Source organism: Amaranthus tricolor, chromosome 1, assembly GCF_026212465.1.
Source record: "Amaranthus tricolor cultivar Red isolate AtriRed21 chromosome 1, ASM2621246v1, whole genome shotgun sequence".
Taxonomy (NCBI): Eukaryota; Viridiplantae; Streptophyta; class Magnoliopsida; order Caryophyllales; family Amaranthaceae; genus Amaranthus; species Amaranthus tricolor.
Window position 1 is genome coordinate 35,064,175 of NC_080047.1, and position 70,661 is coordinate 35,134,835.

At 32.4% G+C, this 70,661-nt stretch overlaps 5 protein-coding genes across 5 annotated transcripts; 2 read left to right on the plus strand and 3 right to left on the minus strand.

The window, feature by feature from the left end:
- The first annotated feature begins 18,858 nt into the window (after positions 1–18,858).
- LOC130820274 (protein PROTON GRADIENT REGULATION 5, chloroplastic) lies at positions 18,859–19,716 on the plus strand. The gene is made up of 2 exons (XM_057685596.1): positions 18,859–19,373; positions 19,489–19,716. Exons 1-2 carry the CDS (start codon positions 19,101–19,103, stop codon positions 19,591–19,593), a joined length of 378 nt encoding a protein of 125 aa, XP_057541579.1. The 5' UTR covers positions 18,859–19,100; the 3' UTR covers positions 19,594–19,716.
- Positions 19,717–21,313: 1,597 nt separating this feature from the next.
- Positions 21,314–32,273, minus strand: LOC130821533 (eukaryotic translation initiation factor). The gene is made up of 5 exons (XM_057687328.1): positions 31,966–32,273; positions 30,992–31,160; positions 30,743–30,868; positions 21,818–21,883; positions 21,314–21,735 (listed from the first exon to the last, which is right to left on the minus strand). The coding sequence occupies exons 1-5, from the start codon at positions 32,157–32,159 to the stop codon at positions 21,688–21,690; spliced, it is 603 nt and encodes a 200-aa protein (XP_057543311.1). The 5' UTR covers positions 32,160–32,273; the 3' UTR covers positions 21,314–21,687.
- A 10,026-nt stretch (positions 32,274–42,299) lies between these two features.
- On the plus strand, positions 42,300–44,926 carry LOC130826030 (60S ribosomal protein L23). Its single transcript, XM_057691507.1, has 4 exons — positions 42,300–42,439; positions 43,314–43,598; positions 44,164–44,205; positions 44,709–44,926. Exons 1-4 carry the CDS (start codon positions 42,427–42,429, stop codon positions 44,789–44,791), a joined length of 423 nt encoding a protein of 140 aa, XP_057547490.1. The 5' UTR covers positions 42,300–42,426; the 3' UTR covers positions 44,792–44,926.
- Positions 44,927–45,301: 375 nt separating this feature from the next.
- Positions 45,302–47,878, minus strand: LOC130826021 (peroxygenase-like). The gene is made up of 6 exons (XM_057691495.1): positions 47,699–47,878; positions 47,428–47,577; positions 46,519–46,604; positions 46,324–46,418; positions 46,079–46,204; positions 45,302–45,952 (listed from the first exon to the last, which is right to left on the minus strand). Exons 1-6 carry the CDS (start codon positions 47,838–47,840, stop codon positions 45,799–45,801), a joined length of 753 nt encoding a protein of 250 aa, XP_057547478.1. The 5' UTR covers positions 47,841–47,878; the 3' UTR covers positions 45,302–45,798.
- Positions 47,879–54,062: 6,184 nt separating this feature from the next.
- Positions 54,063–60,376, minus strand: LOC130821185 (uncharacterized). Its single transcript, XM_057686870.1, has 3 exons — positions 59,895–60,376; positions 55,995–57,871; positions 54,063–55,157 (listed from the first exon to the last, which is right to left on the minus strand). The coding sequence occupies exons 2-3, from the start codon at positions 57,732–57,734 to the stop codon at positions 54,990–54,992; spliced, it is 1,908 nt and encodes a 635-aa protein (XP_057542853.1). The 5' UTR covers positions 57,735–57,871; positions 59,895–60,376; the 3' UTR covers positions 54,063–54,989.
- Between the last annotated feature and the right edge of the window lie 10,285 nt (positions 60,377–70,661).

Genomic DNA, 70,661 nt, shown 5'->3' on the forward strand with positions numbered 1-70,661 from the left:
TTTAATAACTATTAATAAAAAATTAAAAGCATAAAAAATTAAATTATGTTATATTCATTTTAATTACACTTACAATATTAATTTAATAAACATTTAAGTTAATTTAATAAACACTTAGAAACATATAAATTACAAACAACCAAAATAATTCACAATTACAAAAAAATAAACAATTATTATATTCATAAATATTTAAACAACTAAAATTTAATAAATTAATTAAACAAAATAAATTCATTAGAAATTCAAAAAAAAAATTTTAAAAAATAAAAAAAAATAAATAAATAAATTTTCATTCGAAATTCAAAAAAAAAAATAATAAAACTTTTAAACCAGTCGCACAAAAAGTGCGACTGTACCTAGGTACAATAGCACTTTATGTGAGACTGAAATTAAATTTTTTTTTCTTTTTCTCAAATTTAAATTAAAAACTACTTCTTACAATAACATTATCATAATATAATGTATTATAACATTTATTAAATAACAATAACTTAACAAAAAAATTAATTAAACAAAACAAATTCATTCAAAATTTTTTTTAAAAAAAAATTTGTTCATACCAGTCGCACAAAAAGTGCGACTGTACCTACGTTGAGTCGCACAAAAACTGCGACTCTACCGACCTAGATACAGTCGCACTAAAAGTGCGACTGATTATAATTTATTTTTTTTTATTTCGAATGAATTTGTTTAGAAATTACGTCGAGTTTTCGTTAACGACTTCGATTCCATAGCTTTAACTCCGATTAATTTTATGTGAAGATTTTGAGTTTTTTTAAAGTGATAAGAGTGTTATTGAGTGAATTTGAAGTGTTTTATAGAGGTATTAAGTGTAGTGGTAATTTCGTAATTTTTTAAAGTCCAGGGGCAAATTCGTAATTTCATTAGGGGGTGGCGATAAAATGAAAAAGGTGGCAATAAAATGAAAAAGGTGGCGATAAATAAGAATTGGGCAAGCAAAATTACGTTAACATTGTGATTTTTTATCAAATCAAATTAATTGAAAATTTACATAGAATAATTTAATTTTTTACTGATTTTTCTATAATAATTTTATTTTTTGATTAAATACAAATAATCCAACTATGAAGGGTGCTCCCTGAGAATGTATTAAGGTAACTTATTACCTACACAACAAGTTATTTTGTATAAAAAAATAAAAAAGTAAATACAAAATTAAATCATAAAAAAATTATATAGTTACAAAAATTAAAAATTTTAACTTTAAATTTTTAAAATTTTTAATTTTATTTTTCCTTTTTTTTTTGTGGCAATTAACCAGCAAAAATCGATTACCATTTGAGCAACAATATTCTTGAAAATTTGACGCTAAAATTAAAATTGTTCATGGTTAATCAAAAGTTAAGATTATTGTAGGAAAACCAATAAAAAAATTGAATTATTCTAGGTAAATTTTCCTAAATTAAATAGCCTGCGTTGATAAATATCGAAACCACGTACTATATATGCATATTTTAGGTATATGTGTTGTCTGCTGTGAATATTAAAAAAACACTAATTATAAATAATATAAATGCCTATTTTAATATCTTAAATTTCCTACTTCAATTGTCAGCGAAAGCAATAAGTGTAAAAGGGATTTTAACTTTTATCTATGTATGGTGGATATTTTTTAATTGCGATGTAGGATTTTATAATCACTAGTGGAAAAAACGTCAAATGTTGTATAATATATGCTGCGGTTTTTTGAAAACGCAGCATGAAAGTAATAGAAAAAATAGGGAAAAAAAAGGTTATAGCGGTTCTTAAAAAACCGCAGCATATAATAGGTTATATGTTGCGGCTCTTTAAAACCATAGCATACTGTTTTTTTTCCTCAAAATTCCGCCTATTTTTCTTCTTCATTATATTCCTCGCTGTATCTTTTCCACAAAACATACATATGTTTATTCTATTTCCTCCTCATTGTTCTATTATGCGCGATCTTCCTGTTGTACATTGTGACTTTAAATTAATAATTAAACTTATAAAATAAAGTTACATAAACTTAGTGGGTTACAAAAACATATAACAAGTTCAAACCTTTGCTTAACATACACCAAATGTATACTTCATCATCGGGAATCACCATATATCGAACATAGTAACAAGATTTTGTATGTGACTTGATATAAATTCTAGGCGAGATGCTCTATCCTAAAACATCAATTCCTCACTACTACGGTGCTTGAGAATATAAATCGGAAATATGTTCTGAGATACAAAGAATTTCACTAAATTCCTAGCACAAGGAAATTAGAATGACATGAGAAAACTTAAGTGGAAGAACAAAATAGGAATCTACAATCGAGGATTGTAAGTTCTCTATGTAAAGTGTTAGAGAGGATAAGAAATTCAGAAATCACATGTATATTTCATGTATATCTTATGTAAGAAATTACTTACACATGCCTTCTATATTTATAGAAAAGCATACAACCATTCATGAAGTAATATTTCACTTTATAAACGCAACATCGATTCACGAATCAATGTCAATGTTAAATCAATTCATCCCAATTATTCAGTTAATATAACCATATTAACCGTAGGTAGTTATTGCATAACTAACAAAACCAAATAAAACAAACATTGCACAAACCAGCGCAAAAGTCGCGGACCGCGACCTAAGCAACTTCTAAAATAGAAACTTTGTCTTGAAATCTCGTGATCTGCTAGTCTTTGTGCGATCCGCAAAAATACTTTTGCACAAAACAAAAATTTTTCAATATTAGGATATTTAACTTAATTAATAAATTTATTTATTTATTTGATTTAACTAATTATCATTTCCGATGACCATTATACGCTCTAAATGACAACAATCCTTCCCCATTTAGAGTGTATAATCCCTTTCCTCTTTCGCGATCCATAATCTCCTACCTATTTCACGCATCAATGCCAATGTCCGTCCGGATTGAATTGACACCTAGTACCACGCATCTTTACAATTGATTATATCACCTAATGTCCGTCCGGATTGACTTAAGCAGATATATCCAACCAATTGAAGGAGTAGTACGCATGAAATAATTCGTTAAACTCACATTTGTGACACCTTAAAGGCCATGTGTCCATATCTATTCATAAGTCCATGGTTACCAGAGCCAGTGGTCCCTATTTTCGACGCTTTGTGTCCTCAAAATCGTTTAGAAATTGCTTGAAGTTAGAAGTCATTCGTGAGAGTTTGGGTAGATATGGGATAGGTGCATATATTACATATTCATGCATAATGATTACCATTGCACGTGCATAGATCAATATATAGTTTGTTTAGCTTGTTATGAGGCTCATTCTCATGTGTGTTATTATTATAAATAAAAAATTATGATGGTGGTTTGAATGATGACATGATTTAACAAATCAGTAGAATTGAATTATGTATTCTCATTCTCTAAACTATTCTAAGCGCAAGGATTTCATAGTCGATAGCTCTTCATGTAAAGTGTACTCAATAGTATCTCATATTTTCAATGCAATGTATATTATCACAATAAACAATAATGTCTTAAAGCAAATTACATATAAGGGTTAGTTTCTGCGTGCAGGTACCTGTAAGCGTTACTGCACGATCAAAAGTCATAAAATCACCCAACTAAGGCTCTACTTTCCTCTTACGAAATGGGCACCTATATAAGTTATGAGTAGAACTAATAAGTTCCCTTAACTACTTTGTCATACCAGCTAAAAGCCAAAGTAACCACAATCATCCATTCACGACAAGATTTCAATTAAAACTAACACGTACGCATCTCATTCAACACCAAGCATAATCGTCAATTCGACAATGACACAAGTTTTTCCATCGACAAAGAATAAAAGGATTATGTCAAGTGTTTCATTACACCAACTAACTTTGAGTTATAACGATTCACATTATCTTGAAATAAAACGACGATTCAGACTTTAAGTCTCACAATGTTAGTGTAGTGCTAATATGACGACAAGAACGAATCTTAAGGTTATCGCATAGCAATATCATTTATTATATTCTCCAAGGTTGAGCTAAAATCAAGACATCATACAAGTAACTTCAATAATTCTTAACAGTTGACGCTATGTTCATGGCTCATTACAATTATGTGTTTATGATTTCAATAACAACCCAATGAGGTATTAGTAACTCTAACAATTAAGTCACTAACAATTAGCAACTACTACTCCCAATTAACAACCAAAACCATTTTTATAGTCAACTATAATCAAAATCATTACTAATTACCACAACGATAATCAACCAAGTCTTAAAATAATTTATAAGGCTATTCGATTAATCACCACACCACCAAAGTAGCATACACCACACACACTACTAGAAATCTCATTTCTAAATCAAACTCTAATTATTTCATGTTCAAAGATAACACTATTTCTATTACCTATGATAGGATTGAACCAAACTAATATACAATCAACACAAATCCCATAATTTCTAATCACACTTCAAACCTTAAATCATGAATATGTTCAATTCATCAATCAAACTCTTAACCACAAAAGAAATTCAATGAAAAATAATACAAAATTCAACACTTTTCATCCACATTTCAAAAACCCAATTCATAAGTACATTCAAATCATCAATCAAATTCTTACCCACAACAAGATTCAATGACAATCATACAAATTAACACCCAACTCATAAACTTAGTAAAATTCTAATTAGATACTAGGAAAATTACTTAGAGTGAAATTGAGAGGCTTACAATGGGGTAATTAGAAAAGGAGTGAAGACTAGACGGTTGTGAGGGACACCCAACTCATAAAGCGGCTGCCTTCACGGCAGAAGGGGAGGAAAACGCAGCCTTGCTGCTGCTTACGAGGAGAGGCGAACGAGGCTTGCTGCTGCTTGTAAGGAGGACGAGGGCGGCTGCTGTTGGCTGGGGAAAGAGAGGAAGCAGCGCAGAGGAGAAGGGAGAAGGAAGCGCACGGGAAAGAGAGAGAAAGAAGGAGAAGGGGAAGGAAGGAAAGTGACGGCTCCCCAATGAGCATTTAGGGTTTCACGGTTTTATACTCATTATTATTATTATTTTCTTGCGAGACCCAACTAAGAAACTCACCTTCGTGGGCTCACACATTTTAATAAATAATCATTTTGATTCGAACCTCTTTATTTAAGAAATCGTAACTATATTTTTAATATATATATATATAAGTTAACATTTACATTCATGTACGCAAGAAATTTATTAAACTAATTCAGAAATAATTTAATATAATTGTAAAATCTTTAAAAGTTATTAAAATATTAAATAATTTCATTATTAAAATCTCGGGGTGTTACAAGATGTTTCTTTTAGCGTCGAATTGGGTTTCACTCATGGTGTTGAAGAATGGGCTTGTACCAATTTCATTAAACCATGAAATTCCTAGACTTAGTAAGAATACTTTGTCTAACTTTGAACTTTTTCATATAGTCAAGAATTGTGATCCCTCCTTTGATAAACTCTAATTTTCGGCTTTGCCTCAATTAGATGTCATAGCATTATCAAAGTTACACTCGACTATCAGTGCTTTATACAAGCCACTTGCCAATCACACTAGATTGTTTTGTGCAAAACTTTTGGCTTAAACAACACAAAGATGAGTATCTTTTAAACTATATCGTTTACATATTTGTCTAAATCACGACAAATAACATTAATATCATAGTGGAATAAGTTAAAACTTTGTTTGTTCTTGGGTGATAAAAACTTGGTGTACCTCCCCTACAAACATATATAGATCAACATAGAGAATGGCCAATTCACTAAAGATCAAACTCATACTTGAGTACCTCTTCAAACTTGAAGAATTTTTCCACTATAAGATTAACTAAATTCATGGTACAATAACATTTTGGACTATTCAAATAATTTTCCTATTAAAAAACTTTAAGTTGTAAGTAAAACTTTACTTAACAACTATAAAACAATTTGAATCTTGTATAAGTCAAAATTACATTTAATTATATATAATCATTCCAAATATTTAGGAAATAATTTCAACTGGAAGACATGAGGGTAATTTTGGACTCTACCTTAAGTATAATAAAATATTTATTTCTTAATCCTTAAGCTTTTATGTTAAAATTCATTTAACATTTACCTCCCCCATTTCCTTCATAGAAGGAATATGACATATTACTTTGTCAACTTTACTTATACAATTCCAAAATAAATATATCATAATTTATGAAAATACATGATACAACATACCATAAGAAAATACAAATAATTATTTAATCATTGTATTTTTGGTAAACTTATTGAAATAAATCCAATAATCAACTATCATATTAAGTATAATACCACTTAATAAATCTTGAACATTATTACATGTTCACCTATCTCCATATATGATATGAAAATCTATTTATAACATTGATATACTTACTTAGAGATTAAGTTACTAAAATTCAAACATTATTCCCATGATGAACACATCAATACTTACTTTCTTTTAGAAAGTTTAAACTTATATGATACGTAAGTATCAAAAGAAATAATCATGGGTAAACCTCTATATTAGTAATATGAATACAAAACTAAAAACCTTTACTTTGAAAGCTTTAACAAATCCAAACTTCGTTAAAAACTTTTTCCTCAATAAAACAAACTAATACTTTTCTCTTTTAGAGATACATACTTTATCAAAAGATTAGCAAATCAAAATTTAAAAAAAAATCAAAGTGTCATAATTATATGTACAAACTTCTAGGTATTTAAACCTATCTATCATTGAAAGTAAATTTTCCAACTAAATATTGCATCACTTGGTATTATAATCAAATATTATTGATATATAATATCTCTTATTCTAATAATTAGAACTCATAGTAGATGTTATAAATAACATAATCTCTATAGATATATCCTTATTTTGAACTTTGAGATAATTCAAAACAAATTTCCTTATTTGTACCAAAATAATTAGGACTTTTCTATAAAATCAAACACTTTAAATCAAGTAAAACATTTAATATCAACTTTAATTTAAATAGTTAAGTTCTTCCTTATAATTGTCACACCAAATCTATTTGGCGTTTATCCGACAATAGAAAAAAAAACATAACATACCCATTAACCGGAATAAAATTTATTTAGTACTTTCCTCCAAAATAAATATTAGTATAAAACTTTACATATACTCATGCAAATAATGCATATCTTGAAATTCATAAGAATAACCTATTATGGAATTTTAATTACCATAATAAAACTTAAAGTCGTGACGTATACTCTAGATTAAGAGTAAAATATGAATTTCAATTAATACATTAATTAATGTAGTAATAAGTGAATTCATATCTTGCTTTACTAGGCAAATCAACATTTATATCATATAAGATTAAACCATCATATATATCAAAATAAACTAGACATACTTGTCTTTATCATTTATTTGATATATAAAATCACTTGTATAATCATTAAACTCATTTTACTTATTTAACATTATAGAACTTGACCTCCATAACAAAATCATGATTGAAATTGGTCAAAAGATAATCAATCATAACTAGCACATGATGATTAATTTGCATAACAAACTTCATCTTGTCATACCAAACATGCAAAGACCCAAATATACAACATAGTACCATAAATGAACTATTAATGCAATTATAATCAACTTGATAATAACACTTATAGTCTTTCTATAATAAAACAATGATTCAAAATAGTACAAGATAAACATGTTAAAAAACATAACAACAAAATTTTATCATCTTATCATGCATTAAATAATACTTGTAAACACAAAAGTTAGCAAACATTATCCATCTTTGATGATAATTTTAATCATCATAAAATTATGGTAATTTTACTTATACTTCCGACCAACAAAATTTCTTTGATAAATAAAATGGAGTATCACCAATAAGGCCAAATGATAAACATGACCAAATAACCATGACCAAATAACCATGATTACTTACTTTACCAATTTTCATGGATATAAAAACTTAAACATGTAACATATTATACTTCTCTATTATCATAAAATTAATAAACATATGAAATTCACATAGAGAATTTAATAAATTTTACTTTATGTAAATAGTAGTAAAGATCTTACTTGACTTGTAGATTTTATCAACACTTACATACTTGAGAAATATCATCTGTACCATGTAACTTTGTCCATTTTTCTTACATAACTTTATCAAAACAAGAAACAACGCAACCCTTCTTGAATCAACGCATCTTTTCATGAACCAACGTGTCCTTTTATCGAACCAACGTGTCCCTTTATCGAACCAACGTATTCTTTTATCGAACCAATGCATTCTTTTATCGAACCAATGCACCATTTTAAAAATCTCTACGATTATATCATCACCCAATCATGGTGAAATTTTCATATAAGAAAACTTTAAAACTTTCCCAACAAAATTGTCAATTTTGACAAAGTTTGTGGTTAAAACTTTTAAGACTTGCCATACTTTAGAAAGATGATGTTTTAGATTGTTGTACATTGTGACTTTAAATTAATAATTAAACTTATAAAATAAAATTACATAAACTTAGTAGGTTACAAAAACATATAACAAGTTCACACCTTTGCTTAACATACACCAAATGTATACTTCATCATCGTGAATCACCGTATATCGAACATAGAAACAAGATAATTTTGTATGTGACTTGATATAAATTCTAGGCGAGATGCTCTATCCTAAAACATCATTTCCTCTCTACTGCGTGCTTGAGAATAGAAATGTGTTCTGATATACAAATAATTTCACTAAATTTCTAGCACAAGGAAATTAGAACGACATGAGAAAACAAAAGTGGAAGAAGAAAATGGAAATTTACAATCGAGTATTGCAAGTTTTCTATGTAAAGTGCTAGAGAGGATATAAGAAATTCAGAAATCACATGTATATAATATATATATCTCATATAAGAAATAACTTACACATGCCTTCTATATTTATAGATTAGCATACAGTCATTCATAAAGTAATATGTCACTTCATGAACCACAACATCGATTCACGAATCAACGTCGATATTAAATCAATCTATCCCAACTATTCAGTTAATATAACCATATTAACAGTAGGTAGTTATCGCATAACTAACAAAACCGAATAAACGAACATTGCAAAACCAGCTCGAAAATCGCAGGCCACGACCTGAGCAATTTCCAAAACAGAAACTTTGTCTTGAAATCTCGCAATCCGCAAAAATATTTTTGCGCAAAACAACAATTTTGCAATATTGGGATATTTAACTTAATTAATAAATTTATTTATTTATTTAATTTAATTAATAAACATTTTCGATGACCATTATATGCTCTAAATGACAACACTTCCTTGGCTACTACTGCTTCACTGTTCTTCAATGTGGTTCTTCCTTCCTTTCCCACAAAACATATGTTTTGTTTTCTTTTTAGTTTTTATCTTCTTCACCGTTCTTCATTGCTTGCTTCAGTCTGCATTGTAACGAAAATTTTGCATGTAGTGTTACTGTTATTGTATTCTTTACAATTCATTGTATTCTTTACAGTTCAGCCTTTGAATGTAGTGTTACTGTTATTGTATTGATTTTTGTTTAATTTTGCATAAATGTAGATGTTTAACAACACAACTTGGATGAACAAAGCCATCTTAACGACATGTATTCGAAATTTTCAAAAAAATAGGGGTTAGTTTCAGGGATTCTCAAGGGTTATGTAGATTTAAACACAGCTATATTCCTGATGTTTGCAATGCACTCAAAATGGACTTTTAAGTGTAGTTGAGATACTTTAATTCAACTTATAATTAACACTCCATTTGGGATATAAAGGTAGTGTGTTATTGTATTCTTTGAGATTCTAGTTGATGGTAATGATTTTTGTTTAATTGTGCATAAATGTAGATGTGTCCAATGAATTTTGGTACTGGTTGTTGTTTAATAATCTAGGAAGTTAGTATTTCACATCTTTGGACTGATACATGTCCATAAATGGTAATTTCAATTGTACATTGGTGATGATTATTATGCGTTGGATTATTTTAATAAAATGAAATAAAGCAATAAAAAACATGGGCTATATGCTGCGGTTCTAGGGAAACCGTAGCATATAGTCTACTCTCTTTTATAAAAAAAATGGGGACTATATGCTTCGATTTTCCTAGAATCGCAGCATATAGTGGTGTTATATGCTGTAATTTTGAACAGCAACACCTGTTAATGGGCTATCTGTTGCTAGCACAAGTGATTGGGGTCAAAACCGCAACATAATATATGTTTTTTCCACTAGTGAATATTAGAAGTTGGACTTTTATTTTTTATATTGGGTGTTTTTCCAATTCTTAATATCTATTATGTACATCAAGTTTTTTTGCATAAATAGTAGGTGTTTACAAATCAAAAAGGTGTTAAAATATATTTAGTAGGGCACATACACAACAGAGAAGTTAAACGTAGCTGAATGTTTAATTGAATATACACAAAAGATTTTGATCACATTGAAAATCAAATGTTTCTCAAAAAATTTCAATAATTGTTTACCATCACCAACTAAATTTCCGAATCAAAAACATAAGTAATGTTTTATACAAATACTTCACAAGAAACTCTTTTTTTTTTTTTTTTTCTTTTGTTATGGCTTTTTGGATGTACTCTTCTTGCTAGTTGCTTGGCTTTTTCCTTCGTTGCTCAATGCCATCTTTATGTTCTTCAAATGTCCTTGCAAATTTAATCAAATCATCCATGTCTTGAACTAAGAAGAATCCTAGTGCAAAGAGTAGCTTTATAAAGTCTTCTATCACTCAGTTGTATCATTGCATATTTAATACTCCCTCTATTTCAATGATTTTGTCACATTTTATTTAGGCACGTTTGTCAAGACATATATTAATGTCTTAATATCTCTAATAGTGCATAACTAAAAATTATATAAAGTTGATATTAATAATCTTTGCGTTGAAACGTATTAAACAAAATTCCACTTGACTATGTTTAATTTATAGATTAAGAATAAAATACAAACTAAAAGTAAACGTATCAAAAAATCAAATGGGACAAAGTCACTAAAAATGAGATAATAAATTTTTATTGATTAAATATATTTACATAAAAAATTACGATTGCGACAAGGATAGTGGCTAAAAATTACGTTTCGTGTGTATTTACATAGTCCACTTAAAATTAAGTGACCTTAACGAGCCAGCCACATACAAGAAACATGCAACAATTGAGGTTCACAAGCATTTCTTAAGCAACAATCTTTGACTTAAGGCCGTACAACATCTTCCAACCTCAAACGCTTGCTTTATTTCGTTTTTTCTTCAAATAAATAAATAAACTATGTTCTTTTTATAATAATAGAATGGGTTTGACTTGTATTTCATAATGATGGGTATTTATACAAAGTACATAATAAACATGATAAAGGATACAAACGTCATTTACCAACTAAAAAATGAAATTTTTTTTACAAATATTTATTTACTCTATTACACCCCCACAGTCGAAAGGGGAAATTGACAAATGTTGAGACTGGCTCGGAAATCATCAAATAGTATTTTAGGAAGTCCCTTGGTGAAGATATCGGTAATCTGAAATCGGGAAGGAACATGGAGAACACGAACTTCACCCTTTTGCACCTTTTCTCAAACAATAAACCAAAGTGGCTTTCATGATAGCGCAATGAAGTTCAAGAAGGAGATTACGAAGCCAACATGTCTCAGATACAACATTAGCAACACCACGATACTCAGCCTTAACACTGAATTTAGATAAGGTAGGTTATCGTTTGGATGATCAAGAAATAAGATTATCACCGAGAAAAACACAGTAACCCGAGGTAGAGTGTCAAGTGTCAGGACATCCACCCCAATTAGCATCAGTATATGAGAGAATAGAGGAAATAGAAGAGCGGTACAGATGAAGACCAAAGTGTAAAGTACCTTTGAGATACCGTAAGATGCGATGAAGAGCAGACATATGTTCGATCCTACGATCATGCATGAATAGACAAATTTGTTGAACTGCATAGGAGATGTCAGGACGAGTAAAAGTGAGATATTGAAGAGCCCCAGCTATGCATCGACATAAAGTGGGATTATCATAAGGATCACCAGATGTGGTGCTGAGCTTTCTAGTAGTAGCAATAAGAGTAGGTGCAAGCTTGCAATCAGTCATACTTGCACGATCAAGAATGTCAGAAGCATATTTAGTCTGCGATAGAAAAAGATCGTAGTTGTTGGGTGTAACAACAATACCCAAAAAAAAAACTGAGAGAGCCAAGGTCTTTCATTGAAAATTTAGAACTCAACTTATCCATAATCGAGAGACGAAGAGCATTAGAAGAGGCGGTGAGAACAATGTCATCCACATACTACAATAAGTAAGCAATATCAGAGCCATGACTGTAAATGAAGAGAGAACTATCTAAAATGCTATTTTTGAACCCAATGGTTGTCACATAGTCGAAAAGTCGCTGATACCAGACCCGAGGAGCCTGCTTAAACCCACAAAGAGATTTACGAAGATGACAAATGTAATCAGGATGTGTAGTACTACGAAAACCCAATGGTTGATGCATGTAGACTATTTCATTTAAGTGACCATGTAAAAAAGCATTTTTGTCGTCAAGCTGATGTATAGACCAAGATTTAGCAAGAGCAATACTTAAAACAACTCGAATTGAGGCAGGTTTAACAACCGGGCTAAAAGTCTCATTACAGTCAATACCATCCCGTTTGGGATTTGTCATCCCCAACTAAACGAGCCTTATACCTCTCAAAATAACCATCAGAGTGAGTTTTATGCCGAAAAATTCATACAGAGCGAATAATATTGGCATTAGCGAAACGAGGAACAAGATCCCAAGTTTGATTTTCAATCAAAGCATCAAAATTTTCCTGCATGGCATGTTTCCAGTTCGGGTCACGAAGGGCACTAATGGGGTCCTTAGGAACGGGGGAAGGAGATGAGTGGATGATAGGAAAAGCCTGAGAGGAATATTTGGGATTGGGCTTGTAAATACCCCGTTGACTACAAGTAGTCATGCCGTGAGGAGGAGAGGTGGGACGGAGAGGAGGAGGACGATATGGCACTAGGCTACGATGTAAAATGATGGGAGAGACATGTCCATTGAGAGAGTGAGGCTTGGTAAGAGACGAATGTTGTGGAGAAGAGGAAGAGAGATGTGGGGCAGGAGATGCAACGTGAAGTTGGCCCTAAGGTGTAAGAACACTCAGTGAGGAAGAAGGAGAGACCAAAGGAGCGCGAATGAGGTCCTGGGCCTGGGAAGAGGAGTTGTGAGTACCAGGCTGGGAAATTAAGTGATGAAGAATAGAGGGAAGTAAATTAACTCTAAAAACTCATACGAGTCATGGGAAGGAGTGTATGATTTGGAGAATGGAAATGTGGATTCATCAAAATAACATGACCAGATATGATGATTTTATGAGATAAGAGGTCATAACACTTATACCCACGATGAGATGAAGGATACCCCAAGAAAACACAAGGTGTGAAACGAGATTGAAGTTTATTGATTTTATAAGAAGAGATCAATGGAAAACATAAACATCCAAAAACACGAAGGAGTGAGTAGAGAGGAGCTTTTTGAAAAAGAATGTGAGTGGGAGTTAAATTGTCAAGAAGTTTAGATGGCAAAATATTGATGAGATATGTGGCAGTACATAAAGCATGTGGCCAGAAAGAGGGAGGAAGAGAGGCATGGAAAACCATAGTTCTTATGATATTATTAATTGTGCAGATTTTACGTTCGGGTTTCCCATTTTTTGATGAAGTGTTAGGGCAAGAAAACTGAAAAACAATGCCATGAAACAAAATTGATAGAGTGGCTTATTATCATATTCACCCCCATGATCAAACTGAATAGATTTTATATCTGTTTGAAATTGAGTGCGAACATAAGCATGGAAATTTACAAGTATATTAGTAACTTCCGATTTTTGAGTAAGAGGAAATGTTTACAAATAATTAGTATAGTGATCCAAATACAAAACATAATATTTAAAGCTAAATGAACTAGTAATATAAGAAGTCCAAATATCAGTATGAATAATATCAAAAGGTTGATGACAATGAGATAGAGATGATATAAATGGAAATTTAATGTGTTTGCCTAAAGGACATGAATGACACACAAAAAGAGGAGCTTTATTACAATCAATCGAGTTACAAGATTTCAAAGTCTGTAAAGTACTATTTTCCGGATGACCTAAACAGGAATGCCACATACTAGTAGATAAAGCAAATAGGACCAATTGATTTGAAGAAGAAATAGCTCCAGTGATAGAATGGAAAGGATAGAGATCGCCCGTGCTATTACATCTTAGAATGGTGCTCCCCATGCCTAAATCCTTCAAAAAAAAACCCAAAAGGGTCAAATTCAATAGAAACAAAATTTTCATGAGTGAATTTGCGAACAGAAATGAGATTTTTAACAAGTTTTGGGGCATGTAGGACATTTCTAAGATGAAGAGGAGAATGAGTGTTGGGAATTCGGAACTTCCCATGACCATGAACAGGAATTAAATTACCGTTGCCTACAAGAATATCATTATGAGATAAATGCTTTGAAGGAAACTAATTTGAGAGTATATCTGTCGAATTAGTCATATGAGATGAAGCTCCCGTGTCCATGTAAAATTGCTCATCCGAGGGGGCTAAGGAAAGTGCATTCATTGCTTGATCAATGTCAGTTGGAACATAACCATAAGAAGCAGCAGGGGCACCCATATAAAAGTTTTGGGCTTGAATTGGACGTAGGCCAAGCAAGCCGGCCTGAGAAGAGGGAGGAGGCCGAGCAGTCCAGGGAGTGATAGATGTACTTGGACGAGGGCAAGGAGGCATAACCCATTGAGGAGTCCAGAAACCCCAAGGAGGATAAGCCAAGTTCTGTGGCTGAGAAGAGGATCGAGAATAATTGGGCCCAAAAGCATGAGTATGCCCAAAATGATTCGTAGCAGGAGATGAGTTGCCAAAGGAATTAGTCTGCCTATTCCTGTTGCCACCACGACGGCCATTTCGATGGCCACGGTTTCCGGAGTTGGATGAGGCACAGTGGGCTGGAGGTGATGTCGTGGTAGAAAAATTTTCTGAGGACAATAAGGTTGTATCAGAGATCGGGACTTCCTTGCTACGAGTATGCTCTTGTAATTCGATCATGGAGCGAATAGTATCAAAATAAGGGAGTGGGTTCATATGCTGAACCGTAGACCAAAATGAACGGTAATCTTCGATAAGCCCATGTAAAACTTGAAGAGAAAGACGGCTATTGGAAACCGGTGACCCAAGATTACGAAGACCATTAGTAAGGGTCTTGATTTTAGAACAATATGTTTTGACCGATGAGAAACGAGATAAATGAACAGAATTAAATTGAGATTCAAGGGTTAAAATACGAGTTGTTTTACACTACAACATAATTTGTCTTTAATGGGATATATTTAACGACATTTAATTTAAATGTCGATATTTCAAATTTCAAATAGTATATACGAAGGATCTAGTGACATTTATTAAACCTTTTAGCAGCATAATAAAAAACACACTAAAGCTTTTTGCGACATAGGATTTAGTGACATTTCTCACAAATGCCACTATAGACTAGAGTAACAATTGCATATGCCATTAAAGACCAAATAAAGTGTCGCTAAATCACTTTATAGTGGAACTTAAAATAAAAACCAATATTTATTACACTAAAAACATGAATCAGTGACATTCTTTTAATGCCACTAAATCCAATGTCGCAAAAAGTTAAATTTGTTGTAGTGTTATTGTTCTGAAATCGATTAACCAATCTATGGCTTTATCCGTAAGGTCAAGAATTGATTTAATGAGTTCAACAGAGATAGTACCATAGATCCATGTGCGCACAAGATCATCAAGACGGTGCCAAGTAGCGGCTTCGGTGGGAAGAATTTTGTCATCGGGAACAATATGTTCAAGAACGAGATCAGCGCGGCAATGGAGTTGAAAAAGAGAAGACCAAGTATTGTATAGATGACCATCTTCATCAAGAGTGATTGGAATGCAATTCTTGATATTGGTGACTAAAGTGGCGGGGTGAATGGGATCTTTAGTAGTCATGAGAGTGCACTGAAGACAGAGGAGAAGAAAGCAAAGAGGATGCCAGGAAAGAAAAAATTAACTTGAAAAATCTGATACCATATTATAATAGAATGGGTTGACTTGTATTTCATAATTAGACCTGGAAAAATTTGATCCGACCCGAAAATGAACCCGGGACCCGACCCGACAAAACCCGAACCCGACCGACCCGAAAGAGACTTAATCCGAAACATGACCGACCCGATAATTACCCAACCGGAAACCGACCCGTTTTGACCGATTTAATATCAATTTTTAGAGTAATTTCAATGTTAGAATTTATTTCAAATAAAATTTTAGTTTTCAAAGTATCTCAACATATTGAGTATATCACTTGAACCCTAAAACTCATCAATAGATCTCAAAAAACACGTATTTAACGTCTTTTTAGCCATCGTAATTATTTTTCTTTAAAAACAGGACGTTATAATCATCTTAATTGAATACATGTATCTTGTTAAATCAGTCAAATGAGTTTTTAATTCTTCTACATTTCAGTAAGCAAATCAATATAATTTATACGAACGTTTCGCACGTTTGAATGAGCTTTTCAAAAAACGAATGTCGCTACCCTAAATTATAAAACGCGTATCTTATAAGACGAAATAAGTACTTAGTTAGTTGTATATCTTTCCAACATGAAAATTATGAAGATAATTTTAACGTCATTTTTATCTAACGTTACAATTATACTAAACAAAATAACTTTTATAAAGCGCTTATCTTACAAGTCTTTCAAAATAAGTATTAATTCCCCTATTTTTCTTGCACTTAAATGAACTTGACATACCAACTATTTTTTGAAAATCGTACATGTAATTTCTCTAATGATTTTTTTTAGACATTTTAATGATTTTTTTTATGTTGAATTAGTCGATTGGATATTCTAATGTTTTATGGTAACCCGTTGGGTCAATCCGAACCTACCCGAAACCCAGAGTGATCCGACCTGAAACTGACCTGATCCGAAACTGACCCGACCCGAAAATGACCCGACCGAAATTGATCCGACCCAAAACCCGACCAACCGACCGTTTTCCCAGGTCTATTCATAATGATGGGTGTTTATACAAAGTACATGACAAACATGATAAAGGATAAAAACATCATTTACCAAATAAAGAATGAAATGTTTTTTTTTACAAATATTTATTTACTCTTTTACTTTTGACTGTTGCAATTAAATTCAAGGAACATTCTAAAAGAATACAAATTTGCAAACTATAAATTTCCATTCACAAATAAAATCTTGTCGAATTATCAAGTCTACATAGAATCGAAATATCATTTCCTTATATCTTTCATCAATGTTTTATGACTTTTAGATTTTTTTTTTTTTTGAGTTGATGACTTCTCAATTTTGGTATACTATTAATACATACTACAAAAATACGTAAAATATATTTCTTAGAATATGTAATTTTAAATTTTATAACAAAAACACCTTTATAAAAGGTAAAGGACACTCCTAATATTCCGCACAAGGCAAAGTCCGGGTGAGGTTTTTTTCCTAAAAGATGCGGAAAAACCATATTTGTTCCCTTCAATGAGGAGGTAAAGAGGATGCTCGCAGTCAAGAAACTCCCACCTAATACCTGCACCCAGTAAAGGTCGAACCCCAAATCTTATACTCAACAAAAACGCCTTTATCAATAAAGTACTTTTAAACTAAAATACAATATTTCATTCTTAGGTATGTATATATTACAACCTTAATAAGAATATGTTTGGGTAACAATTTAGAAATGAAAATGAGAGAAGAGAAATCAAGGAAAGATTAATGTGTTTTTACGTTTAAGTATTGTATGATGAAATTAGGAATTATCATGAGTCGGGTCTAAATTGAGTCTAATCAAACCCGAACTTAAATCTATTAATTAGAGTCTAAAATTTTAGATTTGGACCTCAGAATCGCCAAGTCTGACAAATCTAAATGTGTCTTACTTCATTATTCAAATCTAAACTTTTTAACATTAAAAAAACTTCGCTAGTATTAAAATAAGTCTTTAGATTGAGGAGGGATCTAGCAGGTCTAAGTATTAAGTGGGTCTAGAGAGAAAATATGATCATCCTATACTCAAACCCATTTTTGAGTCGAGATCAAACCCTAATTCGTTGGATCTCATAAATTTGATCCAAACCCTAAAAAAGGGCAAGTCTGAGAGCTGGAACCAATAGGTAACCATCTCTATATGTGATTTTACCTGCATTTTCCTTTCCTCCAATTCCTTCTTATTTCCTTTTGGTATACAAATGGAAATGAAATACTTTCATTCAAGTCGTATTTACTTCATCTATTCAACTTATTTTTATTAATCAAAAATTATTTTTCCTACAATTGAAACTAATTTATAATGATTGTAAATGAATTTTATTTATTTAAAATTATTTTTAGTTATTAGTTAAAGTTGATTTTTATGATTAAAGCTGATTTTATGTACGACACTAATTTTTATGATTAAAACTAATTTTTACAAAATGCAACTGATTATTTATTTTTTTAAGGTGAACTTACTACAAAGTCTTACTCAACTTTCTTTCCATCTATTTTCTCCCATTCAAATACTCCTTTTTTTATTGTTCTATTTGCTTCCACACACTACCAATTCAATAATTTAATCTTTAGTATTGTGATTATACATAACTAAAATATAATATTAATATTAATAAAATTGCATTAAGTCGATCAAATAAAATTTCACTTAACTACTATATTTTAACTTCTAAATTAAAATAAAATATAAATTAAAAATAATTAATAAACAATAAAAAATAAAAAATAAAAAAAAAAAAAAGCTGGTGTGGAGAAAAACCCAAACAAATTTGCAAAACTTAAAACCACCAAAATATATGTGGCTCCCAAACTACCTTGCAATCACTCCTAAGGCTGTCCTTCATACACCTATACATTACCCCTTCTTTAACTTCAAAATCATAGCCTTACAAACACCAATTTCTAAACAATCTACACACAACACACAAGGAGCTTCCTAAACCACTACACATTCTAGCATTAAAGCAATGGCTATGACAACTTCTTTGATTCCGGCAACCGGATTCAAGAACGCCGGTGTCGGATGCTCCTTCGCCTCTGGTGAGAACTATGGCATGTTAGTGAAATCGGTGTCAAGTCAGGTTCGGTTTCCAAGTCGTCCAACACGAGCTCAACCCATGATGAAGAATGTCAATGAAGGAAAAGGTCTCTTTGCTCCTCTTGTGGTTATAACTAGGAACATCATTGGGAAAAAGAGGTTCAATCAACTTAGAGGCAAAGCTATTGCCCTCCATTCCCAGGTAATTTCATAGGCTATCAATCAACCTTTTACTTAAGGGTTTGATTTTGCAACATTATTATGTAGCAAAATCAAAGGAATTGAATTGTGTGATGAAAGCTTAATGAATTGTGCAGGTGATTACGGAGTTTTGCAAGTCAATAGGAGCAGATTCCAAGCAAAGACAAGGGTTGATTCGATTGGCGAAAAAGAATGGAGAAAGATTGGGATTCCTGGCTTAATTGAAAAATGTGATTGGAAATTTGTTGATCAAAACAGTTAGATAAGTCATTAGAGCATGTTGAAACTTGGGTGTATAAGCTTATATACATTTAATGGTATATACATTCTATTTTTGTAGATTCCATTTTTGGTTTTGAATTGATTACGTGCATTTTTCCTGTCCTCTCCCTCGAGGATTTGGTTTTGATTTGATTATGCGTATTTCTCCTGCCCTCTCCTTCAAAAGTTACGGATATGATCTGTCCGCTACTTCTCCCTCCCCTATTCGACTTTTGGCAAGACACTGGGCTGATCGACCATAAACATGATCATATTTGGGTTTTGCTATGTTATTTGCTACTAAGTTCTAACAACACAAAAGAAGCATGATTTCTCCATCAATAATCTGTAAAAAGAAAATCCACCTGAGGCTACATCAATGGTTATTATAATTTCTGTAAAAAAATTGATAATTATAAATTTTTAAAAAAATCCTAATTTTAGAGAGTAATATTAATTAATACTAATACTTCTATTTATTCAATTAAAATATTAATACTTCTATATATTATTTTATGTGATGTAAATCACCGTTGAGTGAGTGTAATGTTAGGAACCATACATTGAAAGAGGGATATAAGCCTCATATCTATCATAAACAAAGCAACCTCAGAACCACAAACTGAGATTCGTCAAATAAAAAAATAAAAAAAAAATAAAAAAAAAAATCTAACGGGTAGACCATCTTAATGGCTCCACCACTATGGAGTGTAAACACATTTAACAACTACACAAGTATCGTTTCAAAGAAAATTTTAAAAAACAGCAAATAATGCAATTTTTATTTTCAGTAAGAACATACTACGCAATTCTACCATATTGTAAATGACAGGTTCTTTGTGCCATTCAAACTATCCTTTCGTCCTTTTATTCTTCAGCCAAATCGGTTTTAAAAAAATATAAAATTTGCAACAAGCTATACATAGAAGAAACAATGGGGTTCTAAAAACATTTGGGGTGTCTCATCGCTTAGAGCCCTCAAAAATTAGAAACCGAAAATTAGTTTTAAAATACAATTTTTTGTATAATTAAGTTTTGCTCTTCAAATTTAATTTTTCGTTTTTGATAAATATGTTGATATGTTGGATGATGAGAAAAATTTTGTGTTGCTGTTGTTTATCAACGTATATCCAATTATAAACTATTTCATTTTATATTTGGTGTTAAATGTTTTTACGGTTAATGTAATTTTCTTTGATCATTGGTAAAGGGCTAAAGACCCCACTTCATTTTATATATATATATATATATATATATATATATATATATATATATATATATATATATATATATATATATATGATATTTCTAGCAAAATTACACTAAAATTTCATTACCATGCAGCAAGATACGTCAAATAATTGGTCATAAGTCAGCTAACGGAAGATACGAATTAACACCATCAAACTCATACCGTAATCCCACCTAGGTTAAAATTGTACAGACCCAAAAATGACCCATTTTTGAACACTAAAAAGAAACCATATTAATATACCGATCCATACACACTATAACCGAAGACAATCTAACCCAAAACACCTTATCAGAAACATAACTTAGGACTCGAATGAACACCCCTAGCTAGAATCATCCAAGCACACATATGGTTTGCCAGTTGCTCCGAACATTTCCAAATCAAGATCAAGGATTCTCAAATGCTACACGAGAAGGGTCTTTGCTTTTTCTAGGGGGGGGGGGGGGTACTGTTTGGCCATCTTCACCACGAAACAAGGGAAACACAAGCCAGAGACAAAGATATTTCCAAAAATACATTTTACTGTTTCTGCATAGTATGCGATAACTAATCAAAAACTGAAACAAGTCCCAACTAACAAGAAAAATAAAGAGGACGCTCGGCCTAATGGAACACGATTTAAGAACTCATTAGAATGTGATATAAGAAAGAAATCAAACAGTAGCCCACACAAAAATTTGAAGCTGAGCAGCCAGCAGGGCATTTTGTTCTACGGGTTGTATATGAAAAGTGAACGCAAATTTAAAACTTTTAAGAGAACTGCTCAGGGAGAAGAGATCAACATGACACAGGGAAGGTCTTACACACTGTATCTTCCTCTCGAAGACTTGTCCTTTTTTGCATCATCCTGTTACATCATGAAATATTTAACACCAGATTGTTTTTCATTTCACACTTCAAACATCAATGAGAATGCAAATATTACTTACATGGAAACTGTAATTAATTTTGTCCGTAACGTCAATTATCTCTTTCCACTTCCTTCCAATGCTCATCTGTTCCATTGAAAATAAGATAAGAATTGATAACATAAGCACATTGCCACAAGTGAAACTGAAATTAGGTTCCATTGGAAAATGAAAACAAAAATGATTTTTATTGCAGTGAGATGAGACAGAATTAGATTCATAATGGCTTCAACATAATAGAGCTAGATCTAGTATACATTCATTGCACTTCTTCCAAAACACAGAACTTTTAAAGTCTTATTATTACCCACACAGAGTAGTGCAAGCACCGAGTGAGTGAGGGGGACCTAATCACTTAATCATAGTAATATAGAAATCATCCTGTTGTAAAAAACCCAGAATTGATAGACCACAATTAATCAATCTCAAGTTTCAAAATATGTATTTATAACGAAAAGTTTGATGATAGATGCCACAGATCACAGTCCAAGATTGAAAAGAGAGGTAATCTTTTGTTGTTAAATAATTGAAGAAGCTGGTGAAAACAGTTACAAGAATGATTTGGTATGGTTGAAATAAGAACAAAAATGGTTCTAAAATAAGTTGAAAACATCCTCTCACTTTAGTCCGATACTTTGATCCCTCATGTAAAAGATTGCAACTCCATGTAGGTTTACTAGGTTGAAAGTAACTTGAATGTCTTCAATTTACTTATTTCTCTCCTTTGAATGTGAAACAAATTTAAAATGTGGTAGAAACTATTCCAAAATTTAGAGATAACACTACATGTGAAAGATTTGTCTTCCAGAGGGTTAAATCAAAGTCCTCTATGAATCTTCTACCAACCAGAAGTATACTAAGCATCTAAGCCAGATCTTGCATCAACTAGCATGCTATCATAATGTAGAAGCTCACCTAAGTCACGCTTTCTCCACCCAAAAATGCATAAATCATTAGAATAAATAAAAAAAATCTCCATTCCATTACATTCAAATATCTAAAATTTAATACTTCATTATAAATAAAGTTTATGAACTATCAAACATTAGCAAAGTGCAAACAGCTACAGTGGGGATTAGATGCAAGTTGTCACATGCTGACTTGTTTTCCCCAAGTTGCCACACAAGGGCTTCTTGTTCACTATCCCATCATGATTTAAGTCACGCCTCTGAGACAGCCCTGCCTCCAAGAATCCAAAGTACACAAAAAAAAACACAAGACACAATGATTGAGGCACAGCTTCGAGTGCTGTGCAAACTCCCTCCAACTTCGAGTGCTGAGAAAACTCCTTGCCCACAACTTTTATTCCATCCAAGCTAAAACTCAAGTCTCATACAGAATGGCCTTATATAGTTATTCACTAATGCCACCTAAGCCCAACAACTAAAAATAAAATGACACGTAAGCATACAAAAATATAAACTCAAAACAGAAAACTAATTACAAATATTCCTAATAAACCCAACTAACACGCTAGCCCCTCTGTTTTCTTTCTTCTTTGATAGGTCTTAAGGACCCTCGGGACCGTGGGTGTTACAATACTCCCCGCCATATTAAGCACCTTGTCCTCAAGGTGAGCAAAAGGAAATGAGGCAAAGAATTTGCTAGCGTCTTCCCATGTAGCCTCTGTTTCATCCCTTCCATCCCATAAGACCAATATCTCTCTTGGCTTGGATGGTAAGTGGCGAATCTGTAAAATGTCGACAGGTTGCAACACCTCTTCCAAGTCAGCTGTCAACGGAGGAACGGCTACTGCAGCTTGTGTTACTCCCTCAGCTCGTTTGAGCTGGGAGACATGGAAAACCGGGTGCAAGGAACAATCTTTCGGTAGCTCTAATTGATATGCAGCCTTGCCCACCCTTTGGAGAATCTTGTATGGGCCATAAAACCGAGGCCCAAACTTTTCATTCATTCGGCTAGCCAAACTCTTTTGATGATAGGGTCGCATTTTCAAGTAGACAAAATCTCCTACCTCAAAAACAACTTCCCGCCTCTTTTTGTCGGCATAAAATTCCATCCTCTGTTGTGCCATTGCCACATTAAATTGGAGATCATCTAAAATCGGATCCCGCTCTTGCAATAATTGGTCCAAGGAATCCACCAGGGTTTGTTGATGACCCACACGTACCACATGAGGGGGAACTCGGCCATACAACGCTTAAAAAGGAGTATCTTGATGGAGATGTGGAGACGTATTATAACAAAACTCTGCCCAAAGTAGCCATCGCACCCAATGTTTCGGTTGTACATTCACAAAACAACGCAAATATGTTTCCACCATTTTGTTCACAATTTAGAACTGCCCATCGGCTTGTGGATGATAAGTTGTGCTGCGTAACAACTGCGTCTGCTGTAACCGGAACATCTCCCTCCAAAAAACACTCATAAAGACTTTGTCACGATCCGAAACAATAGAAGTAGGAAACCCATGCAAACGCACTACTTCTTTCACAAATTTTGCCGCTACCTGGAGAGCCGTAAAAGGATGCGTAAGAGCAATAAAGTGACCATACTTAGTCAACCGGTCAATCACTACTAATATGGTACCGACCCCGTTCGATTTGGGTAATCCCTCGATGAAATCCATGGTAACATGTTCCCAAACTTGGGAAGGAATAGGTGGATTTTGTAGGAGACCCGCCAAACTTTGATTTGAACTCTTAGCTTGTTGACAAACTTGGCATTCCTGAACATATCTTGTGACATGCTTTTGCATCCCTTCCCAATACCATTCTCCCGCCATTCGAAGATAAGTTTTTAATTCCCCCGAGTGACCTCCTAAAGGAGAGTCATGATATTCTCATAACAAGACTGGAATAAAAGGAGATGATTTTGCTAGGACATATCTTCCTTTGAAAAATAACACATTGTTCGTCATGGAGAACCCCGTAGGAACTTGCTCACCCTTCTCGACACCTGACCGAATACGAACCAAAGACATATCTTTTTTAACCTCTTCCTAAAGCATGTCCCAATCAATACCATGTGTACTCAACAATTTGCCCAACTCCATATAACCATAAGTGATCCCAAATAAAGCATCCGCCACCAAGTTATTTGATCCCAAATTGTACTCGATCAAAAAACCAAAACCCATCAATTTCATCAACCACTTTTGGTAGTCCCCCGTGTACCTCTCTTTGTTCCAACAAATGCTTCAAGCTATATTGATCCGTTTTTACCATGAATCGGCGTGTGTTTCCATTTCAAGACAGCAAACACTATTGCCATAAGCTCTTTTTCATAAATGGACTTATTTCGAGCCAGAATCCTCAAGGTCTTACTATAGTATGCAATGGGATGTCGCTCTTGCATCAAAACAGCCCCTAAACCATGTTGGGAAGCATCAATCTCGACTGAACGTCATCTCAAAATTCGGCATTGCAAGCACGGGAACCTTAGTCATCATTATCTTCAAATATTGAAAAGCTCATTCGATTTCATCATTCCAAGCAAAAGAATCCTTTCGATGTTGGTTGGTTAGGACTTTAGTCAATTGTGCATAACCCTTAACAAACCTTCGGTAGTACCTGTCAAACCAAGGAATCCCCGTAGCTCCTATAAATTCTTTGGACATGGCCATGAAAGCATAGCAGATATCTTCTCCTCATCGACCGAAACCCCAGCTGCCGAAATAACATGTCCCAAGTAGGCTACCTTATCAACCCCAAATTCACATTTGCCCCCGTTAACTACAAAAGAATGCTTGCAAAGACAAGGAAACACTTGAGCTACATGGTTCGGGTGCTCCTCACGATTCCTGCTATAAATGAGTATATCAACGAAGAAAACCAAAAAAAACTTTCTCAAATATGGACGAAATACCTCATGCATCAAAGATTGAAAAGTAGACGGAGCATTTGTCAAACCGAAAAGCATGAAAAGAAATTCATAACGGCCTTCATGTGTTCTAAAAGTCGTTTTATGCACATATTGGGTCCTCATTCGAATTTGATGATAACCTGACTTGAGTTCCAATTTTGTGAACACGATTGCCCCATGCAACTCATCAAGAAGCTCGTCAATCATGGGAATGGGATATTTATCAAGAACGGTAGCCTTGTTCAAAGCTCTATAATCAACACAGAATCTCCAAGAACCATCCTTCTTCTTCACTAAGATAACTGGACTAGAGAACGGACTAATTGAAGGTTGTATGATACCTGCTTTAAGCATGTCTTGAACTAGCCTTTCGATCTCTTTTTTTTTTGACCATGTGGGTAACGGTAAGGCCTAACATTAATGGGATCCATGCCTTACTTGAGAGTAATCGAATGATCGTGTTCCCTTTGAGGAGGTAATTGTGCCAAGGGTTGAAAAATATCTTCAGAACTTTCAAAGAGAGCCTTCAAATCAGCGGGCACCTCCACATTCTTTAAACTTCCCTCAACTCCATTCAACTCCACTAGTATGCCTCCCCTTCTTTCTTCAAAACCTTGAGCATGGCCTTTAATATAATTTTGACCTCTTTAGTGTAGGATCACCCAATAAACATTACAGCCTTGCCAAGCGAATTGCATTGTTTGAGTCTTCCAATTAGTCGTTACGGGACCCAAAGTTTCGAGCCATTGAACACCAAGAATCACATCAGAATTTCCCAATTCCAAAGCAAAATAATCTTACACAATGCTTAATTCTTGAAGTCGTGATTTCACTTGTCTACATACTCCTTGTCCTAATATTTCCTCACCATTCCCGACCATGACCCCAAATTTTTCACTTTCTTCACAATTGAAGCCCAATTTTTTAACTGCTTGAGTGGAAATAAAATTATTAGTAGCCCCGGGGTCAATCATGACAATCAATACTATTGAATTAATCGTGACCAACATTTTCAGTCTTTGGATTAGTAATCCCGACTACCGAATTTAAGGAAATACCCAGCGGTTCAATCTCCTCTTGCTCCTCCTCTAATTCTTCAACAAAAAAACCTGTTTCGGCCGTGGGTTCCTCCTCCAGTACTCCAATAAGCACCAACATCTCCTTGCGACTGCACACATGATTAACGAACCATTTCTCATCGCATTTAAAGCAAAGCCCCTTCCTCCTGCGCTTACTGTGTTCAGCGTCTTGACATGCGCCGCTCCTTCCCCACGTTACTGCCGGCAGAGCAGGCCTGAAAAGGCCAGTTTCCAGGTGGGTTCAGGTTGTAGAGGGGCGACATAGGGTTTAGGTTAGGGTGGGTCGACTGATTCTGTCGTGGAAGGTGGGGAGTGGAATTAATTTTGGAATTAGGGTTCGGTTAGGGTTTCGCCAATTTGGGGAATATCGAATAAATTGGGGCTGATTTGGGTGTTTTTGCAAAGGCTGATTACTGTAGAGAGTGAGGGGATAATTTCGCTGCTGCACTTGCCTTCTCCCCAACCAAGATTGACACTCCAACTTCCGATCAATACGTTCGGCCCAATCCATGGCTTGATCCAAGGTAGTAGGACCCATGAGTTTCAATTCTACCTTCACCTCTTCACACAATCCTCTCAAGAAAGCTCCGATTAACACTGGTTCGTCCACCAAATTCACATAATTGAGTCTTGTAAAAAATTCCCTTCGATAATCGGCTACACTACCCGTTTGCTCCACCGACATCCATTGTTCATACAAATCTCCATCTTCGAATGGACGAAATAGCTCCAAAATCAAGTTTTTTAATTCCTCCCAACGCCTCATCGGTAATCTTTGATTTGCGTGTTTATACCACATAATGGCTTCACCTTCCAAACACACCACCGAAACCTCCATATTCTGTTTTTCGCTAAGTTCATAATACGAAAAATATTTTTTCGCCTTTAGAATCCAATCATCCACATCTTGCCCATTGAAAGATGGCAACTCCAATCTCCTTGCCTTCCAATTTGATTCCTCATAACACCCTCCATCACATCGATCACGTCTCTCATTACCATGCCCACGCTTGTCATCACTTTGTATTCACCTATCATCACTCCCCTAATGACAAACCCATTCAAGGTTTGTCTCTTCTTGATCCGGAATTTGAATGGGTGGCTGCCTCCTTTGATTTTCCTCTGTTTTCAACCCCATTTGAAGGATTTTCGCCTGCCCATCCAACAAGGCTGCCAATACTTGGTCAGTCTTGTCTTATTTCTTGTTTATTTCTTCAATGGCGGATGATAACCTCTTCAATTCTTGCTCTGTCTTCTCCATCCTTTCTTGCTCATTCGTATTTCCCATTGCCATGACGAAAAGAACCGCTCTGATACCTATTGAGACAGCCCTGCCTCCAAGAATCGAAAGTACACAAAAAAAAAAACACAAGACACAATGATTGAGGCACAACTTTGAGTGTTGTGCAAACTCTCTCTCAACTTCGAGTGCTGAGAAAACTCCTTGCCCACAACTTTTATTCCATCCAAGCTAAAACTCAAGTCTCATACAAGATGCCCTTATATAGTTATTCACTAATGCCACCTAAGCCCAACAACTAAAAAAAAATGACACATAAGCATACAAAAATATAAGCTCAAAACAGAAAACTAATTACAAATATTCCTAATAAACCCAACTAACCCGCCAGCCCCTCTGTTTTCTTTCTTCTTTGATAAGTCTTAAGGACCCTCGGGACCGTGGGTGTTACAGCCTCCTAAAACTTGGTGGGCTGAATCATTAGTTAAGAATGTAGGCTTTCTGGGTTAAGTGTATTACAAAGGCTTAAGGCTAGCAACGAGAGCGGAGTGGTTGTGAAATGCTTGCTTACATTAGCTCTCAAGTCTCAAGTATGCTTTATAAGGCTTGTGCGAGGTGAATATAGAAATTACTCCTTAGAATATTTATAGATGTTTCTACTCTTGGAGTGTTTCAAAACTCTAAGAGATATGCGCCCTAGAGGAAATCAAGGTACAACCATTGTTCAAAGAGTGTTGTCAATGACTCTAGTTTAGGCCCTTTCTACTGTATTCTGAACTTAGATGGTTCCACAATCTTCTGTAGGTCCTTAAGGATGTGGCAAATAAACTTTGTTTGGTCCCCAAAAAGCCCCAATATTACATACTATGATGATTATTTTTATTAGGTTAATAGCCCTCTCTCATATAGACATCTTATAGGGGGTTTGCTGCTTAGCGTTGTTGCAATGCTAGGGCACCACTTTCGGAATCACTCTTTGATAGGTACACAACCATGCTCGAGTGGGTCAGGGATGAGTCATGACAAAGTGATCCATGGATGATGGAAACAAATAGTTCTTAGATCCAAGTAAATAACAAAATTTATTCTTGCCCAGAAATCATTCCATGCCATTTTTGACATTTAAACCAAAAATTCAAACGCTTCTCAAGAGGAAACAAAGTAAAAGGCTTAAAAGTAGAAAATTACTAAACTCCTAAAAACAGAAAATCAGATTTTTGCCACAAATGCACCAAGAATATGCATAGACACAAACAAAGACTATTTAGCCCCACAAATTTCATAAATACCTCAATAACTTAAGCCACCTAATTGCCTAAACCTATTTATTGATTCCTTAATTACCCTTAGTCCAACCTATCTTATCTCTTGAATATGCACCTGATCAAAGAGTAATATGACAATAATAAAAAATTTCAACTCTTATGTTGAGGAAGCTAGTGCAATATGCACCCCGTTCACTTTTCTTCTACTTTGAAGAGAAGGTTCATAAATTTAAATAAAGTCAAATAGTCAAGATAACTTTGGTAAACATCATAATCCACCCATATCAATCATTTCCTTGAAAATAATGTAGGACCTTAAATAGAGAGCATGCGAAATAAAATCCTATTTATCTGTACCATCACAAATGCCCCAATGTCAAAACAATGTTAGCAAGAACATCAATGGGAAGCAACCATGCTCAAAAACACACACCCATCCAAGTTCTAAGTCGCACTTTGCCGACAAAAGATATTAATCATAAACCCACCAATATTCTTTGGGATCTACCTCTTCAACAAGATCTTGCTAATTTGACTACGAGCCAAAAAATTGAGCAAACAACATTTTCTAAGCATATCGCAGTTTTAATTCCACCTATAGATCTGCACTCTTGGATTCTCCGCATATCTATGAATGTTGATAACATAATAGAAATCAAAACTTCTTGTGACTATCCAAGTAATGTTTAGCCTAAAATCTGATATTCAAGCATGAGGACCAATGTACATCACCATTTACTCTTTTCATTAAATCAAATATATATCCTCGAAAAACAATAATAAGAATTTTGATAGTCTTTAGTGGTAGCTAGGCAACTATAGCTTATTTTAAATTAATTTTTAGGATCCACCCATAATCAAAATTGAACATTTATTTTGGTTATGATATACATAACCTTTCTACTGACATCTACTTGAAACAAAGCAAATAACTTATCAAAACCCTATCCCATCTACAATATTCTTTTATAACTAATCCCTACCACACTTGCACCTTCACCAAGAGAAGCTCATAGCTACCTATTAATTCTTTTAAAGCACCACTTAATTCTCACCTTCACCCAAATTCTTCAAGCCGTCTCACGTAAATTCATGCTACAAGAAGGTTCAACCTTCAGCATCAAAGCATATGCCATTCAACTTAACGTGGACTAACAAAAGCAAGAAAATAGTAATATGCAAGTAGTTGAAAACAACTATATTGGTCCACTTGAGTTCATACTATGGGCTATGGCCTATTGGAAGTCTTGAAATTCGTTGTATACCAATTTCACAATTTTATATTACGTGGTCAACTTGACACTCCTTCAAATGCTTAATGCTAGAAAATTAGTATCACCAATATAAGAATATCATTCTGTAGAATGTAAAGTAACCAATTTGGCATCACCACATCCAAACAAAATTGCACAATAGCAAACATAAAATTGCAGACCAAATCAAGAGAAATGATTTCATATTTTACACTGATAGCTCAAGGTTGATTTCCTATGGCCTAAGCTCAAACCTACAAAATCAAAGTAATTATAAGGCATCAAACCTGAACAGCCTCGTTGGCAGCATTTCTCGTCCACAATGAAAGTTTGTCTCCCCTCTGGCGTGCGCTAGCAACCACACCACATATCTCATCACCTTCATCAAACTGCTCCCCAATTAGAGCCATCAACTGCTCAAAAGCAAAACATCAAAGTAATTAACTAAGCTATAAAGCTACATATTTGTTTTGAAACCTGAGAAGTTTCAAAAGATTAGAAACAAAATTCTTCTATTAAAATTCTTTAAACATTACAGTTTCAAGCCACATTGATTCGAGATTCGTCTTTCTGCTGGCAGCAACAGTCCATTTGCCTCCATGTGCACACTCAGGATCCTCCCATTTTGGTTCAACTCCAGCCTTGAATAAATGGAAATCAGCATTTCCAACCAACTTGCTGGGCTTGAATATCTGATCATATAGGCTGCATAAAAGGTTTATATTTTCAACTCAAACCAGTATTCCTCAACTACAAAAAACCATAGTGTGCAACTAAGTCTTAAATACCCATTTAAAGCAAAAAGACATCTATATCAAACAAATAGAATAATACTAGAACACCATTCAATCCTAATACTACATTCCCTCAACAAATTTATCATGCCCTTCAAATCCTCTTTGAAACTCATTGCAGAAAACAAAAGCAGCACACAGAGGATAAGACTTGCACATTCCACATTTCCCGAATCGTGTGGATTTCAAAAAATAGGAAATATTTAAATATATTCTAGTATCCAGATACAATCAGAATCCACAAAACCCAAAAAGCATAAATCCAACGCATACACACCAATTCACCAAATTAATAAGTTTAACAGTTCAAACAATATGATCCGGCACAATTATCTTTAATCACCATAATCAATCCCCCTAACAACCCACAAACCTAAGCCAGCATGTAGTAAGATTTACAGCATACAACTACCAATAACTAATATTAGGGCATACAAGAGCTAAAGTCCAGATACATATTCACAAAAACTAGCACCAATGTCAAAAACTATTGCTTTAATTGCAATACTACAAACAAATAAGCATACCCCTATCAAAAATAAGCACAAACCAAATCAAAAAAAAAAAAAAAACAAATCAATTAATTTCAACTCAAATTTAACTCTTAAAATCAAAAAAAAAAAAAATTAAAAAAAATAAAAAATAAAAAAAATAAAAAAAAAACCAAGCGAAATGAAAAGGTGGTAAAAATGTAAGGGGGAATCAATATAATTTACCACCAAAACTCTTCCACGGTATCAAAGGTGTAAGCTTTCTTAAGAGTAGAACCCCAACCAGCGCCTTGTTTAGGTTTGGTAGAATCATACCAAAACGCCCACTTTCTCTCCAATTTGTGGGTCGTTTGTGTAGTTTCTTGCGTCTGGCTAGCAAGCGGCGCAGCCAGAACTTCTTCTGCTACTTCGTTTGACATTATTCTGCGTTCTAAAGAAGAGATTCTGCTCTAGAGATATAGTTTTAATGGAAGTAATCTCTCGAAAAGCCAGAGAAAAAAGGGTCTTCAAAGATTTGGGGTTTTGGTCTATATAGGTGTCGAGTTGTCTCCTGTGTCCTTTATTCTAGCTGTTTGTTGTTCGAAGCCGGTTGGGTTCTTTCAAGTTTGGGCCTGTGATTGATAAAAGAAGTTTTGGTCCAAATCGAGAAAATTTGAAAAAAATAAGACAATTAAACAATTTATTTTTCAAAATAAGTTCTGTGAAAATTTATTTCCCAAAATAAGCGTCCGTACATCCAAACCTAGGTTTGACAAGAGTCGCTGTTAGTAACGAAAAAAAAAATTAAAAGCCCAAAGTCGCTGTTACTAACACTCTAACAGCGACTTTAAGGTTAACTGGTAACTCCTTCACCTCGTCAGCTGAAATAAGGAAGTAATTGAGAACTGAAAACTTAAAACGCATTAAGTCGCTGTTACTAATAGCGACTTAAAAAAAAAATTTTTTTTAAGTCGCTGTTAATAACAGCGACTTTGGGCTTTTAATTTTTTTTTTCTCTTTCGCTGTTACTAACAGCAACTCTTGCCAAACCTAGGTTTAGATGTACGGACGCTTATTTTGGGAATTAAGTTTTCACGGAGCTTATTTTGAGAAATAAGTTGTTTAATTGTCTTATTTTTCAAATTTTCCGAAATCGACTTGCGATTTTATTAACTCCGGTTAGTAGGAAACTTTACATTGATGGTCATAGGTCCATGACCTATTAGATTCAGTTAGTCTCTTGAGAGACCGTTTCTTTTAGAGACGTATTTTAAGTTCAGCCCATTAAAGATTAATACCTATTTATCGCATTTTTAATGCCTACTTATATCATCATCATCATCATGCCTACTTACATTATCATTAATGTTTATTTACCCCATCCTTAATGCCTATTTTTAATATCTTAAATAACTACTTACATCATTCTTAATACTTACTTACAATATTTTAAAAAAATATATAATGAGTCAGTTTAATTAGAGATGTCTCTCAAAAAGACCATTTCTCACAAGAATTTGTGTATTAGATTTGCCTCTAATTGAAAGATTTGACTATAATTTTTGAGACCCAGCGTATTTGGGTTTGTATCTTAGGTCTTCAGATTTAGATTTTTTTTGTTGAATCCATATAAGACTCAGACTTGTTAGAACGACTCTATTCGACCTATTACACAACCAAATGAATTTTAAATTTATTCTAAATTTATTTCTATATTTTTTTGTATTTAATTTAGACTTATATATACAATCTATTGACTCATCATAATAAATTAATAATAATAAAATCTTATAAATGTAAAAAACGTTTAACTGTGAATAAATAAATTAAGACCCATTCAGAAACCGTTAAGGACCTTAAAGCCATCAAATCTTACGTTTTGGAGTAGTCTTAGTTTTAAATTTCCAAATCTTAAGAGCCCAAGTTACTAAAAAAATTATTTGAGTCAAATCCGTATTTAATTGGACTCGACCTATGTTGATCTTAACTTAAACCTTAGACCAACACCAATAGTTGTCAAAATGATCATGAAAACTTTAAATGTTGAGAATGACCAAAAAAAACCATGGTCACTAATGGTGATTACAATATATGATTGCATGTTTTTTTAAAATAAAAGCATCCCATTGTTTTTTCTTGCAACAAACCAAAGAGAAACTTTACATTGTAAGTAACTCAAAAAAAACTAATAGCTAACCATGTGGAACATTGTCTTTTTATTTAATTTTAAAATTATAATATTAGAGATTCATATTAATAAATATTAGTAGAATGTCTTCTAAATAAAAAGTAGGAGAGAAGTTAAATGGCGATACTTGTTTTGATGTAAAAATAATTTTTTTCTATTAGTATCCGAGTTTGAGGTACAGACATATTGCTAATGTATATGTATGATCATTTTAGGTTGGGATGCCAATAAATTTCAGGTTGACATATTGCTAATGTATATGTAGTCCACTCATTGTAAGTTTGTTCCTTTTGGTGGTAAAGCATTTTTATGCTCTATGGTTAATTGTGCTTCTCTTTGTTATGAAAGAGATTCCTTATACAAATACTTTTAAGGGTTTGGTGCATTTTTTTCTTTGGCTTGGTTGGTTCTTGGGGATGTCAATAATGGATTAGCTAAGATAAAAGTGTTGGTAACTTAGTCAAAGATGTTGATATGCTCCCTTCAAGTGTAGACCATTGTGATCTTATGTTTACTAGGAGATTCTACACTTAGATTAATTCTAGTAGGGTTTTACTAAAATTGAATGTTTTCTAGGTAATAAGTAGTTCTCTCTTTTTCTCATCATTAAGGTTGTCTCCCATTCTAAATGAGTCTTCGATTATTCTCCTGTTGTGGTTCATTTCTTTTTTGGTCAATTTCTTCTAATAAAGTGTCGATCTTAGATGACTTCAATTCCTATTTTCATTAGTTTTATTGGAATACTATTGCAAAGGATACTATGACTGCTATTTATCAAAGAGGTTTTTTCTATGATAAAATGCTTATAACTTGGAATATCACCTATGTGACTTTGCTTTCTAAGGTTATGTGTCCTAATCGCGCTTGTGATTATCAACTATTTATTGTTATAGAGTGGTTTATTAATGCTAAACTAAACTAATTTGTTCATGATTGGTTATAGTGCTTTAAAATCTTTTACTTTAATATAGTCAATATTTAACAAAAGAAAACATAATTTATTCAAATTAAAATGTTTAACAAGTCCTCTTAGTTTTACGCACTTAAGAGTGAATAGCAAGAGATATTAACATCAATAATTCATTCTTAAGTCTACTTTAAGCTAAAATTTTGAGAAACTTAGAAATAGGTCTATTACAGCTTACTAGTATAAAACACGTGTAATGCACGAATTTTTAAGTGTAAACATATATAAAATATTAGATTTTCTAAGCAAAGGGGAAAATATATATTAACCTCATAAGTTTAATTTTTTAATTTAAAGTGTAATATGTATAATTGATTGAATCCAAACTCAAGTATGTCCTCTCCTTTCCGGGAAAAAGTGATAATATATGTTCGTTGACCTTATCAATAATCTTATTAGTTGGTGCCTAGTATTGCCCTCTTCTTAATGTGCGCACTATCCTTTTTATTTCTTCTGCTATTAAAATAGAAATCAATAAAGATACGGTGAAATATGTATTACTCATATAGAAGATTATTTTGTTTAACATAATTACAACGGAAGTATATAGAAATAGTGTTGAAATTAATTTAAAAGATTCTATGCAAATAATATTGTGATTTATTTTATTTTGTATATTATTAAATATATAAAATTGTGATTTTGTTTAGTTATTTATTTCATCTAGGTAAAGTATAAATTTTTTATAAATGCAATTTCGTCTCGGCCAATAAATAATTGTTACCCAGTAAATATAAATTTTCCAAATTCAAGATTATTTTAGTATATTAATTAGAAAAACAATCTTTGCAAATTTGTCTCAGCCAATAAATAACTGTTACCCAACAAATGCAATTTTGCCTCAGCCAATAATTAGGAACAAATATGGCAACCATCTATTAAAAACTGAAAATTAATTGTACTACAAAATTGAAATTTTGTTTAAGATAATCAAATCTTTTGTGTTTAGAAATGCTAATAATATTTTTCTAAACGACTTCATGCAAATTATATTGTAGTTTATTTTATTTATAATTATTTGGAAGATAATATGCAAATTATTTTGTAATTTGTTATGTTATTTAGTATATTATTAAACTAGATAGTTCCCGTGCGATACACGACTTTATTAATTTTTCGACATATTTGTATTATTTTAGAAACCAAAATTTGAAGAAATAACTTTTATATTATAGTTATATCTCATTTCACTTTGAATAGTTGTATACATTACATTTATTGTATGATTTGTGTCATATTTTACATTGTGCGTGCAGATAATTTTGAAAATTTAGTTCATGATTAATAAATCACAATAAAAGACAAAACATTTGATTATATACTTCATATAATTATTTATATACTTTAATTTGTTTATTTTGAATAAAAGGGCAAATGATTCGTACCTGAAGTATACAATATAAAATTATGACGTTTTAATCAAAAATAACATACCAATTTATGCTAACAATAATAAATATTATATTAATTTTTATAAAGTATTACAACTATTAATAACACACTTGAAAATCAAATTAAACATAAAAATATGTAAAATTATTTTATAAAAGTTTAAACAAAAAAAAAATTGTCATAGAAATTATAAGTAACTTGCATAAAGATAGTCACAACTAGGGATGACAACAGGTCGGATTTGGACCGGGTCCAGGTGGACCCGGATTCAGATCTATTTTCAAGAACAAGATCCGGATCCAGACTAAGATCCGCGGGTCCAGTTTTGCAAGACTCAGATCCGGATCCGCGCATACTGCGAATCCAGTACCAGATCCGGGTCCAAAACGGGTCTTAAGCTAGAGTTAATTTTCAGTTTGAGCTTTTTGTACCTCTTTTTTCCTTTTGGTATATAATACAAATTAATTGCTAAAAAAATTATTCTATTTTTCTCTAAAATATTGCTTGTAGGGCACATGATAATTAAATGCAAATACAATAGGATAACAATAAGATTATCCAAAACACTTTGCTAATTGATTACGATTCGCCATTGTTGTTGATTTACCCTAATTTTCCTTAACAAAATATTAATTTTTGAATAAAACTGAGAGAAAATGAGAAAGAAGACTATCGTTTGTTGATTCGCCCTAATTTTCCTTAGCCAGATTATCCAGAGCTTTAGATATTGAACGATGGAGGAAGAAGCTGCAATTCGAAAGAAGCAATATGATGGTGGAATGGAGAAAGAAGCAGCATTAATGAAGAAAATCACATGCACCATATAAAGAAAATCGCAGGCTTAGGAAATACGACATTTTAATTTCAATAAATATACTTAGGGATGGGATTATCAGTGAGGCTGAGGCAGTAAGGGAAGTCAGGGGATTTAAATTTTAATATATATTTGATATTAAAAAAAAAATAAAGAAATAAAAAAGTCCTTTAGATTCGTGGGTCCGGGTCTGGGTATTTTTCTTAGATCCGGATCCGAACCCGTTTAAATTTAAATGGATCCGGATCCGACCCGGATCCAATGGATCTACATTTTTAGGACCCAAATCCGTGAAAACGGATACGGATCCACGGATCCGGGTCGGGTCTAATACCCATTGTCATCCCTAGTCACAACTTAAATCATATTAGAATTAAGCATTGCATTAAAGTAATCAATGATGTAAATAACCAGAAAAAATCCTAATAAAAATATATATCATGTTTTAACCATCTGAAAATATCCAATATACTAAATAATACTCATTTAATAAATAAAATTTAATTTTTTTAAATAATTAAAAAATTAAAATAAAATACTTATATGATATTCAAACACATTATATGATGTGACCTAAAAGTTATAAAATTAATCAATATAAAAAATATTATAGTTTTAGTTAGAAAATAACAAAGTCAAAGATATAAATATTAGTCATAATAACAATGACATCATCATTGAATTTTAGAGGAAAAACGTTTATTGAGGTTGTACGCATAAGCAATATTAAATAATGATGGTGTCAGCAGTGCTTTGTTTTAGTAATACTTATAGATTATAGATAGATGATTTTAATTAATGCAAGTGCTTATCAATTATCAATCAATTTATGCAAATTTGTCTTATCCAGTTAATATCAATCAACAAAACAATCAAGAAAAATTTGTCTCAATCAGTAATTAGGAGATACAAATGGCAATAAAAATTTTAAAAGTGCAAGTTTTTTTTATAGCAATCATAGTCAATCATCCTTTAATTTGTGCAAAACTATATTAGACAATAAATTACAAACAATATAAAATCTCTACTAATAAGCATTCAGCCAATAAAAAACACATGGCAACATTATGTTAAACTGCCATTTATTAATTTACATCAAAATTATTAGTTTGTATGATTTTTTTCTCCCAAGCATTTGAATCAACCCTAAAAATTTAATATGCTACTTATCATACTTCCCCAATTCCAGATAGGTCATAAAAAAAGTTATATACACAAACATTAGAAAACTTTGTGCAATATTCTCCCATTTAATTTGCACCCAAATTCTATTTAGGATCGTTCCACTTATTTCGCAATCTTTTATATTTTGGTAATAGTCGCCATAATTCTCTTTTTTAATCTAATTCAAAATTTTATTCACTGCTCTAATCTCATAATGTTATTTAATAATCACACTTGTTATTCTTAATCTTATCCCATTTACAAGAGAATATAAAACTTTGGGTTTCATTATCAAAAGAAAAATTCGAGCAAAATAAGTTTGACAATCCAAAATATAATTCATTTGTAAATTAGATCGGATACAGGGAGAATTTACCGTTGAGAATTACAAATTACTCTCTTTGCCCCCTTATTTTGAGCCATAAACTATTTTAATTTTTCTCATTGAGTTGTCTAATTAAAATTATTAGTCATAATCCACACGATAGTAACCTACTAAAACCTACAACTAATTTATGTATTTTTCATTTCTACATTAAAATCTATAATTACCTCGCCTAAAATGCTCCACTAAAATGCACACTTTTATATTTTTCTTAATCATAGTGTTATCCCCTTGAGAGCAACATCAAGGGACAAAGAAGTAAATGGAGTAGATGTTAATTAGGGGTGATCATGGGTCCAAATTCTATTATACCCATAATGTCGACCCTAATTTTAGGTTTCAGGTCCATCTTTTTAATACTAAATGGGTTAGAGTTCGAATCCAAAAAATAAATGGATCTAGGTTTAGGTCAGACCCAAGCCTAAGGTAGACAAGGAGTGCCTAAACTTCTCTATACTGTCCTTCTTAGTTCAAAATCCAAATTTCTTACCTCTCAAAATTTCTAAGGATAAATTATCATGAATAATACAATATTTTATTAATTTTCGTATAATAATATTAATTTTTGATTAACCATAAATAATACTACTTTTGGGGAGTTTTTCCTAGAATAACACCAACTTTAGTTTATTAACTAATTTATCAATTTTTTTTGTTATATAATCTACTATAGTTTCATTTTTAGCATGTTAGGGATATTCTAGGAAAACACCTCTAAGTTAATATTATTCATGATTAATCAAAAAATTGATATTATTGCAGAAAAATAAGCAAAAAAATTATATTATTCCTGATAATTTTCCAATTTTTAATTCCCTCGTATTTCTCCTTCAAATCGCTTTGTTGCACGATATCTGAAATGCAGTTCAACAGTTTTTCTGTCTTTAGTATTTGTTCAATTTGGATTTAATTTTGGTTTATGGGTTTTGTTTCTTAAGTAATGACTCATATGGATTATTGATATTTTTTATATGGTAATTTTTCCTTCGAAAAGTTAGTTAGAATAATTCAACTTTTTCGTGATTTTTCTATAGTAATTCAACCTATTAGTTAATCATGAATAATTCATAGGGGTATTTGCCTAGAGTAACCTTCAATAACCTGATAACCTACTATAATAGGTAATTTACAGAAATAGTAAACTGAAATTAATTTAAAATTAAAGAAAAATTTTAAAAATCTACATAAAAAATTCTGAATAATAATAAAAATCATAATTTTTTTAACGTTCTGAACATTTTTTTCGACATTTTATTTTATTTTATCTTTTTTTAAAAAATAAAACATGCTATGGCAAGTCATTCGCAGATTTACTCTAGGAAAATACCAATAAAAGTTGGAATCATTCATGGTTAATCAATAGGTGAAATTATTGTAAGAAAATCATGAAAAAGTTGAATTATTATAGGTAATTTTTTAATTTTTTATTGTCACTTTTTTACAGTAGATCTAGCTTTTTGTTGGAATTTTTTGTCTTGCAACCTGCTTAAATTTTCTATATAGATTAATACTTTTAGATTGAATCAATGTATAGTTCACACAATTCTTCTAGTTGATAGATTGATTTTCTTAAAAGATATTCCTTCTAGATAAAAAAAAATTCCTTCTAGATAAAAAAAACGCGTTTTATGGAAGAATTAATATCTCTGGTTTTTGATTGTTTTCTGATTAGCAAATGATTTAGTTATATTAAAATTGACTTGCTTATGTTATCCATTATTTCAATATTCCTTCTCTTAGGCCTGCATCGACTTGGATTAAGCTTGGTTTAATTGTTATATTAGTTGCTTTAGTTGAGTCATCTTTAATGGATCTCTTTACTCTTTGTTGTTGGGAGGTGTCACCACTTTTTTTTATGAAATTACAATTTCTTGGACGATTGCACGGACATAGGGACATGTTTGTATGCACAAAAGCTAGGCCTAATACTTCTAGTGATCTTATTTCCCTACTAGAGATTCATGTGGAAGATTTAAGTACATAGGTAAGGAGACGTAGTTTGAAAGTCAATCAGGACTGGGTGATTAGTACACCCTAGTCTAGTGGACCTATGTATAATAGGCTATTGCCTAGCTATGTAGGACACATAGTTAAGGTCATATATGAGGGCAATTAGTGTACATTTCCGATTATGGAGTATCACACTAGGAAAAAAACAATGGAGGCGATTATCAGATTTTGACATATATCTGATGAGTTGTATAGAAAGTTGCTTGTTACTTCTTTTGGCCAACTACCATGAAGCATGCATCAACATATTGACAGTGCTTTGATTTCGGCTTTTGTTAAGAGGTGGCAATTAAACACCAACACCTTTCACATTCTCTGAGAGGAGACGATTATTATGTTGTTTGACGTGCAACAAATACTTGGGTTGTGTATTTGTGGTTCGTTTCTTAAAGAAGCTTCAGAGGAGACACTGACAAGGCTCTCAAAGGCCTATTTGGGAAGCCAATGACCATACCGCGGTACGGTCGCGCGCGACTGAATAGTATAAATCACTATAAACTTTAAACGATTGTCATTTCTCACTCGATTGTCAGAATTGGGCATATAATATGTCGTTGGAAGCTCTTAAAGTCTAGTTTCTAATCTTGCATTAATACGATTTTTTTATAAAAAGTTATGTCTAAAAGATTGAACATGTATCAAACTTCAGCACAAATAAACTTTAAACGATCGTCATTTCTAGCTCGATTATCGAAATTAAGCATATAATATATCATTGGAAAGATCTTGAAGTCTAGGTTCTATTGCCACAAACATTGCAATTATATGATTTTTCTGTTTAAAGTTATAGCGAAAAGAGTGTACATGTATCAAAATTTAACACAATCATATTGGTTCCGCAATCATATTGATGCTCATTTTCATTGGCCATTGTAATTCGATTTTTAGTTTTAGCTTGTTTTAGTTCAATGAGTGTTCAGAGAGAGTTTTTAGAGAGATATTAGAAATTGAAGGCTTGAAAAGTAATTAGGAAAATCTTGAAAGTTCAATATATAAAGGGTGGCGATAAAATAAAAAGGGTGACAAAGTTTAATAATGCCCTAAAATTATTCAATGTGGTGAGAGTACATTAGAGCAACATGTATAATTTTTAAATATTTTTGACTTTTCATCCAATTAACAAGCTAAAATTAATTAAAAAGTCAACAAAAAACCATGAAAAAAAGTATTACAGACATTAACATATATAGAAAATAGGAAAAATTACTTAGAATAAGCCAACCCATTTATGATTTTCTTACAATAATTTCACCTATTGATTAAGTATGATTAATCCAAACTTTAAGGTATATTTGCTTAGAGTAACTTGGTAATCGGATGAATTGCTATATCAATTTTTTTAGGATAAAATAAATTAAAATAAAATGTCGAAAAAAATGTAAAAAAATATAATGAAAATTATGATTGTTTTATGATTCAAAATTTTTAATGTAAAATTTCACAATTTTTCTCTAGTTTTACATTAATTTTAACTAAAATTTTTTGGTAAATTGTCTACTATAACAAGTCATCCGATTAGCTAAAGTTAAAATTATTAATGTAAGATAAAATTATTGTAAAAAAATCAAAATAACAAAATTAAATTATTTTAGATAATTCTTTCAAGAAAATAAAGATAGGTGCAAGAAGTGTAAATGATCATTTCGGAAAATTGCACGGGCCCAGAGTGAGTAAGAAGTTGAAAACCCTAATTGTAGGCTATCATATATAAATACCTCATAAACCCTAATCGTCGTTTTTCTCGCCTCTTTTCCTTTTTTTCTCTTCTTTCTTCTCAAGCGGCAGAAATGTCGAAGCGAGGTGCGTACTTGTTATCTGTCATTCTCTTTTATTGTTTAATTGTTCTGTTGTTAATAATACTCAGATTAAGTTGGCAATGTATGAAGCTGATTTTGATTCAATCTTTGATATGGGTTTCTAACGCCTCTTGAATAAATCACTCGATTTTATCATTTTGCGTTTTGTTTGATTATTATAATTTTTTACTCCAATTATTGAGCTCCTTTAATTTTGAAGTAAATTATTATTCAAAACAATTATTTAGGGAAGAGTAGAAGAAAATGGGATATTACATTACTTCTTTTATGTTAACAGTATTGATATGTATTTGTACTTGAATTGTTTTATGTGGGTTGTGACTTCTGATATTCGCTTAATGCTGAAAGAGGTTAAAGTTTATTCATTTGAATGAACTGTTATGTAATGAAATAATTTGATATAAGAGGTAAGCAGCTGTAATTAGTTTGCTAATTTGCATAATTTGGATACGGAAATGGAATGTAGCGAATATGAAAATTATAAACAGAGAATAGTACCCTTATTGGTTTATTGGTTTTGGTGATAGAGTATCAAGTGATTACGTATTCTGCTTAGATGGGTAGCAATATGTCTGTGAACAGTTGTTTCTGTACACTATTTTTACTGATCCCTCCAGTTGCGCGGGTGTAACAAAGATCAAAGAATATACTCAAATGAAGATTTAAAGTGGTTTAAGGATTAGTTTGAAAATATCATACATAGCATGTATTTCTAATGGTCATGGATTCAGCTCTTAAATCTACACTAGGCTGGCCCATGCTTGCATCTATTTTATAGGGATCAAAATTGCACGAAATTATCTTATAACCTGATTTTTTTTTTTCTTTATCTTATGGTTTTGATTTTGGATCCTCAGGGCGTGGAGGAAGTGCTGGTAACAAGTTTAGGATGTCACTGGGTCTTCCAGTGGCAGCCACAGTAAACTGTGCTGATAACACTGGGGCTAAGAACCTTTACATTATTTCTGTCAAGGGAATTAAGGGTAGACTCAACAGGTTGCCGTCTGCTTGTGTTGGTGACATGGTTATGGCTACTGTCAAGAAAGGGAAACCTGATCTCCGTAAGAAGGTCATGCCTGCAGTTATTGTCAGACAACGCAAGCCCTGGCGCCGAAAGGATGGTGTTTACATGTACTTCGAAGGTTGTTACTTTGTTTGATAATTAAAAAATTTAAACCTTAAATTCATTATGCTTTTGTTCAAGACTCTGGACTAATTAAAAATGTTTAATATATTCATTATGCCTAGAGTATTTCAATAGTATCCTGGAGATGTTAATTGTGTTAATTGGAAAAAATTGAGCTTGATCTTTTTTCCTCTGGCCAAGCTAATCTCATTTGATTAGTTTCCCTTTTCTGCATATGCTGACTTTTCTGTGATGGAGTTATTAGTATCATGTTACCTTTGTAGTTGCTCTTCCCTCTTTGTTTAATGTTTTCCCCTCTTTAAATCAAGTTAAAGAATTGATGCTTACTAATGTTGCATTTCTTAGACTGTTCATTCTGTTTTGGCATAACAATAATAAATTTATAATTGACTTTTTATTCTTTTTGTGTGATGCCATCTAATTGAATTCTATAGGCTTTTTCCTTGCTTAGTTGAAGTCAGAAGTATTATGAACGTTGTGCATTTAGATGTTTTGAATCTATTTGGTTTTACTAGCTTGGAAAACATGTCTAATAATCAATTTGTTTGTTTTTGTTTCAGATAATGCTGGAGTGATTGTCAATCCCAAGGGTGAAATGAAAGGTATGTAATAGAAATAATACTGTGGGTTTATTTTGAGATGAGAGCAATTTGTATGCAATAAAACTGGATATTGCTTTGATGTCTAAAATTGTCCTTGTATATAATATGTACAAGTTCTAGTGCATGTTTATTGATGATAGGATGGGCAAACACTAAACGGGACTTATCTTGTTTAACAGTCCTTGTGTTCAGTATTTTGTATACGTCTCTCCAAATCAGTCTGTTGAGAAGCTATTCTTTGAGCAAAACCTAACATTTAACGTTGGAGATCACCAAATTTTCACAGCTTCTCTTGTCAATGTGTGTTTATCTTGTGTCAGTTGTAGTCATTAAACCCAAGTTTACAGAATAGGGCTGGTTTCTTTGTGTGCTACTGGTTTATTCCTCAAAATATAGGTGGTTTGCTTGTTGACACAGCACATTGTCCATCCAAGTAAGAGTTATTTGCACATTTTACTTGTTGACTACCATTTTTACACGGTACACGATGGTATATTTTTCAGGATCTGCTATTACTGGACCCATCGGTAAGGAGTGTGCTGATCTATGGCCAAGGATTGCAAGTGCTGCCAACGCGATTGTCTAAGTGATGTGCCGATGATCTTAAATTTTGTTTTGCTTATAACTCTGAATGTTTGTAGTTGGATAATGTGATGGATAGTTTGGGACTTTGCAAGATAATTTATATTAGAAGGTTAAATACACCATTTTGTTTGCTGTCCTTCTGTTTTGTCAATTTTCATTTTAAAGTCTCGTCATTTGGTTTTTGCTATCGTTAATCTCTTTTGATATTTTGGTACTTGACGTGCTAAAGACCAATAGTCATTTGTTCTGCGATATGTGAATTTATTAACTAAAATGTTAAACTTGTTTGGATAGGATTATAAAAAAGCAAATTCAATAATATATATTGATATTGTGTCTTGCTAATTTTATTTTTGGACATGGTAATCATGACTATAGTCATTCATTCTTGTAGTTGTATATGTTTTGATCATTTTGGGTGTTTACCAAATGTTATTTTATTTACGAAAGTGATACTTATTTAAACTAAAAACATTCACTTTTAAGTGAGCCCAAAAATGACTTCCATTAAGTCATAATAAAAGTCAATATATTTTGGTTTTCTAGACCACTTCAAGTTTCTATATTAACACCAACAATCTTAGAATTAATTTCTATCAAACACCCAATTTTGACTTGCTTTTATCTCTTTTTTTTTGTTTTTCTGTATTTTTTTTTTTTACCTATTTTTAATTTTTTTTTCCTCTTAATAATTTATTTAGAGTTGTATATGATGACAGAAGACTTTGAAGCCTAAACAATTGCATTGGGAGATATTAATATACTTGAATGAATCTGCCATGAATTACCATCATCAACCACAATGCATGTTTTTTTTTTTTTTTGGCAGAAACAACATTACATTAGAGTCTATTGAACTTGAGCTTAATTTAAGGAAGTTTTCTCTACAAATTATTTTAATTACACCAACAAAACATCTCAACTACAATTTTAAACTTAGAAATAGAAGTAAAAAAAAAAAAAAAAATCAGACTTGCAGAAGGTAAACTAATAGAACTTCAGGCTTAATTAATACATCTTGCCTTCAAAACCAGTGTTCATCTTAGCACAATACTCAAACAAGCTCCCATCAAAACACCTTCTCACGGCTTCTTTAGTTAGGAAGCCTTGGTCATCCCTTGCTAGTACATAAAGTACTCCCCATTCCAACTTACTCGTAATCCTGCATTTTTCACTCATGGTGATACCACGTGATCAATTAGAAATTAGAAAAACTGACTTAATTATATAAGCCCGTCTTATGATCTTATGGTAAGATGGTCTCTCACAAAACAAATCGGCTACTTACCAGCCAAATGGGTCGAATGCTACCCTATTTCCTTCTGTCATACTCCAGAGTTCACCAAATGTAAGTTTATCAGGGACTGTACGAGCGTACTTGCTGAACATGTTCTCTAAATTGAATGGGACATACCTGCACTTCCAATCACAAACAATATGTACTCCTTCTATCCAAACAAGAGAATGTAGCTAATTCAATGAAACAAAACAATTTTTTATTCGGATAAAAAGAACTCGGTCTTGTATATGTACCTTCCTTCAGTATCGTAAGTTCCCGAGTCGCTTCCATGCTTGGCTTTGTGTATATTGTGCACGTATATAGGCAAAAATGGAGAGGGAAGCCATCCCTTAATTGGGAACACGTTAAACATCATTTTTGAGTTCAAACATTAGAGATCAGGGCAAAACAATATTGAATCAGAGGAGGACTTTATTCATACAACTTACATCAAGAGTATACCAACTCATAGCTGCATTAATGAGGATGGCCATGATAACGGAAGCAAAGGTGTTGAACCCAATCAAGCGACAGCCTATAACAAGATCATCATATTTGTTACTTATGAGTTATGAGGAATCATCACAGTATAGGAAACTATAATCCGGGTCTAGAGAGGGAAGGTACAACAAAAACATTTTCCACATCATAAACTTGGCCCTAACATTATCTTTAGTAAGTTGGGAGAGAAAAGAAAGAAAAGGAAAGAAAAAGAAGGGGAGGAGTAAAGAGGAATAGTGCACCTTTGTTTATAAGAAAAGAAAAAAATGTAGGAAAATGAGTTTCCATCCTTTAAATCCCCTTCTTTGTATCCATTCTCTCTATCCAAATAGTGTAAATGATTATAATGAAAATGATTTTTTCATTATTTATATATCACAAGCAACAATCACACTGAGAGACAGCACCCTCGTACACGGGTTTATAACCCATCTCAATATAGACGTCATTCTCTCATCTCTCCCGAAAATTAACTCTTTGTATATCATGTTTCATGTAATAAATACTCCCTCCAATTCAGGATTTATTTCCCATTTCTATATTAGATCAGTTTACTACTAATGTCTCATTTTTTATTTATTAATGCTTTTTTCCCATTTTACTCCTACTAAAGTCCCTCATTTTGTTTACTTTTGGTTTACATTTGTCTAATTATATCTAGTCAATAGTCACTACCCTTTAGTGGTCCCATGACCTTTCTTAATATTTGTGTAAAATCCATAGAGACTACTAGTGGGAGTGAGTAGAACAAACAAGACTAAGTCTATTCTACCAAAATTATACACTAACTTTTCATTATTATTCTGACATTATAATATCAATAACCAAACAGTTAGGGGACATGGAATAATACATACCGGTATAAGTTTCCCAAGGGTAAATAATGCCATCATCGTTTTGGTCAAAGAAGGCAACGTGCTGTTGAAGAACACTCATGCCATGATGAGGATGCCCTGGAGTTCCATTTGGATGATCTGTATCAGGTGCACACAGCGCTCTCGGCAGATCTTCAAAACAAATCAATACAAATTAAATAGCTAGCTAAGGCCTAAGCTAAGAATAATAATTAAGTCCCCAAAAAAAGATTGCATGCAACAAAAGAAATGATCAAGAATAATAGATGCATACAGGGCTTAGTAAGGGAAACTTCTAAGTCAGTACGGACTCTACGCTCAATAGTTGCAGGAGCGTATGGAGCCTCTGTGGCCATAACATTCCTCGCCATCTCGGCTACTCTAACACTGTCTTTAGTCGTCAAGTCTGCTGCCATCTATTATTTTCCGATCAAAATTTGGTACAACAACATATGGTAAAGGTGTAGTAGATGTAGATAGGTTATAAATGAAAGGTGGTGATGTTGTGGGATATCGTGGCAGCAAAGTGATACGCCAAGGTAACATGTTTTGCATGCAATTGTTGCAACGTAGCTAACTTTGTTAGGACATTTGGATTGCTTTCTTCATTATTTTATTATTGTTTAATTTCATGCTGGTTGCTACTTGTCATCTTATGTGTACCAAATGACGACTCATGACTCCGACCAACTGATCTATTATAAAGCTCAACGAACTAGCTAGCTATATATATGGGATATGTGACTTTATTCACATTATTATACTCGTACTATAAGATTGATGGTTAGATTTTCAATTTTAATTAAAATATTGATTTTCCATTTTTTAGAATTGGTTTTCTTCTTTTTAATAGGATTATTTTTTTATCTTTTAGGTTGTGTCCCTGTGTACCTGGACGCAATTAATTTATGAACTATATCTTGATTAGTCTAATGATGATCCTTAAGTAAGGGTTTAGTACTGGATTAGGAAATTTGTTCTTGCTATTCAGTCAAATCTTGCATTAACGCCACTCTTCAAGATATCTGTCGTTCTTGTAAAACAAACAAGAATTAGCAGGGCCCTAAATGATTTTTAGGGGACCTACTCCAACACCCAAGTCAGTGTTTATATGAGATGAATTGCCTAATAAGTCCTTACATGTGCGCAGTGACAACAAGGTGGATTACTACTTATGGCTAATTTAGCATGAGGCTTTGTGTAATTTATTAAATAGAGATTTTCTTATTCAATAAATTATCTTAAATCTCTTTAAATGTTCTTTTGAAGATGAATGTGAGTTTTTATAAAACAGTTCTTATTCAATGCTTAATTATTAATTACTCTTAAGATTTTGTTCTAAGTATCTTTTCCTTTGTAGAAAATAAATTACCTCATTTATGGCGTATCTTGGGGTATTTATAGTCCAATATTGAGTGTATGGAATGTTCTAACATGCTCATCAGTAGATGTCTTCAGCAATCCCCGACTTGTTGAGGTTATCACGTCCCTTGATGTATCAAATCTTTATCTTTCCTCTTAGCGGTGCATTTAATTCTTCAAATGGAACTTCTTTCTTCAGCGTCTGACACGTGCCCCATTATTGCAAAGAGCAATCTTTGCATTCCACCTTGTGAGCAACTTTTAATTGATTATATCATCATTAATTTTTTCTCACTTTCATTTCCTTCCCTAGTGCAATTTTATTTGTTCCCAGAATATGAGATTAAGCTCCTCTTTCTGGATTACTGACTAATCCTCTTCTTTCAGGATGATTTTCTCCCAGAATTTAGAAAACTTATCTTTAACACATACAGGTTGTTTATTATATTATTATTGGAATTGTTTTTTTATTTTTATTTTTATTAGGATTAGAAAATTTTTTGTACGTTAATCTCTATTTAAAGAGAGTATAGGCTTGGTTTATTTATTAATTGGGGAGAGAAATAAAATTTAGAGATTTATTCTTGGACTTTTGGGTAGATCAAAATACTCCCTTTCTTGTATTTCTTTTCCATTTTATATAGTAAAAATTATTCTTGGATATGGTGGACGTAATTGTCGCACTGACAGTGAACCTCATAATTAGTCTTTGTCTCTTTTCTCTTTTACATTGTTGATTACTATTATATTATTTTTTGCTTTATTAATATGTGATCATGTCGATCAGGCTTCTATTATTTGCACAACAATTGGCATTAAGGAGCTTTATGTTCTTTTGGGTGATTTACTTTGTGATTTTTGTTGAGGAAATAATGGCGGAAGAATCAAATGTAAGAATTAAGAAACTTATAAGCAAGACTACTTTTGGGCTATAGTAGATAAAGATGATGGCTCTATTAAAGCAATAAAAAAATTTGGTGTCCATTGATTTTGATATTAGAAAACCTACTTCACAAAATACTCACTTCAATATCATAAATACCTACTTCACATACTAAAAACTGCTGCTTCACAAAATAAAAACTCCTACTTCACATATCATAGATACTTACTTCAATAATTAAAAACTCCTTACTCACATATCATAAACACCTACTTCTCCTACCATAAACGTCATTTTAGATATAAAAAACCACTACAACATAATATACTTTTAGTGAGATATATTTAGTGACATTTAATTTAAATGTCACTATTTTAAATTTCTATTGGTATATATAATGGATTTAGTGACATTTATTAGACCCTTTTGCAGGATAATAAAAAATCATACTAAAACTTTTTGCAATATAGGATCTAGTGGCATTTCTCATAAATGTCACTACAGACTATGGTAACAATTACATATGTCACTAAAGGTCAAATAATGTGTCAATAAATTACTTTATAGTGGATCTTAAAATAAAAACAAACAAGTATTACACTAAAAATAGACTTTTTTTAATGTCACTAAATCCTACGTCACAAAAAGTTAATTTTGTTGTGGTAAACACCTACGTGAACGTGACATATAAGAAATGCATACTTTACATATCCTAATGTAACACCCCGAGATTTTTAATGACGTAATATTTAATATTTTAATAACTTTTGGAAACTTATCTCGAATGGATGATCGTGGTTACTTTGGCATTTAGTTGATATGACAAAGTAGTTAAGGAGACTTATTAGTTCTATTCCTAACTTGTATAGGTTTCCAATTCATAAGAGGAAAGTAGAACTTTAGCTGGGTGATTTTTGTGGCTTTTTGGTCTTGCAGTGATGCTTACAGGTACGCACACGCAGTAACTAACTACTATATGCTATTGCTTAAAATATTATCGATAGTTGTGATTAGATGCATTGTGCTAGAAGTATGAAGTACTAGCACGTAAATTTTTTACATGAATAGCTTTCGATTTGCGAATCTCTCAAACTTAGAATGGAATAGAACAATTTCCCTTATCAATAGAATTACATTGTGTTTACTTGGAGTCGGAATGATTCCTTTATATATGAATTTAAGAGTATGTTTGAGTTTACCGGTGGGTCTTGCAAACCCCATGGTTCTCATTGATAGCACAAGTATATTGAGTTATCGGTGGGTCTTGCAAACCCCAAGGTTCTCATTAATGGCAAGTTGTATATTGAGTTTACCGGTAGGTCTTGCAAACCCCATGGTTCTCATTGATAGCAAGAATATATTGAGTTACCGGTGGAGCTTCTAAACCCCAAGGTTCTCATTGATAGCAAGAGTATATTGAGTTACCGGTGGGTCTTTCAAACCCCAAGGTTCTCATTGATGGCAAGTTGTATATTGAGTTTACCGGTGGGTCTTGCAAACCCGATGGTTCTCATTGATAGCAAGAGTACATTGAGTTTACCGGTGGGTCTTGCAAACCCGATGGTTCTTATTGATAGCATGAGTACATTGAGTTTATCGGTGGGTCTTGCAAACCCCATGATTCTCATTGATAGCAAGAGTATATTCGAGTTACCGGTGGGTCTTGCAAACCCCAAGGTTCTCACTGATAGAGAGTTTATTCATTCGTAGAATTAATAGTTTAGTTAGATGTGAGTCTTGCAAACCCCAATATCTTCATTAATAAAATAGTTTATGTTAGTGAGAAGCGCCTTGTGGGTCTTGCAAACCCCAAGGATTTTCCTTCATGGAAAGATTATGCCTAAGTTCAGATACCTATGGGAGTTAAGAATTAGGATCCCATGATTATACTTACTTTAAGGTAGACAAGTTTTATATTTTTTAAGGTCAGACGTTAAGTAGTTTGTTAATGCCCTTTAATGAGTTGACACTACGCGTGTTTATCGGAGTTTTTGTTTTTTATTTTGAAAAGAGGAGTGTTAAGACGTACATTCCACTCAGGAACGCATTGTTCGGGTTGGAAGGAAGAAATGAGCTTAAGAAGTATAAATGAATATTAAATGATTACTAGTTGTGCTTGTGTCTTATGAAATCATATTTATATTGTTGTATAACATAATGTTATCTAGTATGTTGGCCTTATTATATTTGGTGTTACTTCACTAACGTGTACGTGTTAGTGTTTATGTTTAATTGTTTTACGACTTTCTATGATTGTTCTGCTATGATACATTGACCTTTGGTCTGATGTTGAGCAGCAGGAGGATCATAGACTAACGTACCAAATATTTGGAGCATCTTTTGCATTGCTTTGGGGGAGTGTGGAGTGCGAAGCATAACTTATGTTATGCAAGCGTCTTTTGACTTTGTTGTTCTTATGTCTTTTGCAAACTTTGGCTATATATGTTTTGATATGAGGCCTTGTGTCCTCATTTGTATTATTTATATTTTCCGCTGTGTAGGTTATGGATGTGTATGGTTTTAAAGTATTTTATTATTATTTTTATTTTAAAAATCAAGCGTCGACACTGGAATCACGATCCATGCTTGTCATGAAGATTTGAGGAGCTGAAGATGAATTATTTCGTTGTGATACGAGATTTTAAAAACGATGATACCTTGGATGAGTTTAGTTATTTTATTGTGTTTTATATTCCATCACTCCTTCGATTTTAGTCGAAATACTGCCGAAATTTCCACTCACATTCTTAAAGTTTATCATTATTTTAATTATTTTAATGTAATACCGAATTTCCTCTCGTCCTTTGCGGTTTTGGTTCCGTATAAGGGGTCAGAAATTCAGGGGTGTTACACCTAAACACCTACTTTAGATACCAAAAACATCAACTTTACATACTAAAAACTCATACTTCATATATTTTAAACACCAGCTTCACATATTAAAAACCCCTATTTTACATGACCTAAACACCTACTTCATATGTAGTAAACGTCCTCTTCACATATTAAAAATGCCTATTAGACATTCCATAAACACCAACTTCACCTATCACAAACATCTACATCATATATCAAAAACAACAACCTCTCTCACTACAAACACCTATAACAATTATCATAAATATTTACTTTACATATCCAAATACATACTTCATATACCATAAACTCCTAATTTAAACACCTAATTCATATACCAAAAACTCCTACTTTATATACCATAAACACTTACTTTAACACCTATAAATACCCATTTTAAGCCATATAATAACCTACATGCTTTATAAACACTTATATTAACCACTATGATAAAGCACTAAAAATATTCGAAAATGAACAAAATAAACATTACCTGCAAACTTAGATTGAAGAATAAACAAGAAATTGAATAAATAAAACAAAAATTGCAAAAGAAAATTGCATAAATTTGATGAGGTTGATGAAGGAAAATAAAATCTTTAAAAAAAGTTTAACTGACATTATAAGTAGAGAAGAGCGAGTCTTTTATATTTTTTAAGTTTTTTTTTTCGCAAATTAAATTTTAGAAAAATTATCCTGAAAAATTCAACCTATTACCCATCTGCTATAAATAATCTCTACTATTTATTATTTCTAAATGATCTAACTTTTGTATATATTTTGCTGGCGGCACCCCTTGCTACATTTTCACCGAGTATTGTAGGTAGGCCTGTCAAACAAATTAGGTGGGTCGGGTTCGGGTTCGAGTAATATACAAACAGGTCAGAAAACCCTTGACCCTTTGTTCAACCCGTTTAGTTAATTAGGTTGAAAATCATATCCCTGACCCGACCTGCAACAGATCAGGTCGATCTGATTTTGACCCACTTAAGTCGTTTATATTTTTTCTTTTTCATTTTAAGATTTTTAACATTGATTACATCTAATATATTAGGTTTTAATTTTAAACTTTGTGTTTTTTTGTTGTTTATTTTGAATTTACTATGAAAAATAAGAAAATATTAAATGAATTAAATTTAGGTTATACTTATTGATTTAACTAAGAAATAACACGTTTAATTAAATGAGTTATACAAATTTGTTTCAGGTTTGAAATTTTAACCTGAACCTAATCCATTCAATAAGCAGATTAGGTTGGGTCGACCATTTAATTAATTGGGTTAAAAATCTCAACTCAAACTCACTTATTTCGGGTTAGGTTTAGGTCGGCTTAGCTTTTGCCAGGCCTAATTGTGGGTACCTACTAATCATTACTGTCACTTCTTCCTTTTTATGCTTCATCGTTGGTCTATCCCCTACTCATCTTTGGTGGAGGATACCAACTACAGCCGGTTAAAATGTAACATGGGGTGCTGCTAGCAAAAAATATATAATAGTTGAATTATTTAGAAATAATCAATAGTAAGGATTATTCCCAAATGATAGACAATAGATAGGATGATCTGAATAATTTTTCCTTAAATTTAATATAATTTTAAAGCGCCCAAATAAATAATCTCTAAAAAGACCTTCTCTCTTAACTATTTGTGTTTTCTTAAAAATGAATAAAGTAGGAAAAACATTTTTAGCATAAACTTAATTTAATTATACTTCAATATAACAAGTTTTTCATTACATAAAAACCGGGTATTGGCAAGCTCAACAACTAAATCGCAATTAGATCTATGATAGTTCAGGATCCAGAAGGTAAAACCAGTGATCAAAGCATGATGTCACATTCTGTAACCTATATTTTTCTGAAAAAAGAAAAACCCAATTTAATTATTCAATTAAGGAAAGCATCTATCAAAGAGTATCAATCATTGGAAAATAATGTCCAACAAACAAAAATTCTTGGCCTTTATATAACTGCAAATCTGCTATCATTTCTACTTATCTACCTACCAATTATTGACTAATAACTCATTCTGATTTCTCTTATATGGTTGTGACACGAGATTGATTTTTACCACCTACATGATGAATTTGATAATTCATCTTTCTTACCGGTAAAGATTCTCTAACCTATTCCAACAAAAAATAAATAAAAATAAGTCATAACTCCAACAATGGGGCAAGGAGAAATTTGCACTGAAGCCCCAATTTAATTTAGTAAAAAGGGAAAACAAAAACATACATTACTCTTGTTGGGATTGTGCAGGTAACCCATACCCACAACAATCAGCACAGCTACACACAAACTAATAACATTGCTATATATCAGATCACCCCTATAATATATAACTATAATAAACACTAAAAAATCATGTATATTCAATCTAAATTCTGCTTTTTTTGCAGCTATCAACAACACAAATACAATCCTAGCCAAGGTGAATTTCGAGATGTTGATCCTCTGATAACATCAGTGCTGTACATGTTTCGGGTGCAAGCTTGGGCTCTGAGAATGAATGATTGCAACTGCAATAGAAAAACATTGCAATGCTGACAGAAAAGAAGGTTGGAAACTGATGAAATACAAACCGTCGCGTATATTCACCATTTTTAGCGCAGGCGTTTCCTGAGCTGAACCCTGCATGAATGTGAAGAGATTTCCGTAAATTTGACAGCGTAGTAATGGTGTTGCAGTATAACTACATATGAGATTACGATGATGATAACGATATTTCCAGTGTTATAGCATTCAGTTCAAAATTTGAGTAATTCAATTGATGTAAATTCCAACACAGGTCAATTGCATTCGAAAAAAAATCATATTTTCCCGATAGGTTCAAATGTGTACAGAAACTATGGCTTGTAGAAGGGTGTAGTGTCTACTTAATAGCAATATGAACTCAACGACTAAAGTCGAGCACAATAAGAGATCTCGGAACTTAGGTTAACCATAATCAGGTCATGGTTGAGACCATGTTTGGTTTCTGTTGCCTTTTGGTTTCTGTTGCCTATTTTTTTACCAAAATGCACCAAAATCCATAGAATATGGCAATCTAATATGAATTTATGCTAATGGGTCAAATGGTTTGGTTTATTTGCATTGGGTTAATTGTTAATAATAAACCAACATTTGCTTGATCCGCTGAAAATAAATCCACCTATTAGGTATATTTGCTAAAAATAAATCAACCTATAGTTTTTAATCATCTTTGAAATTTCTTTGCAAGTCAATAATTAGGAATAAATAATAGTTGGGTACTTGGGTTTATTTTCAGCGGATCGAGCTTAATTAATTTTTACAATTTCCCAATTTTCAGCGAATCGAGTAAAGGTTGACATGTTCAAAATTACCAACTCAGTATCTTCAATGTTAATAAACAAACGAAAAAAGATCATAGAAAAAAACATGTATTTACAAACACAAATGCAGAAAGTAGCAATATATATATATATATATAAGGATCATAGAACACACCTCTAAGAATATGTCAAATGATTTGCAGTCCCCCTGTGTCTCGGAAGGGGACCAACCCTCTTCTCTTCTAGACGTAGCCTTGAAAGTTTTCAAAGGACAACCAGTGTCCCAGCCACCGCAATCACAGTTGCCACCTGATCTCCATCTCTCTACGAGACCACTCGGCCCTCCTTTCTTCGTTTTCGGCCCACCATGAGGGCCTGCAGGCACTATAATATCCAAGCTGGTAGAACAATCCCCGACATTCCTGAGACAACATTCAGAAGAAGTAGACGATTCTGAAGTAACCGTTTGATTGGTCTCAGCTTTCTTCAGAAATTTGAGGCCCCAACCTCCCACTTCTTTCTGACGTTCCTCATCGTGTACATGATTCTTCACAACAATTGCTGCCATTTCGAGATTGGGTAGAAAATCATCCTCCAAAAGATCAGGTTTGCAAACATTACACGGACTGCAGAAAGCGTCTAGCCCCTTTTCCGGCGAAAAATCTTCCGGAATAGAATTTGATCCACCGAACAACGAGGGGGTTCTCTGTTTAAATGAGTGACCAGCCTTGAACACATCCATGACCTTTGACAATTTCCTACTACGACGACCATTTCGCGATAAGGTGTGCGTTTCCCTCGAGTGATTTTCGTTTGTACCAACCAGAACAAACTCAGTTTCCATAATTCTAGAATTACTAGAACAGAGCGAAAAGGAAGTCGAGACCTTCATCTTGCCTATCAAATCAACTTCATGATCGGAACTATCAAACAATTTAGGGCCATATGCTTTCAGATGAAACGAGTAGACGAAATCCAGAGCTTTATCATTCGGTAATTCGGCTTTCCATGCATTTGCGACATATAATTCCTTCTGGTCATCCAAAGTGAAAGTAAAATTTGGAATCCCATTATCCCAAGTAAAATGAAGCATCCCTTGAGAACCCTTTGGAGAAAGGGAAGATATACAAGCCTGATCACTGAGCACTGAGATTCCACTTGACATAGATTTAGAGCCCGTCTGTACAAAGTCTGATCTATACTGCTGGTTCCTAAGAGCCAAAGACTCCTCTCCATGCTTGTGAGAAATACCGGGAGTCAATCGGCCTGGAGAACCTTGGTAATATGAAGGAATGCATTTATTATCATCGAACGATTTAGTGCCGCCAAGCTTTTCATTACGATCTAGAATTCCAAGTCTTTGAAACAGAGGGTTTCTCATTATTCTCATCATACTATTGCTTCCCATGATGGAACCAACAATATCTTCATCCCTGGAGCTAAAAACCAAATCTCGGGATCCAACTGTCATTGGATAGTCAATCGCACAAGTTGCCATATCTGACGATCTGCTTCTCCCAACTGCCGCATAATCAGACACAAATCCAAAATCCAAGGGACCCAAATTGACGGATAGAGCACACGGAGCTCCTTTCAATGCATTTATATGCATGAGTTCTAAGCTCTTCATCATATACTCCTCTTCCAAACTTACTAGTTGCTTTGGAATTTGAAGTTGTAAACCACGAGATCGTCTAAAGAACAGTTCTTGAAACCAGTTTTCGCAAGTTTCCGACTGTATCAACTGTAAAACAAGTGTCTTTGCTGGTTTTCTGCCTTTGACCATAGTCTGAGCTTTAGGATCTGATGCGTACAACACATTTCGATCAACGGATTTATGGATCTCGCTATAGCAGTGTTGTGTATCTCCTTCATTCTGATCCTCTTTATGCCTAACAACATTAGCGCGCTCCATGTCACCAGCAAGTTAGCAATTAACCAAGTTCATCTGGGAACGACAGGAAAATCTCGTACAGTTTCTAACAACACTACTTTGCAGAGAAAAACAAATGCAAAGACTTGTGACTTTCCGGACCTTGAACTTGAGAGAATCTAGTATGCAGAATAAAATGTTGTATAAGGGAACAAATAATAATAAAGATGAATCTAATTAGCCAAGGACAAAGTTCATTGTACAAATGATGAATAGAAATCACTAATGGACGAGTATTAATTCAACCAAAAGCTCAGCTATTCCCAACAAATTCCTAACGACTTGTTTGATAGTCGGTATTAAACAGTGGAAATGGTAATGAAAAGTTAGCGTAATTTTGATGGAAAAATCTCATGGCAAGTTTAATGGCGTTGCTTGTTTTACTTCAATCATCTTATTTTCTTCACAAAATTCATCCTAGTGCTTCCATGTGGAGAGGTGGTATCAGGTCATATCAGGCGGTAAAGAAAAATTGTGAATAAAAACACATTTTGATGATCAACTTTTCATACCATTGGAATGACATGGCACATTTCACAAAAATTTACACGTAAAATCATTTCCATTACCACCATTTAATACCAATAATCAAACGGGCCGTAAAAGTCAAAACTGACACAGAGTGAAACTCAAAATATAATCCATAAAACTCCATTGAAATGTTAAGCGATTCCTGTTTTTTAGACCAAAGAAAATTCATAAAGGAAATGCAATCAATTGGTCAAAAACAATTGATTAGCAACCAAAGATTAGTTAAAAGTAATCAAAGCATGGATTGATATCATGCTATGGTATTAACTTGTAGGACCCAAGAATCTGGGACCAGATTAGGGAACAAATTGAGAAAACAGAATTATAATCACTTCAACACAACTCTCTTTAAGTAGGCCTGAATACATGGATTGCTTCATTTTATCTAAACAAACTTTTAGCAGCAAGTCAGCAATCACCCGTTTTACATGCAAAATCAATGACAAAATTTAAGGTCAGGATTTATCCCAAAATCAATAACAAATATCACAACCAATTCTCATTTGCCATTATACATTTATAAACTTAAAACTGTACATAAAAATATAGAATTGTAATAGAGAACACTCTGCTTGTGATCTCGTGTCGAAAAATTAAAAGGTATGAATTCAAAGTTGTAAAAATCAGGATTTTACTTGGAATTGTTCAGACCCGCAATATGAAATCGGTAAAATTGAATCATAGGATCTAAGATTCTAAAATAACTTAATTTTGCTATCTAGTCATATTTATTATCGATGGAGAAATTTATTTTTTATAAATTATGATGATGAATCGTTAAATCGTAAGAAAAATTAATAAAAGATGGTACATAAGAAAAATTATGAATAAATTAAGAATAAGTTTATAGAATCGACTCATTAAATCGTAGGATCGTAGAATCGTGTTATGATTCTACCTCTAAAAATTTATATTTTAATTAGAATTATAAGATTCTACTCTAGCAATTCGAATCCCTCGCTTGTTTTCAATCGTAAAATCGTAGAATCGTGATTTTAATAACAATGGGTATGACCACCTATCATAATAGGTTTGCCTAACCACACAAACCCTTAAAATCGGGCCATCATATATACTCTCTCATATTCACTATTATTGTTCTATTTGATTCGTTTGATTTGTGTCTATGTAAATTTTATTAAAATCTAACATTTTACTCCTACAATTTTTAATTAAAAAAATTGAGATATACCAAGAACTCTACTTACTACTTATATTTATTAGTTTTAAGTTGAAACTTATCAGCTTATGCAGGGTGGCTCTTTTCTGATGAACCAATGTAGATCCAATAACAAATTTATATACTTAACTCTGATGTACCATAGCTTCAAACCCATGAACTCTCAATACATATACATTAAACTCAGATATGCAGCAAACATAAATACCAACCAAAAGAGTAACAACTAGAAGTACTTATAACCTAAATCCACAACACATCCTTCATTATTCCAGAAACATAATTCCAATCATTCAGCAACTGCAACTCACAAATCAAAAACTTGCACTCTAATTACATAACAAAAAATACCCAATAATCTACAATTAACTTAATTAAAAAAAAACACCCAAATTAGAGAACAAAACACAAAAATTAAATAAAAATCATACCCTGAGTGTAAGATCCAAGACTTCAAAACCCAGATGAAAAACAATAAATTCCTTAAAAATTGAAACTTTTATACAACCAAAAAGCTAGGAAAGCTTCAAAAGTAACCGCCCACCACTTAGTTGAGGAAGTGAGTCAATAAGATAAAACTGTTCAACTGCATAAACTATGAGAGAGAAAGGAGGAGAAATAACAAAGTATTAATGGAATCGTAAGCCACGTTCTTGGTTGAATTTTCTTAATATCTGCTAAAAAAAACAAGCTAAGAAATAATCCAATGTTTGTAAGGACCCACCTCAAAAAATGATCCTTTTTGATGTTAAATTTCAATGTTCTTGGTAAGGAGACCCAAGAACAGTGTCTGAAGGAAAATTAAAGAGGGATGTTTTGTGGGCTTTTAGAGAGAGAAAATACTAAGCAGATTGCCAGATTTGAGAATTGTAGACAGAGAAAGAGAGGAAATTTGGGCTGGTAAGCATAAAAGTCTTTCATTTGACTGAAGATGACAGACAACTTGTTTTTTATTATTTTTTTAATTTTATGAAAATTTTAACATAAGTATTACTCCCTCCTATTCACCTTAAGAGTTCCATTTAATTTTTTATGAATTTTAAGGGGAGTCAAAATGGGATTATAAGGGTAGGAAAGAGAGTGATATTATGGGTTTTTTAATGTAAGGGAGGAAAATTAGTATGGGTAATGGAGGGTATAATTGAAAATAGGATAAAGTTACTAAGGGCATAAAAGTCAAAAACTCATACCAAAAATAAAAATGAGACAATTAAGGTGACTTGACTATAAAAGAAAATGGGACACATAAACTGAATAGGGGGAGTATTTTTTAAATTTATATGAAAATTTTAACATGAGTATTTTTATTAAAGTCACTGGTGATGGAGAAAGAGGGAAAATGAATGGTAGGCAAGTGCCGTATTGTATTGTATTGTATTGGTAGGGAGGAATTCGCAATTTCAGGAACACATTCGTCCACCAGATAAATGAGTTTATATGTACGGAGAGATTTGTCATTTGTATGTTTATTTTGGTTATTGGGTTAATTTTAAGTTAAATATTATAGGACAATTTAAAATTAAATTGTGTGTCTATATAAATTTTTACTTAATTGTAAATTTATTTTTAAGTCCGATAAAATTGAATTCAGTTATAAGGTCGGGCTAATGTCGGGTGCTTGTTTTGAATCCCTATTAAAAACGAGTGAATGATATATATATGAATGAATTACTAAGATATAGGAAATGTATAAGTTTTATGAATGAAATTAAAGAAAAAGAGTGAGATTATAGTCTAGAAAAAGAGTGCAAAATCAATGAGATAAATTAAATGAAAAGTTATAAAAACAAAAAAGACAAAGTATATTATACTCCCTCCCTTCTCTTTGATTTGCATCAAAGAGAAAGGTGAGTTTTTTTAAAAATGTACTAATAAATGAAAAGAGAATATGAATTATGTGGATAATATTAAAAAAGTGTTAAAATGTATGGATAAAATTGAAAGAAAGTAATGAGCCATTATGCAAAAATAAAAATGATGCAAATTAAATGGTACGAACCAAAATGAAAAATAATGCAAATTCAATGAAAAATAATGCAAATTCAATGAAAGAGAATAAGTATTTATCTATGGTTTAATAATATTTTAAAAGTAATCCTCGGACATTTATTACAGAATGTCTTGCCTTTAATATGGAATATGTTCTAATTAGTACTAGTAATTAATTTAGCGGACAAGACACGAGTCATGAGTTCGGTTATTCTTCTCCCGTCTCTACCGCTAGCAAGTAGCAAATCTAGCAATACATTCAATTGAGAATTCTTTTGTTAGTGGATCCGTAAAAACCCAAATTAAAATTGACTTAAAATTTTATAATTTTCTCTTTTATATTATTTTGCACCAAAGTAACATTTACACTATTTATTATTTTACTGTAATTTACATATTTTGGCTATTATATGAGAAAAAATATAATCATGTAGGATTTTATTTTATTCGTCTCGTCGCATATTTTCATAATAATAATTCTAGTTATGTATAACTATAGATATAAACGATCCGACTAACGCATTGAATTGCACGAAAATTATGTTTGATACAAGTATTTTGAAATGAAGAAAGTACTTAATAATATACACTTTTTAATTTTTTATTTACATAGAATTCCTATAAGTAATTCGAATGTATAAGCTTAGAGATATGAAATTGTTGTTCGACTTAGAAATTAAAATTTGAACCAAATTTATAAATTCTTATGAATAATAATAATTAGTAGTTATATTTGCCCATAGATCATACGGCACCCCACACAAAAAACTATAATCTATTGTACATTCATACTTATATTCAAATTGATTGATAAATGTTATTAAAAAATGTATACTATTATTAATTTTAAATACTTATATCAATTATACTCTCTCATCTATTTTAATATGATATATTTTCCTTTTGTATAAATCCAATAAAAATTATTATGTTTTTAATTGTATAATATAAAAACATCTAATACGATAAATTTACATATGACTAGAAACATTACATCTTGATTTTTATCACTTTTAAAAAGTCACAGCAATAGTGTTATACTGTTTTTTCTTTATTATACATTAATAGATAACCATTAAAATGCACAAATTTTATAGCTTATGTGTATGATTCATCTTTTAAGGTGTACTTTAATTTTAATGTATAAATGCGTTATTTGACTTTTGACGTTTTATTAATTTTTTTTAAGTTATATTATATTTATAAGCTATAATATAGTCATGTGAAATTTTATTTGATTTATCTTAATATAAAAATTATTAATATAAATTTATTATAATATTTAACTATGCACAACTAAAAAATAGGCAAATGGTATTTGTAACCCTTAGGGCTGCATATATAAGATTTAACGATAGTTAATATTCTCTTATAGTTACTACAAAATAAAGAATTTATGGTATATGTAACCCGATTCTGATCTACAATTTCACGATCTTACGATAAAAAAAATAAGCGACTGATCCGGATCGTAAGTAGAATCTTAATGTGGTAGGACCGTGTGATCTACTTAACTCAAGAATTTAGGCGGTAGGATCATAACATGATCCTATGATCCAACAATCTGATCCTAATGGGTAGTTTTATTTTTATATAATACAAATTTCACTTATGTATAATTATATATATTTAAAATAATTATCTCAGTACCTTATAAAATTCAAGTTTTTCTTGATGTGCAGTTTAAAAATGATTATTAAAATATTTTTTTTGAAAACTAAATAGATAAAGTCAAATAAATTTTTAATTACACTTTAGAACTTAAAAAGAGAACAAACAGATTAACGCATATGGTAAATTACTTATACTTCTAACCATCAAATTTCTTTGATAAATAAAATGGAGTATCATCATTAAGACCAAATGATAAACATGACCAAATAACTATGATCACTTACTTTACTAAATTTCATGGATATAAAAACTTACTTCAACATGTAACAATATTATAGTCCCTCTGTTTCTAAATGTTTTTCCAATTTACTTTTTGCACAGTTTTCAAAGTAAATTTTGAGCCTTAATATCTCTAAATACGTATCATAAAAAATTATAAAAAAATATATAATAAAAAAGTATACATTAAGACGAATCTAACGAGATCTCACATGGATATATTTTATCATCTATATATATCCTAAAAATCTTAATTAAATTTCTCTTTCAAAATAATTAGAATATTCTAAACGAAAAGAACATTAGTAAACGGAGGGAGTACTTCTCTATTATCATAAAATCATAAAAATAATAAACATATGAAATTACCATAGAGAACTAATCTAATAAAATTTTTACTTAAAGTAAATAGTAGAAAAGATCATACTTAACTTGTAGATTTTACCAACAATTACATTTTTGAGAAATACGAACTCTATCATGTAATCTTGTCCATTTTTCTTACATAACTTGATCAACTAAGAAACAACGGAACCCTTCACGAACCAACACATCCTTTCATGAACCAACGTGTCCCTATATCGAACCAAAACACCCTTTCAAAAATCCTTACAAAACTCTCATAACCCGACCATGGTGTACTTTTCACATACAAAAACTTTTAAAATCTTTCATAGCAAATTTGTCTAGTTTGACAAAGTTTGTGGTTAAATATTTAAGACTTGTCATACTTAAGAAATATGATATTTTAGAATGTTGTATTTTGTGATTTTAAATTATTAATCAAACTTTTATAATGAAGTTACATAAACTTAATAGGTTATAAACTACATATGATAAGTTCAAACCTTTGCTTAACATACACCAAATGCGAACTTAATCCTTGGGAATCACCATATATTGAACATAGTAATACGAAGGTTTTGTTTGTGATTTGATATAAATTCTGGGCTAGACTCTTTTCCTAAAACATCATTTCCTCCCTACTACGGTGCTTGAAAATATATGCTGGAAATATGTTTTGAGATACAGAGACTTTCACTAAAATCCTAGCACAAGGAAATTAGAACGATACAAGAAAACTTAGATGGAAGAAGAAACGAAAATCTACAATCGAGGATTATAAGTTCTTTATGTAAAATGCAAAGGAGGAGAATAATTCAGAAATTTCATGTATTTTGCACATATTTTCTATATGTTTTTAATGTAGAAATAACCCACAACTTTCTTCTATATTTATAGAAGAGCATATATAATTTCATCAAGTAAAATGTGGTTCATGACGCAACATGGATTCTTAAACCAACGTCGAGACTAAATCAATTAATCCCAATATATTCAGTCAATATATTCATATTAACTGTAGGTAGTTGTAGCATAACTAACAAAATCAAATAAAACAAACTTTGTAAAAACCAACACAAAAGTTGCGAGCCGAGACTTGGGCACTTTTCAAATCAGAAACTTTGTTTTAAATCTTGCAATCTGCGAGCCTTTTTGCGATCCGTGAAAAACACATTTCTTAAAACAGAAACTTTGTAATTTCGGGATATTTCAATTAATTATTTATTTTGTAATACTCAACTATTTTACGGCCAAATTTCTTTACGGTTATTATCATGTGTGTATATTATATGATAATATTTTGTGACCAATTAATATTTAATAATCGTAGACAAAGATTTCATGTCGAACATAGTAATTAACATCTAAGTAGTGTTAATGTGAAGGGTTATATTATAATAAAAATTTATAATATTGATAATTGCCCATTATAATTAATTTTTGTTAGGATAAATTTAACACTTTTATTAGAATAATGACAAAAGCTTTAATTAAAAAAAAAAAGAAATAATGAGTTGCGTTAATAGTAATTGAAAATCAAGGTGAAACGGCATTTTAATTGCAAACAATGAATTTCAACCAATTTGATTCCTGCAGACATGAATGGCTCAAAACCATTAGCTGCTTCATTTCCCTCATTAATGTCTAAACCTGTCAACTTCCCCTTCTTCTCCTTTAAAGAGTTCAAGAACCTTGCAAGCCCAATATATATTACATACCACTCAAATCCTATAGTAATATTCAGTGGATACAATAGCAGTGGTCGGTCTCAACATCGAGTCGACATTGATCCGAAAGCCTTATTAAATTCTCTTTTTCGGTCTGAGTTGTTATGTCTAACCCTTCTCGATTATGAACTCCAATGTTGGCTCGTTTAAAGCTTTTGAGTATTGTATTGCATTTTTTTATTGGGCTTCTTTTACTCGGAGTTGTTTGTCTGTTAAAAGCTTCTTTATTGTCTTGCAAAATATTTATATTTTTTATTTAATTAAATAAAATTATCTGAAAAAAAAAATGCAGGAAGCTTGTACAGACGCTGTAATGGCGGAAACGATGAAAGACGAAGTGCCGTAGTATTTTATTATTTGATTTTCATAATAAATTAATTAAATTTAAATGAATAGTGAAAACATTTCCACCGTCAGTTATTACTTTCTTTTTTTTATTATTATTTTTTATAAGCCACGTAACTTATAGTTCTATAATTTGACAAGACTTCTTTAAAATTTATTGTGTATTTGTACCAAGTATTGATGTTTTATCCACTAGTATTGTTTTGAGTTTTATGTTATTGCAACTATACACGTTTTATACCTAAGTGTAAAGTATAATAATAATTGATTATGAATTTTTTCATTACACTATGTCATGTGAATGAAATTGCAAAAATGATTATTGTAAATTATGAAATAATTTTTTTGGTTCAATTCTATTAAATATAGGGGAATTATAATGCTTGTTTAAATTTAAATTTTGTTTAAAAATGGTTTAATAAAATTGGATTGAGTTCTCCTAATGATATATTAAAAAGGGTTTTAGGTGAATGCTACTTTATTAATTTTATCAGTTTGTTAAGATCTAGGTTGTACTAAAACGGACACGGACACGGACAAGGACACGACACGGGTACGGGAAAACGCCAACTTAAAAATGGCGGACACGGGGACACGTAAATGGTAATATAATAAATATATCAAATTAAAGATAATTTTACAATCTTTCATTTGATATTTGTAAATAAACACTTTAAAAATATAAAACTCACATAACATTCAAATAAGTACCAAATAAACAACAGGAGTATTTAAAAATAGTCATACAAACCAAATCAAAGAAAACCAAATAAATAGGTTTATAAACAACCAAAATTAAAGATTTATAAATTCCATCAAATTCCAGTAATCAAATTCCATCACAGTAATTCCATCAAGATTTATAAACAACCACGACCAATACAATACAATACCAGTAATCAAATTCCATCACAGTCCATCACAGTAATCAAATTGAAATCAAATATCCATCACAGTAACATCTTAATTTACAATACAATACAATACAATACAACATACAATACGTTAATATTAGGATTCCAGTAATCAAATTCATCACAGTCCTAAATCAAATTCATCACAATACAATACAATACAATACAATACAATACAATACGTTAATAGACCAATACAATACAATACGTTAATACAATACAGTCCTAAATCCATCACAGTCCTAAATCAAATTTCAGTAATCAAATTCCATCACAGTAAAAATAAATGTTAAAACAACAACTCAACAAGATTATAAATTTAAGATTAACACTAAGATTAAAGATTAGAACAAGATTAATATTAGGATTTAGGATAATGATTGAAAATACCTGAAACAAAATCAAAAAATCGATTTTTAGGGAAGCGCTGTGTAGCCGTCGAGTATTTGAGGGAGGAGCAGACCACAGCACCACTCAGTGAAGCCGTTGGTGGCGGTGGCGTGGTGGAGGAGCAGCCGTAGAATTTTTAGGGTTAGAGGAGTGAGAGGGAATTGAGATTTGAGAGGGAGGGAAATGGAAAAATGGAATGCGTGAGTCCAGTAAGTGAAAGTGAGATTTGAGATGAGAGTAAGTGAGAGGTCAGAGGAGTTTATTACTTTTTTTTTTCAGTTTTTTCAATTTTTTTTTTAAGACACGTGTCCCTTGCCGTGTCCCTTGACGTGTCCGTCGCGTGTCCTAGCCGTGTCCGCGTGTCCGAAAAAATATTAAAAAATTGGACACTTCATTTGGCGTGTCGGACACGGATTTTTGCGTGTCCGTCGCGTGTCCGTGTCTGACACGTGTCGGACACGCGACACGTCACATGCCAGGCGTGTCCGTGTTTCGTAGGTTAAGATTGCACATGCTTAAATATTATTTATAATTGCACACAACTCTCATGCTAAAAGTTTTTTAACTATATGTACTTTTATTATATATGTGATTCCCATATTAACATCTTACATTTGCTTCTTTATGTTTAATTTGTGTCTTTATGCGATGGCTCTACAATTTTATCATTAATATTATTTCGTATCTATTTTATGCAAAATTTTGTCATATTTTAGAGCTATTTACCCAAACAATTAACTCTCCGTAACGATGCAAATACACCATTGTACACAACTTGTTCTAAATATAATAAGCTATCAACATTATTAAGATTGTATGATATAAAGGCATGTGACTTAATAACCTATTCGAGTTTTACGTCCTTACTTGAGGCCTAAAGACATGCTTCTTGATGAAAATATGCTTCAACCTTGTATTTTTAAAGCCAAAAAATGTCAATCTCAATAGGAATGAGTTGTAAAAGAATACATATATGTCCTAATGATTGCATTTTGTATAGGAAGAAATATGCATCATTGGACTGCTGAACAATTTGTGATGGCTTACGATATCAAAAAGAAAATCTTCCAGCAAAATTTGTGTGGTATTTTCCAATAATACCAAGATTTAGGCGGCTTTATGGCATTGCAGAAGATGCAAAGAACTTAATCTAGCATGCAGATAGGAAAAAAAAGGATAGAAAACTTAAACATCAAGTTGATTCCCCACACTGGATTGAAATTAATAATAGGTTTCCTGAGTTTAAATGTGAACCTAAAAACTTATAATATGCATTTATAACCTTTCTCCGTAGTTGTGCACCTAGAAACTTAGACATTTAGATGGAATGAATCCTTTAAGAATCAAAAGCTCTTCCATAGCGCATGGCATGTTATAATATGCATTTATAACCTTTCTCCGTAGTTGTGCATGAAAAGAAAGTATTTAATGCTTTCGATGTTAATATCTGAAGCAAAGGAACTTCGATGTTAAGAATAAAAAAACCGTGGTTATGAGGACTTGTATCGGAAGCTTGATACCAAAGAGGGGGATAAGCAGATTTTTAAGTTGGTAAGGACTAGGTACAGGCAGCGGCAAGACTTAGAAGCAGTGAAATACATCAAGGATGAGGGAGGACGAGTTCTCTTGAGACAAGAGGATATCAAAATCAGATGGCTCCGGTATTTCTCTCAGCTACTCAATGAGTCTAGGGGGCCAAAGGAGGCAGATAATCAAATTTCCGACGTCCTAAGACCACTGAAATATGGGTCAATGAGTGATATTGCCACAGAAGAAGTAGGAGAAGCTCTCAAAAAGATGGGGAGAACAAAGGCAGTTGGGCCAGGTAACATCCCGATTGAGGTGTGGAGGGGTTTAAGAGAAGAGGGCATTCGTTGGCTGACTAAGCTCTTTATTATTATTATTTTGAGGACACATAAGATGCCAGAAGAATGGAGGAATAGCACACTAATACCTCTGTTTAAAAACAAAAGCGATGCGCAAGTATGCGGGAACTATAGAGCTATCAAACTTCTAAGCCACACAATAAAATTGTGGGAAGGAGTGATAGAGAGGAGAACTAGACAGGAAACGATGATTAGAGAGAACCAATTTGGTTTTATGCCAGGAAGGTCAACCATTGAGGCAATTCATGTTTTGAGGAGACTGATGGAGAAATATAGGGAGCGAAAGAAGGATCTGTATATATGGTGTTCATCGACTTGGAGAAAGCGTATGAGAGCATACCACGACGTGTCATCTGGGATAGCCTCAAGGCTAGAGGTATTTCTTCAGTGTACATTGAGGCTATACGGGATATGTATGACAGAGTTTCGACTAACATTCAAACACCGGTGGGGATAACAGAGCCTTTTCCGGTTAAAGTTGGACTATATCAGGGATCGACTCTAAGCCCTTTAATTTTACTGTCATTATGGAAATGATTTCTAAATCTATTTGGGAGACGGTACCGTGGTGCATGCTATTCACTGACGACATAGTGCTGGTAGCAGAAACTAAAGAGGAGGTTAATAATAAATTGGATGAGTGGAGTGAAGCTTTAGAAGGTAAAGGGTTGCGCATTAGTCATACAAAGACCGAGTATTTGTGTTGTGACTTTATTGGGACATCACCGGTAGGTGAACTAGAGGTGCCCATTGATGAAGCAGTTGTCAAAAGTACGACCAAGTACAAGTATTTGGGATCGATCATTCAAAGGGATGGGGAGATTAACGGAGATGTAAATCATCGTATACATGCGGGTTGACTCAAGTGACGAGTAGCCACCGCAGTGCTATGTGATAGGAAATTCCCAAGCAAGTTAAAAGGAAAATTCTACCTGGCGGCAACCAGACGTGCTTTACTATATGGGACCGAATGTTGGCCTGTAAAGAAGATTTTTGAACATAAGATTGAAGTTACAGAAATGCGTATGCTGAGGTGGATGTGTGGGCTCACATTGATGGATCGAATTAGGAACCAAGATTTTAGGGACAAACTATTTCTTGAAAAATGCGCGAAAATAGATTGAGGTGATTTGGACATGTGCAGAGAAAGACTTTCAACGCCTCTGTGAGCAGGGTAGAAAGCATTATAGTAGAGGGTAAAGGAGTCGAGGAAGACCCAGGAGAACTTGAGATGAGCAAATAAAATTTGACTTGCATGAGTTAAACCGCTCTGAGGGCCTAACTAGGGATAGGTGTAGTTGGAGGCGCCATATCCTTGTTTTAGACTATTAATGTCCTCTTAGATTACCATTTGGTGTTCTTGCCCTCTTGCTTCTCTCGTTTCTTTATTAGTTTTTTTGTTTTCTTTTTTTGTAGTTGGTTCTACTTATTTATTGTTATAGCCATTAATCTATCTTTTCCGTGTAATAACGTCTCTTTATCTTTCTCGAGCTGGGGGACTCCTTTGGCCGCGCTCTCTCTTATGGGTATGAGTTACCGCCGTCTTTCCCTCCCCAGACCCTGTCCATAGTTTTTCTATGAGTGGGATACATTGGGTATGATGATGATGTTAATATCTGAACTAAGAAAACATGTGAACGATCATCATAATCAAAAAAAGTTGTGTACTTAAGGCATCGTAGATTTTTTCTTAGCGATCATCATAATCA

Excerpts from the sequence above, each read along its gene's own strand:
- LOC130826021 (XM_057691495.1), bottom strand. The coding sequence starts at position 47,840 with ATGGCAGCAGACTTGACGACTAAAGACAGTGTTAGAGTAGCCGAGATG. Across the intron at positions 46,605-47,427 it reads CCCTTGGGAAACTTATACCG|GCTGTCGCTTGATTGGGTTC; the intron begins GTATGTATTATT and ends ATCTTGTTATAG. Across the intron at positions 46,419-46,518 it reads TGAGTTGGTATACTCTTGAT|GGATGGCTTCCCTCTCCATT; the intron begins GTAAGTTGTATG and ends TTCCCAATTAAG.
- LOC130820274 (XM_057685596.1), top strand. The coding sequence starts at position 19,101 with ATGGCTATGACAACTTCTTTGATTCCGGCAACCGGATTCAAGAACGCC. Across the intron at positions 19,374-19,488 it reads CTATTGCCCTCCATTCCCAG|GTGATTACGGAGTTTTGCAA; the intron begins GTAATTTCATAG and ends TGAATTGTGCAG.
- LOC130821185 (XM_057686870.1), bottom strand. The coding sequence starts at position 57,734 with ATGGAGCGCGCTAATGTTGTTAGGCATAAAGAGGATCAGAATGAAGGA. Across the intron at positions 55,158-55,994 it reads CATTTGACATATTCTTAGAG|GGTTCAGCTCAGGAAACGCC; the intron begins GTGTGTTCTATG and ends ACATTCATGCAG.
- LOC130821533 (XM_057687328.1), bottom strand. The coding sequence starts at position 32,159 with ATGTCAAACGAAGTAGCAGAAGAAGTTCTGGCTGCGCCGCTTGCTAGC. Across the intron at positions 31,161-31,965 it reads ACCGTGGAAGAGTTTTGGTG|CCTATATGATCAGATATTCA; the intron begins GTAAATTATATT and ends CCTTTTATGCAG. Across the intron at positions 21,736-21,817 it reads AAATTAATTACAGTTTCCAT|GATGATGCAAAAAAGGACAA; the intron begins GTAAGTAATATT and ends ATGATGTAACAG.
- LOC130826030 (XM_057691507.1), top strand. Across the intron at positions 43,599-44,163 it reads TGTTTACATGTACTTCGAAG|ATAATGCTGGAGTGATTGTC; the intron begins GTTGTTACTTTG and ends TTTTTGTTTCAG. Across the intron at positions 44,206-44,708 it reads TCCCAAGGGTGAAATGAAAG|GATCTGCTATTACTGGACCC; the intron begins GTATGTAATAGA and ends TATATTTTTCAG.